The 72,089-nt window shown below is 29.3% G+C and overlaps 6 protein-coding genes and 2 non-coding genes across 9 annotated transcripts in view; 1 reads left to right on the top strand and 7 right to left on the bottom strand.

Annotated features, from left to right (window-relative positions):
* LOC124942731 overlaps nucleotides 1–324 on the bottom strand; it is a 650-nt gene extending 326 nt beyond the window's left edge. The window contains exons 1-2 of one of the 2 annotated variants that reach the window (XM_047483282.1): nucleotides 194–324; nucleotides 1–114 (exon numbers count right to left, since the gene is read on the bottom strand). The exon at nucleotides 1–114 is cut by the window's left edge and continues 326 nt beyond it. In XM_047483282.1, coding sequence (XP_047339238.1) covers nucleotides 1–103 — 103 coding nt within the window. In that variant the 5' untranslated portion in view covers nucleotides 104–114; nucleotides 194–324. The remainder of the gene's footprint in view (nucleotides 115–193) is intronic. The other variant, XM_047483283.1, reaches the window with a different exon arrangement.
* Nucleotides 325–15,049: 14,725 nt separating this feature from the next.
* Nucleotides 15,050–16,528, top strand: LOC124943179 (myb family transcription factor PHL7-like). The gene is made up of 6 exons (XM_047483728.1): nucleotides 15,050–15,197; nucleotides 15,303–15,379; nucleotides 15,489–15,525; nucleotides 15,706–15,943; nucleotides 16,186–16,327; nucleotides 16,418–16,528. Exons 1-6 carry the CDS (start codon nucleotides 15,050–15,052, stop codon nucleotides 16,526–16,528), a joined length of 753 nt encoding a protein of 250 aa, XP_047339684.1.
* An 18,855-nt stretch (nucleotides 16,529–35,383) lies between these two features.
* TRNAI-AAU lies at nucleotides 35,384–35,457 on the bottom strand. Its single transcript has one exon. It is a non-coding gene; the product is annotated as a tRNA-Ile (tRNA).
* Nucleotides 35,458–35,992: 535 nt separating this feature from the next.
* LOC124943178 (putative pectate lyase 2) lies at nucleotides 35,993–37,385 on the bottom strand. Its single transcript, XM_047483727.1, has 3 exons — nucleotides 36,630–37,385; nucleotides 36,309–36,551; nucleotides 35,993–36,214 (listed from the first exon to the last, which is right to left on the bottom strand). The coding sequence occupies exons 1-3, from the start codon at nucleotides 37,383–37,385 to the stop codon at nucleotides 35,993–35,995; spliced, it is 1,221 nt and encodes a 406-aa protein (XP_047339683.1).
* Nucleotides 37,386–46,182: 8,797 nt separating this feature from the next.
* On the bottom strand, nucleotides 46,183–46,734 carry LOC124943176 (uncharacterized mitochondrial protein AtMg00810-like). Its single transcript, XM_047483726.1, has one exon. The coding sequence runs from the start codon at nucleotides 46,732–46,734 to the stop codon at nucleotides 46,183–46,185; it is 552 nt and encodes a 183-aa protein (XP_047339682.1).
* Nucleotides 46,735–51,003: 4,269 nt separating this feature from the next.
* TRNAI-AAU lies at nucleotides 51,004–51,077 on the bottom strand. The gene has a single exon. It is a non-coding gene; the product is annotated as a tRNA-Ile (tRNA).
* Nucleotides 51,078–51,340: 263 nt separating this feature from the next.
* LOC124943175 (putative pectate lyase 2) lies at nucleotides 51,341–52,780 on the bottom strand. The gene is made up of 3 exons (XM_047483725.1): nucleotides 52,037–52,780; nucleotides 51,716–51,958; nucleotides 51,341–51,571 (listed from the first exon to the last, which is right to left on the bottom strand). The coding sequence occupies exons 1-3, from the start codon at nucleotides 52,778–52,780 to the stop codon at nucleotides 51,350–51,352; spliced, it is 1,209 nt and encodes a 402-aa protein (XP_047339681.1). The 3' UTR covers nucleotides 51,341–51,349.
* Nucleotides 52,781–63,337: 10,557 nt separating this feature from the next.
* Nucleotides 63,338–63,769, bottom strand: LOC124943174 (stigma-specific STIG1-like protein 1). The gene has a single exon (XM_047483724.1). It carries the CDS (start codon nucleotides 63,767–63,769, stop codon nucleotides 63,338–63,340), a length of 432 nt encoding a protein of 143 aa, XP_047339680.1.
* Nucleotides 63,770–72,089: the final 8,320 nt, after the last annotated feature.

The following is a 72,089-nucleotide window of genomic DNA, read 5'->3' as shown; positions in this document are numbered from 1 at the left end:
CACCCTTCTTATTAATCTCTGTTTCTTTCTTTTCTTCTTCCTCCATAGCCCCAATTCCACCTGCCCCCCACTGATCAGCCCAGCTTGGTCCATCCGCCGCCATTGTTTTCTCAACTTATTTGGGGGAAATCATCAAATTGTATAGATAAAAATAGATGAAAACTTGAAATCAAACAAAGATAGATCCAAATACCTTATCTAAAGATCACCAACAGAAAAAACACAGCCTCCCAGGAGCAAAAGCAGAGAGAGAGAGAGAGAAACACAAAGCAGTTTCTATCTGGTCGAGGTTGGAAGAAACTAGGAAGAAATGGTGGGTGGGGGATGTTCCAATGATTAAGAAAGTTTTGATGATTAAAATAAAATATTATAAGATGCATGTGGATGGTCTGTCATTTATCTATTTCCAACTCATTGCTTTTGTTTTGCCTCCTCTTTAAGCAAATTAATGCAAGTTCTTTTCTTTGCCGGTTACCAGCTTCTGTTACTAGTTAAAAAAATATTATCAAACATATATTTTCTCTTCATTTCTTATTTAAATACATCCTTGTAAAATAGACAACTTCAATTACAATATTTTCATTTAAATCAAGTCAAGTATGTATAACAACTCTAGTTAATAATTCATTATTGTCAACCAATTTGGTATGTTAAGCCTTGTTGTGGAGCATAATTGATATCTACTTCGTTTAAGTCGGGACCATTTATGGTTATTGAGAAACATAATTGATATCTACTTGGTTAAGTCGGGACCATTGATGGTTATTGAGAAACGCAGATGGAGATCGTTAAAAATGTGAGTGCGGAGAATAATGGGCCATCATTTTTATTGTTTTCTTATGAATCATTGGTTAGAACACATTTGTGGAGTCTTCAACAAATTAGTCAGCCGTATTTCTTATCGTGACTTTAGTTGAAGTACTAGTTTCTTACACATTCAATCGGGGATTTGGAAGCTGAGATCTTTATTGACTTTGTATGGATTTTGTTAATATTATCGTTGTTGTTAGGATCTTGCTTAAACAACTTAATTGTATTCATAATTTGCTTGGACCATTTACAAATATAAATTTAATAACTTAACTCTATTTATATTTATCAAGAATTAGATTTTCATTCATACTTACATATATTTAGTTGTATACATGAATATTTTGAGTAAAAGAAGTATTCAACAATTTGTTATATTTGTTATGTTGGTCTTATAATATTTAGAAACTCTACTAAAGCTTTATTTAGTAATGATATTGGACACTTACCTTGGTTCATAATGAATTGGTTAAATATATATTATTTGAAAGTGATCATTTAAATAACCTTCTTTTAGGATCTATTAAGCAATTTTTTTTTTTTAATTTTGTAAGAGCTCGCACACTAAATGCAAAGAGTGGAGACTTTGTTTAGTTGAAAATCGAGAATAAGAAGGCTCAAAGCTTCTTGACGATAACCTAATTTGTTCATGTGAGTCATATTCAAGTTATTGGTTTTTAATATTTGGGCCATGGCCCATAGATATCAATAAATTCAAACCAATATGTAAAACCAAAATTTTACATGAAAAAATGTACTTGTTTCTCAAATTAATTTTGGCATGAAAGATTTCATAATTGAAATCTAAACATAACTAAAATTGTGGTTTATTAAATAGGTTTGATGTAATTTGTATAAAAGAATGGTTAGCAACCTCTATAATTAAATTATTATTTCTTCCACTAGGAGTGATGAAAACACTTGATCAGGATGTACCTGCTCTAGTTATCAATTGTCTAAGTTTTCTTAGTTGTATCATAAACAACTCCTTCAAGTTATTGTTTAATTGAGATTATATGAATAATAAAATAAAATATTATTTTATTCATCTTCTCATTTATAATATTATTTAATTTATTAATTAAAATATTAAAATATTTTATATTTTAAAAAATAAAATAAAATTTATTTTATGATTATATATTAATACTTTTACATCTTTTTATAAAAAAAAAAAATCACAATCAATTAAATAACTCAAATAACCTTAATCCAAACCAGCCCATAGACTTCTCTATATATTAAACAATGACTATAACTTAAAACCACCAACTTTATCTGAAAAATATATATTAATACAACCTCCTTAATGACTATAACCATCAAACAATAAAAGGTGAATTAATAAATTAAGATAAATAGTCACCACTTGTCATCTCCATTTTCTTTTACTGTGAATGTGCTTATTTTAATAAATAATTTAATAAAATAGTAATTATTAATAACTTATTTTATTGTGAGAGTCAAAGGGATGATGTACAAAAAGAGAGACTTAGTTGTATGGGATAATAAATAGATAAGTTGTATAGATATAAAGTTTTATTAATTCTTTGTGATTATTATTATTTAGTGGTTGAGAGAATGAAAACCAATTAAATAACAAAATAATATAATTTTTTTTTCAGATTTCACCTTTTACAGATTGTTGAAATTATATAAATTTTCCATATTTTACCCTTTTACAGATTGTTTGAATCATATAAATGAGATTTGCACTAAAATTTTCCATGTTACTTTTTTCTTTTCTTTTCTAAATTTAAAAAGATAAATGATTATACTATTTTTAATAAAAAAAATGTATTTAAAGTAATAATCAAATATAAAATGATTGAACTCTTTGTTAAATAAAATTCAATCAGAATTACCTTATTTACATTTTTATTTGTGCCTGACTGTATGGACACCAAAATACAGTCACATTTTAAATCTATTTAGTTGTACATTAATATAATAAAATAAATATAAATAATCAAACAATTATATTAAAATTTCTATATAGGACAATTAATTTTGTTTTCTCAAAATAATTAGCTTTTATATAAATCATTAAAATTTTATATAACCAGGAATTATGATCTCTTAATCTTTATTATTATTTTTTTAGAAATATATATATAATTAACATATTTGTCCGGATATAAGAATCTGTTATAGATATTAAATTTAATATAATCATTTTATTATTTTTATACAAGTTTTGCTTCTATAGCCACTTATCTCTACATATTAAAAATAATAATTAAATTTATTTATGTTTCTGGTAAAGAATAAAGTCTCAATAAATCATCTATTTAACTCTCTCAAATAAATATAAATATCCCGTTTTTTCTTGATTAGATATTCGAATGATTTGAAATACATCTTTAAAATTAATATGTTTGCAGCTAATTAATTCCTACACTACTTTTAAACTTATAATATTTTATTTTTAAGAATGATCATATTTCAAAGGTGTTGAGCTAAAAATCAACAAACAAATATGGTTATAATCAATTTTATAAATGGTTTTATTTTGATGTCTTGAACCTATAATCTTGTAAACATAATTTTTTTTTTGTGATTTATTACTAAATATGGATATATACAAAGATTGTTAAAATAAATTTGATCCGAACTATTCCGTTCCGTAAATTCTCACGCTCGTTACGCACCCGTTAGCCACTTTGTCCTTGGTTCTTCCGAATTGCAAGACAAGCTACCAAACATTTTCTATATATATTTAGAACTAGGGCGAGACAAAGTAAATATGAGAGTTTGTTTTTCCAACGAAATTAAGTATTTTTTCTTATATTGTGTTGTGCCATTAGACACGAGAGCCATTAGACACGAGAAGTAATAAAAAAAGTTATACTAAATAAAATAAAATAAAATAAAAAAACACCATATTCTATTAATCTTCTTTTGATATACTCGAAAACATTTAAAATGTATCCATTAGAAAAAATCAAAATTTTTAATCTAAAATAATAAACAAATTATTTCAATTTTACCCCACATCAATTAACAAGCTCTAAAATTTTGTTTTTTTTAACCTTAAATTATTTTGTATTGACTAGCTATCCTTTAATTCAGTTCAAGTTTAAAATATTTCCCATTTCATATAAAATCAAAATACTTAAATGGTCTATTTTATATACTTTTGTGTCTAAATATTGTAAAATTATGTTGGTTTTAATAAATATTCAATTTGATATACTGTTTCTAGTCATGTTGTTAAGTTTGTATATTTATATATTAAAAAAGAGGAAAAAAAAATTAATGATTTTGATGATTTTAAGGAGGTAATAATTATTTTAGATAAAAATGACTTAAAAAGTATTAATATATATAAAAGAAAATAAAAAAAAATAATTTAAAATAAATAGTATTTTAATATTTTGGTTAATTAAATGAGTGATGTGATAATTGAGAAGTAATTGATTGAAAAAATAATTTTGTTTGAATTATTTAAAAAATTCATAAAGAACTAGACTTAAGTTTGCTATTAAAATATAATATAAATAATATTTTTAAATATGCTTCTTAAATAATATAAGTTATTTATTTAAAAAAGAAATTAATATGTATCCTCTGGTTTGAAAAGAATCTGAATTGAATCTGAGCTATATAGATCATCATCACATTTGAGAATTGGTCCTTGGGGAATCGATTAATTACTCCACTTTTTGAACTGTTTCTTGGCTAAATAAGAAGGACTGATCATGGCTCCATTGAAACTTAAAAAAAGCTGACTTCAGTATGATTTTTACTATGAAAAGTTAACAACAACAAAATTCCATGGACCACATATAACACAATTTATTTATCTTAGAGCTGGTTTGATGGAAGTTTGTTTTGGGATTTTTTTTTATTAAAACTTAATCATCCTTTTAATTCATTAACTAATATACATTTATTTTTATAAATTTTAAATATAAAAGATTTTATAACAATTCAATCAATTAAAAACTCAAATAACATATTTCTTTTATCAAACAAGATTTTTTTGATAAAAACCCACAAATAACCAACAACAAACCAACTCTTAATGTTTAATTATATATATAACATATAAATTTAGAATGTAGTTTAAGTGAAAAATATATTGTCTAAGAGATTAGAGATCTCAAATTCGATTCTCAATAATAATAATAATAAAAAATGTCTTAAATTGAAGTTGTTTGTAATTGTGTTAGCTTTTTTTTTTTTTGAATAATAAAAGAATAGTTAGATATTGGTGACAAAGTGACATGTAATTACAAACCAAACACGCACTGGAAAAATAAAATGATAATAATAAAATAAAATATAATTAAAATAAATAGTTAGTTCCATATGGTAGACAAAAGCTGATTATGGAAGAGGGCCTTCACCTTGAGCAATGTCAAATCTGATCGACCATGTTTGAATTGAACACACTATTGTTTCATTCTATCCACATTTCATTCTATGCACATTGTGAATAATTTTAATTTTAATTTCATATGAATTGATATTAAATTATAATTTAATTTTTATGTTTGAAAAAATTATAAAATTGTAAATCAATTCAAATTCATATATTTGAAAAAAAATACATAAAAATAATTTAATTATATATTAACTATATATAATATTAAGATATTATTTGACACAACTTTTTAGGATTAAAGCTGTTAAAATCTCGAGTTGACTCTTAAAATTTTACGATTTTACGATTTTACATTAGGTTAACGAGTCTGGTTTTAAGTAAACTCTTAAATATGTAAACTCTTAAATTTTAAATTTATGATAATAAGATTTTACGAGTTTACGAGTTTATAAATAATTTTGATTTTACAATTCTATATGATTTTACGTTTAATAAAAATAAATTTATATTTAAAAAATAAAGTTATTTTTTATTCAAAAATATTAATTAATATAATTAATTTTTTAAGTATAATTTTTTGGTAATATTATTTACTTTTGTAATTAAATTTATATTTAAATATATAAAATTTTAAAATTGGTTAAATATAAAATACTTTATTATATATGAATAATAATAATATATATCTATTATTTTTTGAAATTAAACTTTTACAATTTCAAGTAAACTCTAGATTTTACGAGCTTACAACTGGCTAACGAGTTTACGTAAACTCTCGATTTTGACAGTCTTGATTAGGATAATTCAAGTATCAAGATTTTTTGTTTAGAAGTTAATTTTAATGAAAAACAATATTGGTTCGACATGTTAATTTATTAAATAAAAAAATATATTGGTTCGGCATGTTAACTTTCTAAATTAAAAAAAAAATATCGATTCTACAATTAACGCCCTAAATTAAAAAATATTAGTTCGAAATGTTAACTTACTCAATTAAAATATATATATATATATATATATATATATATATATAGTTCGACATTTTAATTTTCTAAATTAAAAAACAATTATCGAGTTAACATGATAACCGTGTTGTAAATGATAAAAAAACAATATATTTTTATTTAAAAAACATAGAAAAAAATTTGGAATTACAATTCCGAACTAAAACGAGTGGAATTGAGAATTATAAAAACACATTAGTTTGAATTTCATTGAAATTTTAATTCTAATTCTTAAATGTTATACAAAACCTAAGAATTGAAATTGGACCCCCTAATTTCAATTCTAATTCTAATTTCATGGTTATTTTAACCCCGAAAAACTCTTTGTCCTGAAAAAGCTCGGAATTCGAGAAATTTTAACCTCGATTTGCATGTTGAGAATCATTTTTTTAATAAAACATTAATTTTAAAAAATTTATAGAAACATGTCCCGACATTTTAATTATAATAATAATTAATTTTTGATTAAACTTAAATAATCTTTTAGATTTAGGATAATCAATTGTTTTCTGATTAAAAGAAATCTGTATTTTAAATAATTAAAAATAACTATTTCAAAAGATTATTTATTTAATGAAATAGTCGTCAATTGATTTTTAATTTAAAATCAATATGTAACATTTGGATGAGTGAAATTGGAATTGGAATTTCAATTCCATGCAATTCTATTTCTATCATTAGAAAATTATAAAATTGTAATTTAATCTCAATTCCTATGATTTTAAAAATAATATAATACAGATAATTTTAATATATATTATCTATTTTATTAAAATATTGGTTTGACACAACCAATTAGTATAACTCAAAGGTAGATTTTTTAAGTTTCGATTTTCATTAAAAATATATGGGTTTAACATGTTAACTTCATATATTAAAAAAAATATCGGTTCGACATTTTAACTATCTAAATTTTAAAACAAAATATCGGTTCAACATTTTACTTCTTAAATTAAATATATATATATATATATATATATATATATATATTAGTTCAAAATATTAACTTATTAATTAATAAAAAAAATCGGTTCAATATTTTAACATCCTAAATTCAAAAAAAAATTATCAATTAAAAACTTTAATCGTATTTTAGATGATAAAATAATAAGTTATTTTGTTTAAAAAACATTAAAAAAAATTGGAATTACAATTCCGACATAAAAAGAGTGGAATTGAGAAGTATAAAATTACACTAGATTGAACTTCATTAGAATTCCAATTCAATTTCAATTCTTAATATTAAAGGGTCTACCAAATTAGACCCTCTAATTTCAATTTCAATGCCAATTTTAGGGTTACCAAATACATCCTAAAATGTTTTTTATACGTATACAAACGTATATTTTACTAGAGATTCTTTTAAATTCAGTGTTTAGTGATACTCAGGAAATGTTTTGTGCACTATATCCTTTATACCCTTTACAGAATGGTCTCTATTTTATAAAATTTTGGATTTTGAAAAAATGATTTTATTACGTTTTATATAACAAATTATTTTTCAAGTCTTAGACATTCAGGTTTTTCTTCTATTTAAAATTATAAGTACTATTTAAATGATGGTACATACGATTGTTTGTCGATGATTGTTGAGGAAAATACCTAAAAAATATCAGTTTTAATATATTATGATCTAAAAGTAAATCCTAAATAGGCCCTTAAAAAAATATTTTTTATAAAAATATTCTAAAATATGTTTTGAATTGTTTTATATTTTTTTTGGATTTTAAGAAAATAATTTAGGGCTCCAAACTAAAAAAAATAATTTTTGAAAACTTAAAATTTCAACCAAACAGGACCTAGGACATGCCTTCTCGGTCGAGGGTGTCGATCCCTTGGTCTTGGGAAAAAACCCTTGGTCTTAGGTTGAGACCTCTCGATCGGGGTGCGAGAGCACTCGATCGGGTGCGAAAGGCTCTCGGTCCTAATGCAAAGGGCTCTTAGTCCTAGGCTAAGGATCCTTGATTGGGTGCGAGAATTATTGATTGGGGTGCGATGAGATCTCGGTCCTAGGCTAGGAATCCTCAGTCGGGGTGCGAGAAGCTCTCGGTCCTAGGCTAGTCATATGTTAAGTTTCCTCGATCGGGTGCGAGATTCCTTGGTCGGGGTGCGAGGAGCTCTCGGTCTTGGGCTAGTCCTAGGCTAAGTTTCCCTAGTCGGGTACGGGATTCTTTGGTTGGGGTGTGAGGAGGTCTCGATCGTGGGCTATGTTTCTTCAGTCGAATGTAGTGGAGGGTCCGATTTTCTCGGTCGGAAATCGAACCCAGGTCAAACCCTCGATCGGTCGTCAAGAACATCAAACTATAGTTTTGATACTTTTATTAGGGCCCTAATCCTTCAACCCAAGGGTATGAGGAGCTTTGCCTAGTCCCATAAATCATTTATAAAATTATCCCGATGCATCATTCAATTGAGATGTTGTTCCATTCAACTCAAACTATTTTAAGGTAAAAAGTAGTTTTTCGTTTTTTAAGGTTTGATGAAGTGTAAGGATCTTTTTAATATCTTTCTTATTCCTTATAAAATCAAATTAAACCAAAACATGGACACTATATATTCGTTTTAACCAATTTAAGAATTGAAATTTTCATTTTTTTTTAAATTTTAGTTTTTGATCAAACATGTCTGGGATGACTTGAAATTAGTCGGGATATGTTCCTAATATCCTTAGAAACATGTTAAAAATGTTTCTAGGTCACTGTTCTTGAGTTATCACTTAAGAATAGAAACCGGATTTTGAAAATTTTCAAAATCAAATTTGAATATTTTCGATTTGGATCGATTGTTTCAAATTTGTTTTAATAGAAAGCTTACAAATGATCATGGGATCGTTTTCCAATCAAAAATTGAACAATCAGACATTATATAAGATTGGTCGAACTGAAATGCAAAAAATTCAATTTAAACTTGTAAATCGAATTATATTATGATTGGAAGCTTATTGTGATTTAGAGAACACTTTTGAACTCTTTTAGAAGCTTTATGAATGCCTAGATTCGAGCTTTACAGCCTTACAAGAAAAACTTGAAAATTTTAATGGCGGATTTCGTTCTTTGCTTGAGGGTTTGGGATTGGATTTATTTCCTTCGGTTTGCCCAGAAAAAGCTATTAGAGCCATACCAGGTCGGTTGATCGACCAAGTGGATCGAATTTCAGTCAAAAGCCATTAATGGCTTTTTTTCTGTTCTTCATCTAGTTGTTTGATATATGCGATGATGAAGCATACGGTTGCATGTGAAATGATCACCGTAGATCATTTCAGCTTTTGAATTAGTCGTTTTGGTGGACTAACGTCGGAGTTTCACTTTTGAAAAATCAAAAGTTTCGACCAATCATCATGGTTGTTCGTCACGAGGAATAAGACAAACTAGAGGTGAAATGACGTCGTTTCAGGCTGAAATGTGAACGCTCTGGCATTCCGTCCACATTACGCCAATATTTAGACATTCTGTTGCGTCTAGGCTAATGACGTTGATGTGTGTGTTAACTAATCTAGTGTTGCGTGGAAGCGATTTTCTTCCATTACAACGGGTTACGCGGTCTTGTGATGTTCGTTAGATGAAGCATTAGCGCTCATTCGATGGTTGTAGAGTCTATTGCACTAAATCTTCCCAATTTCGTCTGCATCAGATCATGCTCCATTTTCAGCCTTAGGGCTTGTTTGAATATGATTTTTCTTTCATCCCTTTGGCTTTATTTTCAACCTACAAAATATTTTTAATATATATGACATTTATTTTGCCTATTTATTTATATTTTTGAGGTTTAATAAATAGTTTATTTGGAATAAAATGAATACAACATTTATCTTAAATGACTTATTTTAATTCTTTTTTACCCCTTAAATTAATTTTGAGATAAAATGAATATAATATTTATCTCAAATTTTTTATTTATTTTTCTTGCTCATTATCTCAATTAATTGGAGGTTTAATTATTACAATAATTAATCCAATTAATTATTTAATTGTGTTTTTGATCATAATTTTAATTATTTTAATTTTATTTATTCAAAATAATTATTTTAAAATTTATATATTGGATATATACAAATTTAATTCTTACAATTATGCTTCATTTTAAATATATTTTATATGTATTTATTTCTAAGTTTTCTGAGTTCCTTTAATGCTAATATTTGTAAGATGATTGTGATTGAAAAAAAAAACTCATAATATCATTTGTTGAACTATTTAACTGAAAAGTAATTAATAGATATTAGAGGATAAGAGCAATCTGACTAACTAATTTAGAGTTCTATACTTCTATCTTTACTTAATTAAATTTAAATGAAATAAAATTTCTTATAAAAAATATTTAAAGTTTTCAATATATATATATATATATATAGATAAATATATATATACATATATATATATATATATATATATATATATATATATATATATATATATATATATTTATCTATATATATATATATATATCTTACATTAGATTAAAATGATAACAAATATAGTGGATAAATAAATATGTTCAAAATTAAAGATTTTAGTAATGTATGAAATGCTTGTAATAATGTAATGCCCAAAGAATTTGTTAATTAAAGAAGTATACATCTAGCTCTATGTTTAGTAGTTTGTTTGATGTTGGGTTATTTGAAGCTTTAATTGATTGTATTTTATAATTTTAGTTAATTCTATCAACAAATAACACGTGATAGATAGTTTTTAATAAAAGAAAATTAAAACAGAACATCAAAAAGTAAAATGTTGTGTAATTATCACTCTGATCATAGTGGATCCCAAAATCACTATTACAATGTTTGTAAACTTGTTTGATATTTAGGTTATTTTTAAAATTTTTGAAAACCCATTTTTTAATATATTATAATTTTAATGATCAAATTATTTAATTTATTAATTAAAATATTTATATTTTATTCTTGTTAAATTTAAATTCTAAATATAAAATATATTTTATAAAAAAAAATAACTTTTTATAAAAAAAAATCCTAAAACCTAAGATCAAACAACAAACTTATAGACTCAATTACCAAAGATATTGTTAATCTAATCCACACAACAATTTAAATTATTAATTATAAAAATGAAACCGTAAACTTACTAAATTGTTTATTTTATTTTTTCAAAAATAACTTATGTTTTGTGAAGAAATAAAATTATAATAGTTGAATTGTGTTTCATTTAAATTAAATCAAAATAATAATTCACATCATCAAACAAGACCTTATTAATAAAATATCACATCATTCAACCAGATCTTATTGATAAGTTTATTGATGACAACTTATTCAACTTATTGTTAGGTACATCTAATATGATTTAACTTATTTAATCGTTAAGCTTAAATATGTTTGATTTAACTTATATGTTTAACTTATTTATTTTTTATATTTATAATATTATTTAATAATTAACATTATTTATAAATATAATGTTATATATATTTATTAATTTAATTTTAAATATTAATAATGATTTAAATTAAAAAATAGTATATATTTCAAAATAAATTATATTAATATATTAATTTTTATAATTTTTTTGTTAATATATAATTTTAAATATTAATAAATAATTTAAATTAAAAAATAATATATTTTAAAATAAATGATATAAATAAAGAAAGTAATTTATTATTATTATATATACTTTTATCATTTCCACACTTTTTCACCCAATCTTTCAACTGTCAATTTATTTTCAAGCTTTCTCACCCTCTTCTTCGTATTATCATAATTGTAATTGATACTTTTAGATAACTAATGTTAGTTTAATTTCTAAAATTATAATTATAAATAAAAAAAATAAGTGAATTTATATTTCATATTTTGCTTAATTGTTTTATATATTAAGATACATATATTATAAATAATATATAAATATATGAAATAAATGAGGGAGAATGAATAAAATGATTAGAAATGAATGAAATATATGAGAGAATGAATAAAAAAATATTTAAAAATAATAAAAGAGAAAAACGTTTAGATTATAATCTTAAACGCTGAGAAGGGAGCTAAAAAGAAAATTGAGTTTAAACGCAAAAATATGTTTGATTATAATTTTTTACGTGAGCTTATTACGCAAAGTTACTATAACAACTTATTACACAAACGTTCATACGTGATTTATAAACACCGACGAACCCAAAATATCACTTTGAGAACTAAGGGCTTGTTCTCTTTGGGTTTTTAAAAACACCTATCCAAAATCAATTTTCCAATCAATTACTTTCTCAACAATCACATTAGTCATTTCATTAACCAAAATACTAAAATGCTTTATATTTTAAATTTTTATTTTTTTATTTTTTTCATATATATCAATACCTTTTAAGTATTTTTATAAAAAATAATCATTATCTCCTTAAAATCATTATCAATCATTATTTTTTTCCCTCTTTAGATTTTTTCAAAAACCACGATCCAAACAATGCGTAAGAGGAGTATTTATGTTTTAATTCCTTGAATGGAATGAGATGTTTGTGATTATTTAAATTTATATTTAACTAACTAATAAAAAATATTAAAAATAAATTTTTATATATTTTTAAAATTAAATTTTGTATGTATATATGGGACCCACAAGAGGGAGATCATGATAATCTTAGGTGGGTCTACTTTTTCTTGATACATTTAATGTGATTAGAGTGACAATTTTGGTCCACTTGATTATTTAACTTTAGATTAAACGTAATCTCAAAACTCTCCTTCTGTAACTGAACAATGTAGGCCATGCAAATGTTGGAAACTTTAATTACATCTTGTTTGATATTTAATATTATTTACATTTAAATAATCGATTATAAAAATATTTTAATAATATTACCTAAATATTCAAAATAAAATATTTCTTTTACATTAAATAATATTTTATTTTCTTAAAAAACATGTTGTTTCCAAATTATAACTCTATCAAACAAGCTTCTTGTTTCTGACACTGGTGTCACATGAATGGGGTAATTGTTCATTAATGCAATCGAAATAGAATTGACTTTTTATGCTAGTGACAGAAAATTGTGCAAAAGCATCCTATATTTTTCCTTTTCTTTTTTTGTTCTTATGGACACAAGAATGTTTAGACATGACCCAATAATATATATGGTGGGTTTTCCTGTTTTGTTAGATAAAAAACTATTCATAAAACTAAATAATAATAATGATGAATTGGGATATATTTTATTTTTATTTATATTTATTAGGATAATTTAGTAAAAAAACTTGGTCATGTTCTATTTTTATTAAAAATAAATTAAGGTTAAATAGACTCATAATTAACTTATTACAACTATATATTATTATTATTATTATTATTATTATTATTATTATTATTATTATAAAAACAATAAGTATGAAGGGAAAGTTACTAGTAAAAAATAAGAGAATAAAAGAATTTGATTTAAATATATAAATTTGAAATCTTTTCAAATGTAAATAAAAAGCATGTTGAAAAAAACTTTTTTTTTAATTTATAGAGATTTTAAATTTTGAAAAGAAAAGTTTCCCCTTATTTGATCTCTTTAACTGATTTATTAACTATTTAATATTAATACAATCTGAAAATAAATATTATCTAATCTTAAAAATCAAAAATATAATCAATATTTTTCTTTAAATTAAAGAATAAATATTTATATTTTATATATAAAACTTTCTTAAACTAAATATAAATTATTTTGAGATTACTTTTCAAATAAACAAAATAATTTTTTTTTTCTATAAATGAGAAGAATAAAGTATCATGAAATAGATATATATTACAGATTATATGTAACTTTATTTTAATAAATAATAATAATATATTTTATCACAATATTCACATGCATTTAAAATTTTAGAAAAAGTGAGATTTTTTTATTAATCCATATTATCCTTATTGAAATAAAATATTTTCATTATTTTTTCAAAATTAATATATATTATATGTTATCCTTTATTAAAACATAGATTTTTAATAATTATTTTATTTATTATGTTTATGTATTTTAATTTACCATCTTGATAAAATATTCAGATTTCAATCAATCACACTTCAATACAAAATAAAGTTAGATTTACTTTTTCAATTTTTTTCTTATTTTAAAATTTCTCAATAAGATCCAATCACAACTATAAATTTACTAAATATATTATACATATATCATTACATATGTCCTATTATTAATTCAGTTTAATTTGTTAAAAAAAGTGAGATTATATTGATTGATGCAAAGATTACATTGTTCAATCCTTCAAATTAATTTATTTAGATTATTACTATATTTTTTATGAATTAAGTTATTGAAATAATTCTTCATCTTTTCATCCATTGTTTCATGAGATTATTTACAAATCAATGTAATGAATATAGTTATGATAATTGTAATAATATGTTTATGAACATAAACTTTTCTTTTTAAAGCTAGGTGGACCCTCAATTTGTCAGTACTTTTTGTGAAGAGAATGGCTAAAAATGGAATTATATTATTAGAACTCATGAGAATATTGTCTTGAAACTTGACAGTACTATTTTATTTTTTATTTTTTTGATGGACTTTCTATCAATCATAAGAGCATGTTTGAAAGTAACATCTCAATGAAATTTCCGCAGAAAACTGTTCTTGCTTGCAATGAAAACCCTAGAGACTTCAAAATCCTCTTCACATCAAGACAAACTATCCACAATAGTCCCACCCTCCCCCTTTAATTAAATAATAAATATTTTATGTGTCAAAATAAATTAATCATGTTGTCTATAAGTAACATTTGTAGATGAATTCTATCACTATCTCTCTCTCTCTATTTATCTCTCTATCTCTCTCGTTTTCTTATTTTTCTCTCCAATTCTTCTTGCTTATAGATCAAATGTCTCTCAACACAAAAGACATTTCTGAGTTGCCCATGATGTCGTCTTACATGGGACCGAACCGGTCTATGTCTAGAATGGAGGAAACCAACGTGATGATGGCTGGCCAAAACTCGAAAACCGGAGTTAGGCCTTATGTCCGATCTAAGTTTCCTCGGTTAAGATGGACACAAGATCTTCATGAGTGCTTTGTTCGAGCTGTGGAGCGACTCGGAGGCGAAGAGAGTAAACATTTTCTTTCTAGATTTGATTTTTTTATGTGTTTTTTTATATGGAATTTAATTTGTTTTACCTTTATCATTAATTTTCTATGGTGGATTTGTTAATTAGGGGCGACTCCGAAAATGGTTTTACAGTTAATGGATGTTAAAGGGCTGTCTATATCTCATATTAAGAGCCATTTACAGGTATAAGAATTGTTTTTTTAGAAATAAATACGAGAATGAATTGTGGTTGGGTCGATAGAAATCATTTATGTCATGAATTGTTTTTTTTCAATGTTTTTTCTATGGACAGATGTATAGGAGCATGAGACATGAACAAAAGATGCAAGGTAGATATGTGTTTTTATGTTTTTGCTCAATTAATGCTTTTTTTTTTTAACCCTTTCCAAACAAAGAAAAAATAAAAGAATTCAACATTTCATTTAACGGGCGCGTGTGATCACATAGGTGTCGTGTCACACGCTATTTATGTGTAACGAAAATATATAATAGATTTTACTTTGATACAGAAATTGCGGAAAAAAGGAACGAGAGGATGAGAGGAGCAAATTTTCACCCACTCCCAAACACTTACCCTATGTTTGCAAATCTATATCATCGTTGCAATGAGAGGGGTCAAATCGTCAATTACAATCCATTTTACGCCGTCAACTGCCAGTATCAAACCCGCCCAAATCTCAACCTCGATGTGCAGCTTCCAACCAACAACATTAATAACATAAGTATCCAAACAAGCAGACCATTGTGGTTAGTAAAATAAACATTTTCATTTATTGTTCATGTCACTACATTAATTTATGATTTAACCATTCTCAAATTTGTGTAAAATATATTTTCGCTAGCTTCTTAATAAAAAAAAATCAATTTTAACCTAGACTCTGTCATTAACTAACATACCCTCTATTTGTTTTCTTATACATTTATACAAATAATGTTTTTTAAACTTGATAATTATTTATAAATAAACTACTTTATGTGTATTTTTTTAGGAGAGAGATAATACAAGAGGCAAGGAATGAAAAGAAAGTGATGAATGAGATGTCTGAACCATTTGCTGCAAAAGAGAGGGATGATCAGAAACATAATTCTGGTGTCGTTGTTCGAGACTTTTTCAGTACATTCTCAACCAATGTATGGATGAGACGTTTCAAACAATTTTTTTATTATTTTTTTATTTAATTAGTCACAAATTAAATTATTTTTTATTAATTGATATTACAGGTTGGCGAGGATAATGGTCGTGTCTACATGAACAACAAGGGAAATGGATTGCAAGGAGAAGGAACTAGTACTGGTGCTGGAATGGAGATCTCTCTTGAACTCACTCTTTAAAGTATTGTGAATTATATCTATCATAAAAAAAAATTGGGATTAGATGAGGGTTTTTATTTTAAAGATGATTTTAGATTTGGATATATGTGATTTCCTTTTGGTGGATTTCATCGGTGGATAGTGTCATTTGAACTTTTTGTGGTTCGGGTAGTTAATTAATGATTTAGTGGATGTTAAACTATGGATCTGACTTTTAATTAGATGTTTCTTTTTCGTATCACTTTCGCTTCTCTTATTTGATTTAATAGATTGAGTTTTAGGATTTTGTTGTACTTGTTTACGAGATATTGTGACCATTAAAGAATGTGGTTTAGTCTCTCTCGGGTGTTCCTTGAGTTGGTTGCGATCTCCATTTGTAAGGAGGCAATGTGGGTGAGATTTTACAACCCTCAAGCGGACGCTTTTGATGGTTGGATTTGTTATAGCGATGATTGAAGCTCATTTCGGTTGATGCTCTAACTTACTGGAAAGAGTGTTAATTTTACAACTACTCGCAGCAACCTCATCTTGGGGATCTCAATTAATGACAGATCCAGAAATCTGAGTTGGATTAGGCTTGGAAATGGAGTAGGTTTAGAAAACTAACAAAAAAAATTATGAATAAAATCTGTAGATCTACGTAAGTTTTGTCATTTTTCTAAATAATTAGATAAACAAATATTGAATTAAATTGATTTTTTTTTTAAATTATGAGGTATTGTTACAATTTTACCCTAAAAAAAATTCAAGAGGCGTCGAACACCTACATAGATCCACATTGATCTCAACCATTTAAGTGTTTCACATCTCCTATTATTTGGTATTTCGTATTGAGGTTCTAGTGTGAGATTGATCCAAGTTGTAGGGTAAGAGTTTTCATATGAATATCTCTTTTAGATCGGAATGTTATCCAAGATGACATTCTAATTTGGCTGGAGCAAGAATTAATGACATATATTGGAGAGAATTGTATTAGTAACTATTCAAACCTGAGTATCATTACCCATGAAAAAAAATAAAAGTCATTCCATAAACTCCAATTATTAAGACATTGAATCAATTTTATAGTAAGAGTCGTTATCATATCAAAATGATATTATCATCGAAATCATACTCGAAATATAACCATTATCATCGAAACAATAACTCGTATGTGCAATCATTACTGTCGAAACAATAACTCTCAAGTGTGATCATTACCATCGAAACGATAACCCTAAATGTAACAATTATCATCGAATGATAATTCATAAATATAATTATTACGGTGAAAACAATAACTCACTAGTGTAACAATTACCACGAAAGTACATAAAAAAAATTATTATTGTCAAACAAATAATTTTTTAATTAAAAAGAAACTAGTATAACACAACACAGTGAAACAGATAACTCTAATACAAAAATCGCATTTATTAATGACTCGTTTAATAATGACTCGTTTAATAATGACTTATTTATTAATGACTTATTACAGGTCTATTTTAGTGTATTACACGACACCCCGTAAATTAATATAATACTATTTATTAATTACTGGTTTAATAATGACTTATTTATTAATGACCGTTCAATATTGATTTATTTATTTTTTCAATAAATTTGTATTAGCATTTATGTTGGCAAAAATATTTTTAAAATATGTTTAAAATTATTATTACAACATGAAGTTATGTCAATAATATTAGTTGAAATTTTAATGTAACTTTTTTTTAATTGATGTTTTTTTAGCAATATAGTATTTTAGATGGGTTTATGAATTGGATGAATCCAAAAAGTCTTTCTACTTAGCTCGCTCGTCAAACGAAGTTGCTATCTACGGCTTTAGCAAGATTCTTGAATAGGAGGAATACGAGTTTCCTGGGTACGGATGGAAGCTATAAAGAGGGTTGGAGGAAGAGAAGTGCTGGTCCTCTTCAATCAAGGTTCTTGTGCTTGCTTTTACCTATTGTAGACCTCCGTCCCCAAAGCGAAGAAATACAAATATTATACGACTAAAATGATGATGGAAAAAAGTGGGAAGGTAAATCTAGACTTTTCAAGAAAAAAATCGTACCAAATCTCTACAAGAAGTTTTTCCAGAAAAAAGATAGTCTCAATAATACTTGCAAGTGCGAGACATTTTACATTAATTTATAAATTAATTTTTTTATATTTTACCTATATAATTAGCCAAATATTCTACCACTGTGATTTACATTAGTTTTATTCCATCATTTGTATAATATTATTACAAATCATTAAAAAAAAACTCTAAATGAGTATATATCCTAATGACTTATTTTTCATTTTCTATTTAAAAACACTTAATACAGAATATATTCCTTATTAATAATTAAAAAAATTCTAATGACTTAATTTTTTACTTTCTATTATCATTCTCTCTTTATTTCCTTTTCCTTTCATCAAGAGGCTACTCTCCACAAATCTTCTCTTCTATTCATAATGTCATATCTTACTCTCTTTAATAAGACTTCTTTACTTCTGTTCATAAGTTTACAGGCAAAAGATTAGGAAATAAATCTTGAAGGTAAAATCGTCCGATAATATAAATTTTATCGCATTTATCGTTTCTAACAAGTTAATCGCGATTTAACTACGATTTTGTTTGAAAACGAGTTTATTTGATTCTCTCTTCTCTAGATAGCTAAACCTAATCCATTCTGGATAAATTTCTCGACCATAGTCAGGAAATCAGTAATCCTTTTTAATATATTCTTACTTTATTTTCTTTCTACAGATTCAGTCGTAGCTACAGTTAAGACATTATATCCAGTTCTCGTTTGCGGTAGTGAATTTCGGACTACATTAGAGGCTCGAGACAGTTCAAGCACCAAAGGTTTATTCACCGAGACAGATGGGCTGATCCGACTATAAGTTTCGGCACTAGGTGCACTACATCTTACTACTTTAATGCTGAAATGAATGCACATCTCATCGATTCTGATATCTCATTTGAGAGTTCTGAATATGCTTCAGTGTGACATTAATTAAATTTTGACTGCTAAAATGTTAAAGTTCTGAAATATTATTTGACTCCATTTAAATTTTATAAACTGTTTGTAAAAGTGTTGAACTGTAGCAATATGTGTGCATTATTCCGCTGAAGTTAATAGGAAGTATTTTAATTTAGTTAATTAGGAAATGTTTTGATTGATGATGAATGAATTTGATGCCAAATTATCGAGAAATTTAAGAGACTGATCCAATTCTTAATTAGAAAGTCATGAGCTTGATTTAAGAATGATGAGATTGTGATAAATATGCTTGAATGCCAGTTTGATTTGTGTTTAGAATTGATGAGATCATGAGATAATGATTACTTGATATCGATCATAATATAAATGGATTGAAGTGATTTCGTTGTTGAATGTGCTGTGACTTGTAAGCCATGAATGATTTGAATGAATGATGATTTAGATATGATAATCATATATATGTCTTGATTTTGATACTAGTTAATTATAAATAATACTTCCGATCCAATATACATGTGAAGTGTGTTCATATTCGTACATCATTTGAATCTAACATTCTAAATATTAATATTTGCAACAAAAATAATTGTAATGAGGTCGGATCGTCTTTGGATGTATAATAAACAATCAAATAATTATCTTGGATGCACATATAAATTTTTGTATGGTCTACAAGAGTTTTTGTCATTTGCTAATATCAAATCTTCTTACACGGATGACGATAAAATTCGGTATCCTTGCGTTATGTATTGTGTTACAAAATTTATTTATAGTGATTTGTGTCAAACTCACTTAATCAAGTTTGGATTTATGAATAACTATTATACGTGAACTGCCAATGGAAAACTAATACAAAATTTAAATGTCTTTCAATATCCAAGAAATATGCCAAGTCGAAGGATTAATGAATGGAGACAACAAACTGAAAGTTCAAATGTATATGAGTCAAAGTGAGTATAGTATTCATCCTAATGTGCCACATCATGAAGGTTCTACTTCTAGTCAAAGTGACGTATTATCAGAATTTTTTTGAAAAGCATTGAACGCGACACATCAACCGATTTGACCAGGTGATTCTACTAAGACTAAATTATCATCAACCGTTAAACTTCTTAATATAAAATTCGAGAACAATTGGTCAGAGAGAGGTGTCAATCAAAATCTTGACTACATTAAATCTTTGTTACTAGAAGATAATGTTTTACCTAATAATTTATATACCATGAAGAAGTTAGTGAAAGATTTGCAATTGCCTGTTACTAAGATCAATATTTATAAAGACGAATGCATATTGTTTAGGAGGGCTGATAGTGAAGCAAACTTACAAATTTTACAACTTTTCAAGATATAAGGAAAACTCTCATCAACAAACACAACACAAACAATTTTTTTATTATTTACCATTGGTTCCAAGATTGCAAAGACTTTATGCATCGAACGTGACAACCGCTCACATGGCATTGCATTCTCATCATGTTACCCAAGATGGGATGATGTGTCATCTTTCTAATGGAGAGGCATGGAAGACATTTGATAACTATTACCTAGAGTTTGCTAGGAAGGATCGCAATATCGCCTAGGTCTGTGTTATGATGGATTTTCCCTCATTTGGAAAATTTGGAAAGTCATATTCGTGTTGGCCCGTCATTATAACACCTTATAATCTCCCACCCGAAATGTGCATGAACACACCCTAGATATTAATTTCATTAATTATTCTTGGCTCAAAGAGTCCTCGGGAAAAAATATTGATATGTCTACCTTCAACCGTTAATTGATGAATTAAAAATGTTAAGTGGAATGAAGAAATGCCAACTTATGATGTATCTTGAGGTGACACATTATATTTGAGGACAATGGTGTTATGGACTGTTAGTTAGTGATTTCCCGGCTTAGGGTATGTTTTTTGAATGAAGTACTCATGGAAAAGACATGTGTCCAATCTGTATGAAAAAATTGTAATCATTCCGCTTGAAATACGATAAGAAGGCTTGCTATTTTGATTCACGTAGATAATTTTTGTCAAAAAATCACCCATATAGATTTGATACAGAACATTTTACCAAAAATACATTGGAATGACACTTCAACCGCCTAGGCCAAATGGCAAGAAGTATGATATGAAATTACACAATACATATTTGTTAGTGAAAATCCTCACGTAAGTCCACCAGGTTTTGGTGAATATGATAAATGGAAAAAGAAGAGCATTTTTGGGAGATACCATATTAGGAAAACTTCTTATTGGTCATAATATCAATTTTATGCACATTGAGAAGACCATATTTGGGAATATCATCCACACGGTTATGAACGTTAAAGGTAAGACAAAAGACAACCTAAACGCTCAGAAGGATATGTTTAATATTTGCAAATGCTCTGAGTTACAAATCGACCCTCAAAGTTTGTGTATGAGGAAAAAGAAAGCGACTTACACTTTGACAAGAGATGAAAATCGAATTATTCGCCAATGGATTAAATCTTTGAAATTTCCCGGATAGTTATGTATCCAATTTAAGTAGATGCATTAATAGAGACGAGACAAAGTTAATTGGATTAAAAAGTCATGATTGCCATGTTTTTAAAAAAGGCTGGTGCCAACTGCCAATTGCCTTTAAGAAATTACTCCCGAAATTTGTGATGGAAACATTGACTGATGTTAGTAATTTTATGAATGATCTAAGTTCTATAATATTGAATATTTCTAATATGCAGACTTTGGAATTATAGCCGTAATTTTGTGTAATTTAGAAAAAATATTGCCACCTTCATTTTTTTTTTGATTCAATAGAGCACTTGTTGGTGCATCTGACATACGAAGCAAGAATTGGAGGTCTAGTTTAGTATTGATGGATGTATCCATTTCAGAGGTACATATTGATTATATGTAAAAACTATTAATTTGTGTTCAATATATGTTTCATTTTATCGCGTGTATTGTATATTTTATAGGTTTCTAAAGAACATGAAGTAAAAAGTAAAGAACAAAGCCAGGATTGAAGAATCAATTTGTAATGCATATATTTTGGAAGTGATATCTACATTTTCCTCATATTATGTTGAATCTAACATACAATGCAAACAAAGATACCCCACAAAGAACACAGAAAAGTTTGTCAACAATAATGATGCTCTAGTTTCGATTTTCAATTATCTTGGACGATTTACTAGTGCTTCAACTAAATTAATTTTGAATAACCAAGAAAAGTTGGTTGCTGACACTTACGTGCTCTTAAATTGTCCAGAAGTGGATCATTAATACATGTAATAAGCATTTATAACATAATAATCCATTTATCTCAATTAATTTGAGATTGGTACATGCATGTAGAATTTTTGTGATTTGAATGCTAGATTATCAAATGATAAAATAGACATTCACATTTTGGTTCCGATGTAAAGTGAACAAGTTTAATTTATATGTTGTGTGTTTGGGTATTATATTTAATTTTTCATTAATGATTAATTGTAAACTTGTACATTATAGATTGTCGAGGTACATGGTCATTTTGTTTCAAAAGGATTGTTTTACTATTTGTCTTTTGGGCCAAAAACACCCGCAAAAAAGAAATTCAATGTACTTCGTTAATGGGTTTGTGAGGTGGTTAAGAAATTTTAGATCTAACAAAGTAATCATGAATAGTGGTGTTTATGTGCATGTTGATGACACAGGCTATTATGAACTTTTAGAGGATATAATAAAAATTGAATATCCTAGCATAAGATTACGTATTGTTCTATTTAAATGTTTATGTTTTGACCCGACCCGTGGTTCTAGAGTTGATGAAACATATAGGTTGGTTGACATAAACATGAAACGAAAGTATGCAAAATATGGCCCTTTAATTCTAGTTCAACAAAGTATACAAGTCTACTTTGCTACTTATCCGAACAAAACAAATCAGATAGGTAATTGGTTGACTATTTGTAAAACAAAGGCAAGGGAAAAAATAGAGAAACAATTGATTGATGATTTGGTGTATCAACAAGAAGAGTCAACCATACAACTAGATATCCCCTAAATATATCACTATATGATGTCAACAATTTAAGTGATCTTAATGGTATAATTAACGAGTTCGATGATACAAACGTAAGTGAACAAAATGATTTGAAGAAGTGGAATATGAATGAAGTGAGTCAAGTGGAAATGAATCTGAAGGGAGTGAGTTAGAGGAAATTAGTGAAGTTCATGAATTTTTGGATATTTTTTTGAGGCTTAATTAGTAGGTTTATTTTTTTAAATGTTCAAATCTTTGTTTGTGTTTAGAGATTTCTATTTTATTCTACTTAATTATGATTATTTAATTTTATGTTGAAATTTTTATTTGTGTTTAAATGTCCCTATATATATATAATAAGTTGTATTGATAATGTTTAAAACATTTCATTGTAAATATATATAGGTTATAACAAATTGATATAATAGTTGATAAATAGCACTAAAATAATTTTATGGCAAAGCTATATACACTTTGTTACCCAAGCACGATAAGAATCCCATATCGCCTGGAAGAGGGAAATTTCTAAACTACTTAACAAATTTTCTAAAATAAATATTTAGTAAAGACCTATTGAACCGACTCCTACATGAGTTGCTGATATTTTTCTCTCTAACTCTCTCTTAATTAATTTTTTTTCTTACCATATATATTATCGAAAAAAAAAATATATATATATATATATAATATTTCCTTAATCGACAAAATTATATATATATATATATATATATATATATATATATATTTCTCTCTCTCTCTATATATATATATATATATATATATATATATATATATATATATATATATATATATATATATATATATATATATATATATATTTCTATCTTCTTCTCTTTCTTTCTTAATTAACTTTTTCCTTCATCGAACAAAATTATATATATATATATATATATATATATATATATATATATATATATATATATATATATATATATATATATATATTTCTATCTTCTACTCTCTCTTTCTTAATTAACTTTTTCCTTAATCGACAAAATTATATATATATATATATATATATATATATATATTTCTCTCTTTCTACTCTCTCTTTCTTAATTAACTTTTTTTTTTCTTAGATATATATTATATTATTTTTCATCATTAATTTTATATAAATACATTTTTTTTTCTTTTATTAACTTTTTTTCTCCTATCATATATATATAATATTTTCTTTATGAATATAAATAATTTTTTGGTTAATATAAAATTTAACTAATTTGTAATAAATACTAAATACAATATATATACATACAGAAAATAATAAAATTATTTCAACAATCTCAAGTGATCTAGTGGTTAAAGTATTTAATTTCATACTAAGACGAGGGTTCGAATCCTAAAACATGCAAATTTAGATTTTCAAAATGCATTCTTAATTATAATATATGGCGACACAACTTTTAAACAAATGATATGAGACATCTTAAAGTGTTAGGTTGGAATTAGTGGTCAGTTTGACAAAAATTTGAAAGTGTGAGGTCACAAGATGGAGGTCAGGTGGTGGGTAGTTTTTCGAGTGTGACATCGGAATTAGTTTGTCAGCCGTGTAGATAAAGAGGCATATAAAAAAGTGTGAGTTACAAGATGAGGGTCAATTGGAGGAGGGGGTGAGTGGTTTATAGGCTGTGTGAATAAAGAGACATATAAAAAAGTGCGAGTCACAAGATGAGGGCCAATTGGGGGTTATTAGTTGGTTTTTACATTGGATAAGAGGTATGTGATCAATTGGGATTGATTGTTGATTTTTTGAAGTGGGGGAGTAAAAGAGAGGTCGACTAAGATTGGTGAGTGATTTGTCGAGTGATAAAGAGACATATGAAAAAGTGTGAGTCACAAGATTATGGTCAGTTGGGGGATTAGTGGTTAGGTTTTAACGATTAAGAGGTGTGTGATCAATTGAGATTGGTTGTTGATTTGTTGACGTAAGAGTAAATGAGATGTCGACTAAGATTGATGAGTGATTTGTCGAGAGATAAAGAGGCATATGAAAAAGTTTGAATCACAAGATTTTGGTTAGTGGGTGGTTTGTTGAGATGATAAAGAGGCATATAAAAAAGTGTGAGTCACAAGACGATGGTCAATTCGGGGGTTAATGGTTGAGTTTGACGAGAGATAAGAGGTGTGTCATCAATTGAGGTTTATTAAGATTGATGCGTGATTTGTCAAGGGAATAAAAGAAGCATATAAAAAAGTGTGAGTCATAGGATGAGGGTCAATTGAAGGGTAAAGTAGGTGTCGAGTATAAAATATATGTTAATATTAAAGTTTAGATTAAACTTAATTTTTACCAACTAAAACTAATGTTAAATTAATTAGATTTAAATAATATTAATTTTATCTATAATATTTTGTATATATTCTTATCCATGCAAATTGTCACGGGCTCGGTCTTTTCACTAACGATCTGTGTGGCACTAGTTACGATCTTCGCAAGAACGAGTAACTAGTCAGCCTTACTCGATGCAGCACTCGACGCTTAATAGAATTCACACAAGAATTTTAGAGAGAGTGTAAACTCTTATAGAGAATAATATTATATCACTTGAATACTTGGTGATTTACAATGTAATACATCAAAGGTATTTATAGGACTAAGTCTAGCTAGTACATTAATGACACACTAATTTAGGGCATTCCTTATAAGTGTCAATTAGTGATGCACTAATTTAGGGATTCCTTCTAATTGTAAATTAAAGATGTACTAATCAAGGATATTCCTTTTAACTATCAATTAGTGATGCGCTAATCAAGGACATGCCTTTTAACTATCAATTAATGATACATTAATCTGACACCTTCCTTCCAGCTAGAATATTCCTTGCGTTGGGCTTAAGCGGACTTAAGCTTCCTCCTCTTCTTCGGCCAGGAAGATTTGGTCGTGACATTCTCCCCCACTCAATCTAGCGACGTCCTCGTCGCGTCCTCCTTGTAGGCCTAGATGATGTCTCCACATGCGACGGAAGTTTTGAGCGATATGCTAGCTTTCTAACCCGTTTCTTCTCTAAGAAATGACCTTCGTATTGTCTCACAAGTCCCTTGTGAACTCTGGAAATCGTCTCCCTTGATGGAGGAGAAGTTTTACTATCACTCGATTTCCTCCGAACTCCAAGTGTCATCTCTTCTTGTCCTCCCATTTCTCCATTCTTTTGGCAGGCGTGGCTATTTCGCGCTTCTCTTTCTTGAAGGGAAACTCTTTTGGCTGCCTCTTCAATTCCTCCAATTTGGGAGGTTTCATACGATAAAGAACCGTCGCCGATGGTTTAGTACATTTGACTAACTCTTCTCTGTGATCTCTCTCTCTCTTATGGTGGGGTTTATTTAATAATCCAATGGGCATTACATCATGACCTTTCTCTAGGACAATTGTAACTTCTAGAGGTATCTTCTCTTTAGACGCATTTTCTCATCTTCTTTCACGATGACAAAAGATGATGGGTGGGTCTTCTTCGCACCTTTTGAGAGTTGCATGGAAGATAGGTGCCTAGTTTCTCTCTTGCCCTCTCTTGTTAAAGGTTTGTGCAAGTATTGCCTCGCTCTAGAATGTACATCGTATTGGCAGAAGGGAGTAGGAAGACATTTACCTTGTCTAGGAACTCTATGTCGAGAACCATTTTGAAGTCGTCAATGTCAATAATGGAGAAGTCCAGAAGGCCAGTCCACTCCCCCGAGTTGATCTTTACATTACGAGCAACTTTATAAGTTGCACTTGGTGCCGAGTTGACTTCTTTAAGCCACCCTTGATCCTTAGTGTACCTGATTCCCAGTCTTCCCGCCTCTTTTACCTTTAAAAAGTTGTTGTTGGCTCCCGTATCCAACAAAGCTTTAACCATGTGGTTTTTTACTTTTGTTTCCATGAATAGTCGTCATTTCTTCGCGAACTTTGGCTCCACAAACTTTGTTGTAATGGCACTAGTAGGTTTTTAAGTTAAGGGATATGAAATCGAAGTGATCATGATGAAGGAGTTGACGGTCATGGGAGGATGGCTATCAAGATGAGCTCTGATATTCAGATTCCAAAATATGTGATGATGGTATTAACGGAGGGATGCCTCACCTTGGAGATCAGCTCCCAAGGTTTAGGGTCCCAAACATGTGCTCAAGTATGAAACTGTACACACGGATGATGATATTCCCTTAACAACACTCATGGATGCAATGTAGTAAAATTTCTTTTATGTATTCTTTTAAAATGCTTGATGTGTCTATCGACTCACTACGCTTATGTGGTGTAGGGGTACCCAGCCACGAGTTTTTATGACAGGTGAAAGAAGATTTGGAGTAGATCATGGTGCCGGAGATGTGTGTGGGAAGAGGGACCGAGACCGTAGGACCGACTTTTAGATCAACCATTTCTACACCAACCCTAGAAAGGCACCTTAACGCTTCCGCATTTATGATCGAATTTACGTTGAATTAGGTGTAGGAAAGTAGGAAATTAGGACGTAAAAATTTGGTATCAGAGAAATTGTTACGAACATTAGTACTTTCGCACACATGCTCATGTAGATGCACCTCCAAGGCCTTCAGGTCTGTAAATAGTTTTAAAATAATGTTTTTCAAGACATGAAATTGTTTTTAAAATGATTTTAAATAAGGTTTTGCATGAAACTGTTTTTAAAATCACAATTTTAGCACGGCCCATAGTTTCGAATTTCGAAATTCCTTATAAGTTGGGTAGTTTGTCACACCCCAAAAATCAACTTTTCTAGACTGAAAAATCTATGGTATTGACAAAGATATAGGACCGTGGATGATGGCACCCAGGACCGAGTGGTCCGATCGATGATTCTGCAAATAAGGAATTATCTGGTAAGCATTTTTCTAATATTTTTTAAACTCACACAGTGCTATTTATTCATGTATTTTATATAAACGATGCATATGTTTTCAAAGCATGTTTTCATTGCAAGTCCATGGTTTTCCAAAGAAGGATGTTTTTAAGTTAAGAGTTATGGAATCGAAGTGATCATAATGAAGGAATTGACGGTCATGGGAGGATGGCTATCAAGATGATTTCTGGTAGTCGGATTCCAAAACATGTGTTGACGGTATTGACAGAGGGATGCCTCACCTTGGAGATCAGCTCCCAAGGTCTAGGGTCCCAAACATGTGCTCAAGTATAAAACTGTACACACAGATGATGATATTCCCTTAACAACACTCATGGATGCAATGTAGTAAAATTTCTTTTATGTATTCTTTTAAAATGCTTGTTGGGTCTATCAACTCACTACGCTTGTGTGGTGTAGGGGTAACCAGCCACGAGTTTTTATGACAGGTGATCAAAGATTTGGAGCAGATGATGGTGCCAGAGATGTGTGTGGGAGGAGGGATCGAGACCGTAGGACCAACTTTTAGATCAACCATTTCAACACCAACCCTAGAAAGGCACCCCAGCGCTTCCGTATTTATGATCGAATTTACGTTGAATTAGATGCAGGAAAGTAGGAAATTAGGGCGTAACATATGGTATCCACAATTTCCCCTTGTCATTCCTCTCATAGGTCGACTTTGGTTTCTCTCGCCTTCTCATTTCAACAAGAGATTCAACCACGACAATAGCGGAGTTTAGATCTTGGACACCACGCCGTTCTAACTCCAACTTCGCCCACATTTGTAGACCATCAGTGAAGGCGGACAAGGCTGCATCGTCTGAGTAGTTAGGGATATCAAGGAGAGTAGCGATGAACTCCTTGACATACTCCTTGATACTCCCTCTTTGTGAGAGCCGCCGCAACTTGGCCCTTGCTTCTCGAATGAAATTTTCAGGATAGAACTGTCTCTTGAGTTCCTCCTTGAATTCACCCCAGGTATTGATAGAACACATACCTCTTTCAATGTCGCTACTCCTTCGCCTCCACCACAGTATTGCGTTGTCTTCCAGGTAAGTCGTGGCAATATCTCTCTTCCTCGCATCTTCTACTAGGCCGAGTACTTTGAAATACTTGTACAGACTCTATAAGAAGTTCTCGATCTCTTTCGCATTCCTCTCGCCTAAACACGCTTTAGGCCTTGGAACGTCTATCATTATCAGATTGGGGACTCCTACAGGCGCACGTCCGCACTCTTGCGCAACCGCCTTCTTCAGTAACGCCACATCCTCTTCGGTGGCTTGTAATTTAGATTACATTGCCTCGAGTTTTTCGGTCAAGGTATTGATTTCACCAAGGAGGGTCTACTTCACGATCTGAGTTTGCTCTTGACATTTGGACAAGCCTTCGTTCAGGACACCTTGCATTCCTTCTCGGAGCTCGTCTCACTCCTTCTCAAGCTCGGCAATGCGTTCATCTAGGTCCCTAGAATTATCTTGTCCGTATGCCACAATGAGTTCTACCTTCTCCAACCTGACGATAATATCAACGATAGCGTCCCTTGATCTCTCTCTTTCTTTGGTAGCTTTTGATCCTCCCGCCTGAATTTTGCGAGAGTTCCTACCATCTTCTCTGGTTCCGTGGGGAAGATTCTCTACTTCGTCCACGACCTTTGAACTTTCATCCGATCTCTTCGTTATTTCAGCTCTGATACCAATTGTCACGGGCTCAGTATTTTCACTGACGATCCATGCGACACTAGTTACGATCCTCGCAAGAACGAGTAACTAGTCAGCCTTACTCGACGCTTAATAGAATTGACACAAGAATTCTAAAGAGAGAGTAAACTCTTACAGAGAATAATATTATATCACTTGAATACTTTGTGATTTACAATGTAATACATCAAAGGTATTTATAGGACTAATTATAGTTATAACATTAATGATACACTAATTTAGGGCATTCTTTATAAGTGTCAATTAATGATGCACTAATTTAGGGATTCCTTCTAATTGTCAATTAGTGGTGCACTAATCAAGGACATTCCTTTTAACTATCAATTAGTGATGCGCTAATCAAGGACATACCTTTTAACTGTCAATTAATGATAAATTAATCTGACACCTTCCTTCCAGCTAGAATATTCTTTGCGTTGAGCTTAAGCGGGCTTAAGCCTTCTCCTCTTCTTGGACCAGGAAGATTGGGCTGTGACAAAATGCACGAGTTTCATGCTAGTTTAATACAATGTCTCTTAAAAATTACTAAAAAACCTCTTCTACCTGAGTTATCTATTCCGAATATGGCCCTATCTAGAAAAAAATGTTTGGTAGAAAAAATATTTAGTTTGATTTAAAATTTATGTACATAACAAATTTCTTAAAAACTTATTAGGCATGAACATATATAAAAAAATTTATTGTTTATTTCTAAACATATCATAGTTGCACAATATTCATTGTTACTCGATATGTAATTAATGTTATGTAATTTTCTAACTAATTAGTTTTTGAGTTTATCCTTTTTCTTTTTATTTCCGAAATTATAAATAGAACTTGTTTTTTAATTTTATTTTATATGAAAGTTGTGAAGAAAATTATAAAATTAATCTGAATGTTATTAATACAAAATAAGTGCTTTAAAGTTTATTGATAATTATTTATTTTTATATTTGTGTCTAACTTTGTAACTTATTTAAAAAAAAATTATAGTTATCATAATATTTTAAGGGTAGATGGTGTAATAAGTTAAAAGATTTCGTTCAATTAATTGTTAGCTCGAGTTTGTTCAGTATTGATTTAAAAATAGTCCAACTTAATTTTCACTTTAAATGTATTTTAAAATTGTAAAACTGGTTGTAAGAGCATCAGCAGCGCACAAGACCTCTGCCCTCTTATTTTGTGAAATCAATATTCCACATCAGCAGAAAGCGGGCACACATTGTAGTTGGCAAAACACTCCAATGCTTCCGCCCGCCCTCTTATCTAAATAATAAATTTTATTTATAATATTTTAAATAAATAACTAATTTATAATATAGGAATATTATAACTAATATTCCTATATTATAGCTATATTATAGGAAAATTTGAGATTTTAAAGTCACGGGTTAATATAATTAATAAAAAATATATTAATTTATTTAAAAAATATATTTATTAATTAAATATATAAGTAATATTTCTGTATTATATATTATAGGAGAATTTAAAATTTCACTCTTAAAACATATTAATATAATTAATAGAAAATATAAAATATTTTTATAATTTAAAATATATTATAATATTAAAAACGAATAAATTTGAGAATATATAACATATATTCCTATATTATAGGAAAATTTGAGAATATATAATTAATATTTCTATATTATAATAAAATATTATAATATTTTTATAATTAAATATATAATTAATATTATTATAATTTAATATATAATTAATATTCCTATGTTATAGTAAAACTTTAGAATATATATTTATTTAATGTTATTATAATGTTACTTAGAAATAGTAAGAAAAAATATTATAATTAAATATATAACTAATATTCCTATATTATATAATATATTATATTATATAATGATGAAAAAGTCAGAGTAGGGCATGACCGGCATAGAGGGCACTGCCCTCTTTTTGTTTTTATCTACAAATTTACAATGCAAAAAATGAAAAAAACTAATGACCTGCCCTTTTCCACGTTGTCCCATGCGGGCACAGGTCATGCGTTGGAGATGCTCTAAAGTACCACTCATTATTCAATTATCCACAAGGAATAAATGATTTTAAAATAGTTTCAAAATTAATAATTAGGGATGAATGCAACCTTGACAGTCAATTTTATTTTAATTTAAAGTTGTAAAAAAACTAAAAAAATACAGTTGAATATTTCTTAAAACATAATACGTTGCTTTGTTATCTAATTAAAATTTAGTTTACAAAATAAGTTAAGATTACGAAATAAGTTAGAAAATTGTATTCAATTATTTATATTGCAAGATGAATTGTAAAATAATTTTAAAGATAATTCAAAATTTACTTAATTTATTTTTTACAATTAAATATATTGTAAAATTGCAACAAAAAAAGTTGTAAAGTAACAGGTTTTTTTTTGTTAATGCAAAACATATTGAATATTTAGCATATAATTAATCAACTTTAAAATTAATTAAGAATGAATGCAAATTTTGTTTAATTTTATTTTATTTGAAAAAAAAAGTAGAAAAAAAGTATAAATCAAATTATATTATCTTATATTTGCAACTTCATTGCCAACATATATTTATAGTTTTGTTAAGAAACAACTTACTTAGTGTTAATAATATTTTGACTACAAATTTGTTGCACAATAAGATAAGATTAGAGTTTTCTAACTTTCATGGTCACTTATTCTTTATTTTTTTTTTTTGAAATGAACATTTAAATTATAAAAGTTGGTAAAAACATTCAAATATTTATATATATATATATATATATATATATATATATATATATATATATATATATATATATATATATATATATAAATAATATTTAAAATATTAAATACATTGCTTGTATTATCTCTGTATTAGTGTTGCTTTAAAAGTGGTAGGATTATTTTGTTATAAAAAATTGCTCCATTTTAATTAATAAAATATTAATCACTCTTTTATTTAAGATTATGTTGTAATTTAAGTTACATAATTTTAAAAATAATTATTAGTTATATTTTAGTTGTAAAAATAAGTTATTAATAGACCTCTTTTTTTAGCCATAAACACACTAAGATATATATTAAAATAAGGAGAAAAAATAAGAAAAATTCAGTATTATTTCCTCCCTTTCTTAGAATTCTAATATATATATATATATATATATATATATATATATATATATATATATATATATATATATATATATATATATATATATATATATATATATATATATATATATATATATATATATATATATATATATATATATATATATATATATATATATATATATATATATAAAGTGTCCGGATTGCCAGGTCGAAAACGGTGGTTAATTTAGGTATAAATATGTGAGAGTAAATTGATAGTCGGATTGTGGTTTGACCCGTCCAAAAACTTAAAACGGTTAAAAATAAAATTAAAAATGCTATATGCATGGTTTGAACTTGCAAACTAACCAAACAAGTATGACCCTTTAACCAACTAGGCTAATAACACTTTATATTTTAAATTAAACACCAAATTTGATGAACGCGAGACATTTTAATAATATGAGTTTAACTTTTTAACTAACTAATCTCTCTTTGTAGATATAATGGTCTTAATTTTTAAAGTGTCCGGATTGCCAGAGTTGTGATTAATTTGGATATATATGTGAGAGTAAATGGATACTTGGGTCGGATTGTGGGTTGAGCCGCCCATAAACTTAAAACGGTTAAAAATAAAATTAAAAATGATATAGGTATGGTTCAAAATTGCAACCTAACAAAACAAGTACAACCCTTTAACCAACTAGGCTAATAACACTTTATATTTTAAACTCAATACCAAATTTTATGAACGCGGTGGTTCATCAATAGTTTTTAATCGGTCATAATTCTCTTTTGACTCTACGCTATAGATTTCACTATTATTAGTGAGCAATAATGGAAGAATTCCGTCATATTTATAGAGATAGGGGACATAATTCTTATGGATATAATAAATCTCGCATGGGCTACTTTAATGATAGTCTTTACATTTTCTCTTTCACTCGTAGTATGAGAAAAAAGTGGACTCTAGAGTCAAACTAATTGAGTTGGGGAATCAAACTATATCAATTGTTTTAAAGATCGTTCTTCAATGTGAGAGTACATGAATACTTGAGTCGGATTGTGGGTTGACCCGCCATAAACTTATAACGGTTAAAAATAAAATTTAAAATGTTATCACATTTTTACCGTAATATTTTTTTTCACGATTTTTTTTATTATTACTCGTGCAAATGCACGGGAAACATGCTAATATTTCATATTATTTTTCTTCATTGCCTTGAAAGTTATTTATCTTGTTTTTAAATTAAAGATGCCTCTAACACATTAACAAAATTGATATTTTTCTTGGCCTATAAGTGGCGAAGCTTATGTGTCACAAAAAGATATTATGGGTGAAAATATAATTCACTACAACAACTATTACTTTTACAGGCCTAGAATACTATTTACCGACGAATATAAGCGCCGCAAATAGTCTAACAACTTAAACAATGTCGATAACGTTTTTGAAACGCTTATATTAGTGGTAATATTATGACGGGATGGCAATATGAATTAGCTACTTTTAATTATTAAATACAATATCATTATTGGCAACAATCAAATTTTTGTATAAATATTAATATAATCATTATAAAGTATAAATTATAAATACTTACAAACTAAATATTTATAATTAAGAAATCATATCAAAGATCAACAATGAAACTGAAAAGAAATAGAATTTATTATATTTGAGAATACATATTGAGGATTTGAGAATATGACCCTTTTTTGTTTCTTATTTTGTTGTGATCTAAGTAAATTTATTTATGAGATTGACTAGTATAACTCAATAATCATGATTCTCTTTAAATAAGAGCATTTTTAGTGATAATGTCAACATATATAAGCTGCTTGAATTTTTATTATCTCAGAATCATGAAAAAAAACAATCGAAAAGAGAGACAAACATGAAGAATTTCATAGAAACAATAGATTTAGGAAATCAGCAGTAAATTTGTTTGTTGATGTACAAAAAATAGCAGAATGAAGACTTAAATGCATACATAAGTGGTTACAACATTAATGAATTGTTATATACTTGTTAATTTTCTATTATATGACTGTCTTTGATGAGAAGAACATAGTATTTAGAAATTAAACTTATTAAGTTCAATTTCCTTTTTTTGAATAAAAGAGTTTAAAGGATCATTATGCTGATAGGGTAAATCATTATTTGTTCATAATTTCTGGTTATGTTGGTTTAGATTAATGTATAATGATTTGGCATAACAAGGGCATCTTGAACCGAGGACGTAAAAAAATTAATAAAAAAATTAATGGCCTATACAGGTCTCGAACCTGTGACCTTCGCGTTATTAGCACGACGCTCTAACCAACTGAACTAATAGGCCTTTTTGTTCATTTTAACAATTCATGGAAATTTATTAATATAGAATAAAAATAAAAGATGAAGATTAATCTTGATGGCACAGTTATTAGTACCCTCAATTGAGAGTTTAAACAAAACTGTGCCACAATATCCAGAAATAGTAAAACAAAAATAAAATAATAAAACTCATTGATTTTAACAAACTGAAAAATATTATTTTCTTCAAAACGAAATAGTTCATTTTATGTTTTTTATTATTCAGATATTTGGATAATTGCAATATTTGATTATATCATTTTTACTCCGAGTTAGTTTGGACAAATGTTTGTATTGCTCAAATTCAAACACTCTTTTTATTTCCCTTTTTAAATTTTTAATAAAATGATGATAAATTGTTTTCAAAAAAACATAATGATACAACTTAACACTGACTTTTTCTTGTCAACATTTTCACAAAATGAATAACAAAATAGGACTGGACCAAAAGCATTAAAAAAATCAAGGACAATTTGCTCATACTTAAAATATTGAATTTAAATGAATTGTTAATGAAATAATCAGCAGGCTTGATATGGTTGACAATGTAGAGGGCCAGCATCGGAAGTCAATGAAGGAACCATAGAACCTTGAGCAACATTAAAAACTTGAGCTTTATTGTAAGGAGGATCACAACTTCCATATCCAGAAGGAACAAAATATGCCCCATTAATGAACACATCCTTTGAAGATGACTTCCATTTCCATCCAGCCCATTTCTCATCAGTCTCCCTCTTTGTAACCTACACCAACATACAAATTCACATCATCAAGAAACCCTAGCTAGGGTTTATTCCGCAAATGAGGCGAATTGAATATGAGATATTAGTCTATTACCTGTTTAGCAATGGGATCGTTCGATGCAACAAAGTAGTTTCCTTCACTTAAGATAGTTGGATCTGAGCTCCCACCGATGGCATACATTATCCATTCGTCATACCGGTTGTTGGCCACATGTGCATAACCATATCTAACCCTAGGCATACGTTGCACTAGCTTGGGTCCGAAGTAATTGAAAACTACCGTGACTTTCAAACCTTCATCCTCGGTGTATCCATCTCTATGACCGAGCAACATCACCTTAAAAGATTCAACCACTCTAATTAGGTCATGATCAATATGTATATTGAAAGGTATGAGTCATGGTTAATTTCTTACTTTGTCATGTTGGGTGAAATAATTATTAGAGATAGTAACACGAGTCGAGGAATGGGTGACATCTAGAAGACCGTCGGTTGCTCTAGCTAGATAACAATGATCGATCCATATATCGGTAGAAGAAAATACAGTTATGGAATCTCCATCGGATCCTTCTCGTTCTCCCACATGATACGGATTACTCATCACCATGCCAGGCTTACTTGGCTTGCAATCGTGAACACTAATCCCATGAATAATCACATGGCTCACACTAGGTATCGTAATGCATGGTCCATTCGAAATCACAACTTTGGCACCTCTCCCGTCGATTGTCTTGAAACTATTAACCAATAACTCGTTTTCAAGGACTAGCGACATGTCATGCTTGAAAATAATCCATAACGGCTCTGACCTAGTTACTCCATATCTAAGAGTCCCCGGTTTTGGATTCGACGCATCATCGGAAGGATCGGTGACAACATATATCTTCCCATTCTTTCCTCCTATGGCAGCATTGCCAAAGCCCACAACACAATCGGCTAAGGCTTTTCGGTTGGATGCCCAGTTGCGGTCTGAACGCCAGCACGAGTCTATCAAGTTCATAACTTTACCACCCGGTTTCTTTCCACCGTAACTTTTGTGAGGCACCGATCCATTATGTTTTCCACCCGTTGGATGTTTGTGACCCTTATAATCATAAGCTTGTAAAGTTGATGCCAAACAAGCTAGATAAAGGTATAAAGTTAGCCATATGAGTAGAGTTTTGTGTGCCATATTATCCAAACTTGGAATGGAGTTAAAATGGTGGCACTTGTTCTTAATTTCAAGATTGATAGTATATATATGCATAAATAGGAGATCAAATGTGGAAATGGAGGCCATGTTGGAGATATATATTGTTAAGGTTGTATATAGAGAAAGAAGAGATTGTATTTGATTCAGTTGGCCATTGCCCAAATGTAATTCAACTAGACGTGTGTGCACGAGCTAATTAATCTTAATGATTTTTTTCTTATAAAATATATATTAATATTTTGTTTATTAAGGGTTAGCTTTCTTAATTAACAGTGTTTATTTATATTTAAAATAGTGATAGATATTTTCACATATACAGGCTAGCTAGGGCTCGGCCAAGGTCTCATTTCTATGACTTTTCTTCATTGTTTTGAAAATTATTTATGTTGTTTTTAGAATAAAGATGTCTCAACATTTATAACAAAAATGTTTTTCTAACTCTCACAAATGTTTTTAAGAAATACGTTAATTTTTTGATATTCGTGACTAGAAAGAATCTAAAAATTAAAGTTGGGATGATCTTAAAAATAATAAATAAAAAATTATCGATAAAACGAGTAAATTAGTGTGTGTTTTCCTTATTTTGAAAATTTAAGAAATAAATATTTAATTAAATTGAAAAATAATATGAAGTATGGAGTTATTAAAATATTTTACTCGTAATTATTTTTTTTAATGGGTCCTAACATAGATAATCAAGTGGCCTAAGTCTTTATTTTTCTCTTTTTTCTTGTATTTTTATTTTAGTTTTTTCTCTTTAATATTTCATTGAGTTTTCCAAAATAAAGTGTATTCGGCATATAATTGGGGACGCATATCTCTTGTTATACACCTCTATGCGATGTTATATTTTCTGCTTATTTTTCTTAAATTATAAAATTGTTTCAATTAAAAATTATTAGATATTACATAAAAATAATCTATTTTATGTACATATATTTAATTAAATTAAAAAAATTGACAACATTATAAATTTGTAACAATAAATATTTCTTTAATTTTTATAGAAACAAAATTAAACTTGGTCTAAGATATTTATTTACCCTATTAAGACTTCCCCAAAAGTAAGTTTATTTCAATGATCAAGATTACAAGATGATACATGCATGTCAATATGTTTTTTTAAAATAAATGAAAGAAAGAAAAATGATGACCAACCGGATCAAAGTGTGTAGTACTGTGACACTCTGAGATGGTTGGGAGTGAGGCTCTTGTCCCTTCCAATTGTTTTTGTTTTAAGGAAAATTTTGGAAAAAAATCTTTATTTTTAAGGTGAGATTATTCGTTAAATTAGAATTTCTTAAAAATCGAAAAATTGTGAATAAGAAACTAGAGAGTTACTTTCTTACACAATAATAAGTCAAAATGCCATACAAATTATTCATTGAAGACAAATTCTTTATAAAAACAGTAATACAACATGTGACAAATAGGAAGAAACTAAAAACAAATGAGAATCATAAATAACTAAAAAAAATAGCAAGTATGAAATTTAATTGTCATACTTGATAGTCATGCTTGATAGTCAAGGATTAACAATGAAATTTTAAAGAAATAAAATTTATTATATTTTAGAATTTCTCAATATAAATGTATCTATGTTTTGATATCAATGCAACATCATCTATATATATACAAGCTGCTTGAATTTTTATATCCCCATAATCATGAATATTCTTAATATAAGCTCTTTCTTCACCAAACAAATCTATACTAACACAAGAAAATGAAAATCAGAAGTTTTAAATAAATAAAAAAATCTCAAGTTGGATGTTCCTTGTTAGCATATTTCTTTCCCTATTTCCATAACACTAATTTAAAGCTGGATAAAAAAAATGTTAAAAATGATGCCCTACATGCAACAAATACAATGAAAATGTTTATATCCATTACTTTTAGACTCTCTTCAACAGACAACAATTAGTCATTGGGGATTTTTTTTAAAAGTATTTATTTCCTATTTAGTAGTGTTAAGTTAGTAGAATTAGTCTAACTTATTTTAGCAATAATTTCATGTTATTAAATAATTGTTATTTTATCTATTTTAATTATTAAATGGCTAAATATAAAGCTTTCCACTTCAGTTAACTAAATCACTACTTTCCACCTCAGTTAATTATATCACTACTTCATTTATTATTGTTATCATATCCAAGTCATCTTTTATAGAGAAGTGTACTTAAGGTTTGTCGAAGTTAGTGCTTAATTCATTCACATGTCAATCTTTAAATTCTTATCTTTCACAACTCACTCATTATTATATATATTTTTTAAATAAAAATAAAATAATTATTTTAAATCATTATTATTTAAATATATATATATATATATATTAAATTATTATATATATTTTGTTACCAGAAATAACATAATAATTTTAAAAAAGTATCATTAATATTATTTGCTACTCACATAAAAATGTTATATATATTTTTTTACCGATAATATTAAAACATTAAAGAAATTATGCATTAAATAATTATATATATATATATTATTTTATAAGGAACAACATAATAATTTAATAAAATATATTATTAATTAAATATATATCACATTAATATTATTTAATGGTGGCATAAAAATTATAACATAATAATTTTAAATCGTTATTAATTAAATATTATCACATTAATATTATTAGTACGTGAGAATTTAAAAGAGGAAATTATGCATTAAATTATTATGTTATTTCTCATAAAAAATAATATATATATATATATATATATAATAATTTAATACATATATATTTAATTAATAATAATTTAAAATTATTATGTTTTTTTTTTTCGTTAAAACAAAATATATAATAACACTAATAAATGAGAAAGCTTTTGAGACCCTATTTTTTTTAGGATGATTGTTATAGAGATACTAAATCTTAGTTAGATAGATATTTGATTATTTGTAAATAAGTTGTATAATTTATTTATTTTCCAATTTATTATTAAATTGAAACATTCGATATCTAAGTCCAATGTGGTTGATGTTTAATGAAATATCTAATTTTAACTTTGATGGATCAGATTTTAAATATGGATATTTAATGTAATCTTAATTAAATTTTATGTTAAATTTTTAGTTCCTAAAAAATTAATGAAAAAAATTGAATTCAAATTTTGATTTGATTTCAAATGAATTTAAAATTGATTTGACAACAAAATTAAAAAAAATTAAATTCGATTTGAATTTTAATTATTCGAATTCTAACCGAAAAATCAAATTCAAATTTGGTTTGATTTAATATAATTTATTCGAATTCGATTCAGTTGTCGAATTGACTAAAAAATATTCGAAGAATCTGTACTAGAGAACTTGAATAACTCAAAAACCAAATTGATGAACACCACTATCACCAAAGCCCTCCCTGCGATAGGCTCTTCCATCAACACCAATAATATGTTCCTCCAACTCGGCTCATCAATATCGATTTTCTTCGGTTCGATGGAACAAATGTGGAGGGCTAACTTATATCCGTTGAGTAGTTCTTTAGAATGGACAACCCTACTAATGCAACTAAAATTTATATTACTCTCATCCACTTTACTAGTGATTCCAAAATGTGGTATGGATCATACCTTCAGCATCGCAACCACAAAGAAGCCACGATGTATGACATGTTTAAGAGGGACCTCTTAACACCCCATGAGGCAATTGATGCACTTGAAACATATAAGTACTGTCCAAAAATACAATCTCTAATACATGATAATTTCTCAAAAATTGTATAATATGGTTAGAGAATATGTTATAGACTACTACATGTTCAGATTGAGGGAGGAAATTACAAATGTAATTAGGCAGCAATTTCCCGAGTCCTTAAATGAGGTAATGTCGATGTCCAAGGTCCAAGAGGCGATATCAAGTCCATATTGAGTAGCGGGCACATGTATATCGATAAACCATCTTTGTTGCCCAAGCCAACAGATGTTAAATCGACATGGTCAAGCACCAACCAGACCACTTACCTCAAGTTGAGCCCCTCTTATACGTCTATGTTCAATGTGAACCAAGGACATGGTCAAGCACAAACCGGGTCACTTACCTCAAACCAATCCCCTCTTATACGTCTGTGTTCAACGTGAACCAAATCCACATGAAGCAATTAGAGATGACTATAATAGATGAAAAGAGGAGGAAATGCATTTGTTACATGTGCGAGGAAAGTGGGATTCTAACCACAAGTGTAAATAAAAGTTATGCATGATCTCGACTAATGACCAATAACTTTATAAACAAATGGATTATGAAGAATATAAGACATGATACACTGCCCACTCAAGTGTTATCAGTACGAGTGGCAGACGGCTCCAATATATTCTACTCAAGCATTTGTCTAGATCTGAAATGATCAATAGAGGGTAAGGATTACAGAACATATGTGAAAGTACTTACCATTATAGTTTATGATATTGTGCTGGTAATTGAGTGGTTGATTACTTTAGGAAATTCATCATGAAATTTAGAAAAGTTGACCCTTTCTTTTGAAAATGAAGGGATAACCTTTGCTGTAAAGTATACCTCATGTACAAATCAACCTAATACGAGGCGACAATCTAGAGAAGCTACTAAGAAAAATAGTGTTGTTGTCATGGTTCAAATAAGGAGTGAGCATGAAGGCCAAATTTTTTTACTTACCACAATGGTACATATTTGCACTTTGTTTCGGCAACCTGAAGACCTACCATGAGCCATGATCATCAAATTCTACTAAAAGAATGCACGAAAGCTGCATGTGTGCGCTCATATCGTTACTATTCCCTACAAAAGTTAAAAATTGAGTAATTAGTCAATGATATGTTGAATAGGGGATTCATTAGTAGGAGTCACGTATCTTTTGTTGTCTATGTAGCGATGGTCTGGAAGAAGGACTTGTCTTGGAGATTGTGCGTCAATTACAAGTGACTGAACTTAGAAACCATCAAGGATAAGTTTCTTATCCTCTTCATCGAAGAGCTGATGGAAGAGTTACACGGGTCTAGAGTCTTCTTTAAGCTGAATTTGCGGTATGGATTTCATGGGATAAGGATGCATCCTTGTGACTGTCACAAGATAACATTCCAGACTCATGAGGTCCTCTACGAATTTATGGTGATGCCCTTCGGCTTAATCAACGCTCCATCCTTTTTCAAAATCCTAATGAGGAGGTTCGTGCTAGTATTCTCCAATGACATCTTGGTGTACAGTCTGAGCTGGAATGAGCCCCTCTTCCACCTACATCGAGTCATGTCAATATTACAACATCGGTTATTCCTCAATAAGGGAAAATGTAGCTTTGGTATAGGCCATATATTGGATTAAAGTTTAGTTGTTACTGACCCGAAGAAGCTGGAGGCCATTATTACATGGTCGATTTTACAATTAGTAAAGCAATTTAAATAGTTCTTGGGACTAACTAAATGCTATCGAAGGTTTATCAAGGATTATGGTTCCATAACTCGACCCCTTACTACCCATCTAAAAAAGGGATAATTTGCCTGGAATGAAGAGGTTAAGGTTGTATTCTAGTTGCTAAAGCAGTGTTTGATATCCCTTATAGTCCTAGCGATGCCAAACTTCATAATTTCTTTTATGATAGAAACTGTTGCAAGTGGAGCTAGAATATGTGTGGTGTTGATTCAGAAAGGTCATCCCATATCATTTATTGGTAAGACTATCAAACTAAGAAAGCTACCATCATCCACATACGAGAGGAGTTGATGGCCTTGATTTTGTTGTGGAGAAATGGAGATCTTATGTCAGGTATAAATAATTCATTATAAAGATTAATCACAAAGCCCTCGAATACTTACTAGAGTAGAGGGTACAAACCCCGATCCAAGAGAAATATATTTACAAATTAGTGAGATATAATTGCATGATGTAATATAAAAGGGGGAAAGAGAATCTATTGGTGGATGCATTGTTTAGACAGGCAATAAGAGTCCAATGTGCATGGGTCTCCGTATATCACGTCGTTGTCCAAAAACATATTCACAAATCTTATGAAGGTGATCCGAACTTATCCAAAATTATTCAAGAAATTCGTGCAAATGCTAACACTCACTCGGAATTTTCATATGATGATGGGATATTGAGGAGAAGGGACCGGCTGGTAGTGGGGAAGAACATTGAACTCATAATCACCTTCATTGCAACAATGTATTTGGGAGCAGAGGAAGGCCATTCGGGAACACTAGTTACCCAAAAGAAGATGCAACTAGTCTACTCTTAACTTGAGATGTTAAAGGATATTAGATAAATTCATCCAGACCTGCGAAGTGTGCCATAAAAACAAATCAGAAAATTTAGCATACAAAGGTCTACTACAACCCCTAGAAATTCCCAATCGTTTTTGGGAATCGGTTTCTATGGATTTCATAGAGAGAAAACTCACAAGAGAATACTATTATATTTGTGTTAGTAGACAAGCTTATGAAGGTGATCCCAATTTATTCAAAATTATTCGAGAAATTCGTGCAAATGTTGACACTCATTCGGAATTTTCATATGATGATGGAATGTTAAGGAAAATGGATAGAATGGTAGTGGAGAAGAACAATGAACTCATAATCACCCGCAATGCATCAATGTATTTAGGAGCAGAGGAGGACCATTCGAAAACACTGGTCACCCAAAAGAAGATGCAATTAGTCTATTCTTGACTTGGGATGTTAAAGGATATTAGAGAAATTCGTCTGTACCTGTAAAGTGTGCCAGAAAAACAAATCAGAAAATTTAGCATACAAAAGTCTACTACAACCACTAGAAATTCCCAATCGGTTTGGGTTTTGGCAATAGGTTTTTATGGATTTGATAGAGAGCTTTCCAAAGTCACAAGGGAATACTATTATATTTGTGTTAGTAGACAAGTTATCCAAATGACACATTTCATAAGTTACAACTCCTTCACTGCCTGAACACTTATTGAAACATTTGTGGTCATCATTTCAAAGCTCCATGGAATGACAACAATCATCATCTACGACCGAGACAATGTGTTCTTGAGCACATTCTAATGAGAATTCTGGAGTATACAAGGAGTTCAGCCAGCCTTGTCCACAACCTATCAACCCCAAACAGTTGGCCAGACTGAAATTGTCAATAAGTGTCTAGTGACTTATTTATAGTGCATGGCCGGCAAAACTCCAAAAGATTTGGTGCGCTAGATGTCATTGATCGAATTGTGGTACAACACCAATTTTCATATGTCATACAAACAACTCATTTGAATCATTCTACAGATATCCTCCCCTGCCAACGCACCATATATTGCGAGAGATTCAAGAGTGGAGGAGGTGGATGTGTCATTGGCAATAAGGGAGACCACACTACAGTTGTTAAATTTCCATTTATAAAGAGCCCATGTGAAGCTGTTGTAGGACAGAAAAAGAAAGGAGTTCACTTTAGAGGTAGGTTCGGGATTGGTAAAGTTGCATCCATATAGGAAACTCTCGGTCTAAAACTTATTCCACAAACTCTCCCCAAGTATTTTGGTCACTTCCAAGTGTTTGAGAGGATTGGAGAAGTAGCCTACACGCTATAACTCGGAGCCAATATCAGGATACACAATATCATTGAAGAATTTACAAGGGATCCCTATTTCCATGGTGATAATTCCCCAACTTAGTGAACGGATTAACAGGAAAGACAACATTGTGGGTGAACGAGATTTCGTGATGCAAGGGAATACAAAAAGACAGTTAATAATTAACTAGGAAGGGGAAGAAACAAAAGACCAGATGTGGGAAGATGCTGAAACAATAAGCATTCATTGCCTAGAGATGATGTCGACGTAGAGGTAAACCAGACCAAGATCTCTTTGTCAAGGATGATAATGAATTGAAGGGGGGCCAATGCACGATCCTAGGATTGATCGAACCACTGGGATAGAGTCACGTCTAGTAATATTCAATAGACAATTAAGGTTGGATATCTGAATGTTTGAATTTCTATTTTTTTCAAACCAAAATTGTTAATCCCTAACCCTAGGCTCTTGAGCAGTTGTAATACTCTTGTGGTTCGGTCAATATAAGATGAACTCACTCCTCAATTAGAGATATGAATAATTTTGTGAAAATTTGGCTTATTTGTCAATTGTATTTTTTATCTTCCTTATTTGTCTTGAAACTCTTAGAGGCGCTAACAGTATTCTCATCTCACACAATGTTGTTTCTTCTTCTCGAATCCTTTGAATTATTGTTTTCTTATTCTTTCGTTGCACCCTAAAACAACATAATCCTTCTTGGTCTGTTGGGATTAAGAACTCTTAATCCTAGTTACAAATTCAACACATTCAAACTAGTATCTAATTCTAGAAAAGAGAATACGGAAAAATCTATTATTATAGCAAAAAGATGTTATTATTGTATTTACATATAAGAGACTATTAATAGGCAATTAAGAGTTAGTTGTTAGACACAAACTTTTGAGCTTCCTAACTGTTGATCTTATCTATGAGCTTCCTAACTTGAACTTATTTTTAATACAAAAACTAATAAATATAAACTCATATATTATATATTTTTAACACTCCCCTCAAGTCAGGAGTAAGGAGATTGATTACTCCTAACTTTCGATGATGCTATCAAAGTTTCTTTTATCTAGAGCCTTCATGAAAATATTAGCAAGTTGGTATTTGCTAGGTACAAAAGGGGTTTCAATCTCACCAGATTGAACCTTCTCACAAACAAAGTGACAATCAACTTCAATGTGCTTGGTGCGCTCATGGAATACTGGATTTGATGCAATATATCTAGTAGCATTATTGTCGCAATACATTTTTTATGGTTTTGAGCTAAACTCCCAAGTCTTTAAGAATATATTTAATCCAAATGAGTTCTCCGGTAGTAGCCGCCATAGCACGATATTTAGCTTCGGCGCTTGAACGGGAAACAATATTTTGCTTTTTACTTCTCCACGTCACTAGATTTCCTCCAATGAATGTACAAAAGCCGGTAGTCGACTTTATATCAAAATTGCCTGCCCAATTAGTATCAGTATAACCAATGACGTAAATGCGGTTATTTTGCTTCATCCATATGCCTACTCTAGGAGTAGCTTTAAGATAATGTAGAATCCTGTAAATAGCAGAAATGTGTGAAGTTCTTGGAGCATGCATGAATTGACTTACATTGTTAACTACAAAGGTTATATTTGGACGAGTAATTTCTAGGTAGATAAGTTTAACTACAAGTCTTTGATACATACTAATGTCATGAAGAGGGGTACCTTCTTTAGTGTTTAATTTAACAGTTGTTTCAATGAGAGTTTTTGCGGGTTTTACAGCAAGCTTACCAGTTTCTTTAATAAGTCCAAGACATATTTTCTTTGAGAAAGAAACAAACATTTCTTAGAATGAGCAATTTTTATCTCAAGGAAATACTTGAGAGTGTCAAGGTCTTTAATATCAAATTGCTCTTACATATACTTTTTAACCTTGAGGATATCACTTGAGTTATTACTTATTACTATAATATCATCCACATACACAAGTACAATAGTAGTAGTATTAAAAGTAGTTTTAATAAAAAAAGAAGAATTATGAGAGCTTTTTCAAAAGTTGTGATGAACAAGGTCGCTACAAAGTTTAGCATACCATGCCCCTTGAAGATTGTTTGAGTCCATAAATAACTTTATTCAACTTACAAATAGATTTTGAGTTATGATTTTCCATATAGCCTTGTGGGATAGACATATATACTTTTTCTTACAAATCGCCTTGAAGAAAAGCATTTTTTACATCCATTTGATGTAAATCCCAACTTTGGTTTGCAGCAATAGATAATAATATCATTACCGTGTTCATTTTTTCTACGGGTGCAAAGGTTTCTTCATAGTCTAATTCATAAGTTTGGGTGTATCATTTGACAACAAGTCGGGCTTTATATCTTTCAATTTTTCATAAGCTATCATACTTGATTTTGTATATCTATTTACAACCAACCACTTTCTTACCTATAGGAAGAGGGACAAGTGTCCATGTATTATTCTTTTCTAGAGTCTTTAATTCGTTATGCATGGCAACACACCAAGTAGGGCTAGACTTGGCTTCTTGAAATGATTTTGGCTCTATTTTATCAATAGATGTGTTAAAAGCATGATATCCATTAGAGACATTTTTATACGATAAGTATTTTTGAATAGAATACTTTACCGAATAAAGATGATAATCTTTAAGCTTTTTCGATGGTTGAACAACCCTTGAGGACCTTCGAACATTGTCATCCCTTGTAGTTGTTTCGGAAATGTCTTCGAAGATAGATCCATTATTACCTTCTCCTCCTGAAGGTGTACTTAATGTCTCATGAATAGTGTCTGGAATGTCACTTTGAGTTTTATAGTCATTATTTGTGACCAAATCATTGTGACTTTCTTCTTGTGGGATATCACATGGTGTCCCTTTTTCTGCTTCTTTATTTGGAGAAGTATTTGAATCGTTATCAGAAAAAAATATTCCTGTGCAAGAATAATTCATATACATGGGCAAAACATGATCTTGTCAACCAAACTCATTGAGATCATCACTATTATCCTCCTTATTTTTGTAGTAAAATTCATCTTCATTAAAGATGACATTACGAGAAATATATAGTTTTTTAGAAATAGTATCATAACATTTATATCCCTTTTGGGTAGTAGAATAACCAAGAAAAATAGCTTTAACTGATTGAGGACTTAATTTATCAGTATGGTTTATATTCACATAACATACACAACCAAAGACGCAGAGATGATTAAGGTCACTTTTCTTGTTTTTATTTTTTCTAAAGGACTCAAATTATTAAGAACACTGCTAGGAATACGATTAATGTGATGAGTAGCAGTAAGTAAAGTATTAAACCAAAATCTTTTTGGAACATTATATTGAAATAATAGAGAGCGAGTAACCTCAAGAAATGACGACTTTTCTTTTCCGCCACACCAAATGGGGCCGAGGTATGGACATAAGAGGTTTGATGCATTATACGTACTGTTGTCAGTTCTAAATAATTTTATTGAAGCCTGAAATTGGTTTTCAATAAAAGAAACGAGCTCTAAAAATTTTGAAAATACTTTTGATTTATCGTGTAGTAAAAAAATTCAGGTGCCTCTTGAAAATTTATCTATAAATGAAACATAATATTTAAAATTATTATAAGAAGTAGTAGGTTCTGGACCCCAAACATCATAATTAATTAACTCAAAATGAGCTTTAAATAAACTATGTGAATTGTGAAACGGAAGTCTGGCTTGTTTAGCAGAATGACATACATCGCAATCTAAAAACTCAAACTTCGATTGAAATAATTTTCTAAGCACATGTTTTGATGGATGTCCTAAAGGACCTAAACGACGATGCTATAGAAAATTATAATTATTCTTGGGATGTAAAGCATAACTAGAAAGTTTAATAATGTAAAGGTTATTTTCAAGTCTTTATTTACCAATCGTGATCTCGGTCGACCTTTCTTGAAAAACATCAACGACAGAAAAAATAACTAAGCAATTAAGGTCTTTTGTGGTTTTACTAACCGAGATTAGATTTGGTGATCATTCGAGAACATACAAGACATTATCAAGTTGTTTTGAGAAAAGTTTAATTGATCCAATTCCATGAATGAGAATACTAGAATCATTAGCTACTTTAAAATTTTGATTTAGTTTTTTCAAATTTAAATTTTCAAAATTTTTTTTAATTTTAGTCATGTGATATGTGGCCGGAATCAATAATCAAATAGTTTGAAGAGGAATTGAAATTAGAAGAATGCGCAAAAATACATGGGTCCACTTGATTAGTGGACTTCTCTTGTCGGATTTTCATTAAATTAGAGAATTGGAGAAAGAGTTTTAAGTTGTCTAGATCCACACCATTATTTTATTATGATTAGGCTTTGGAGTATTCCCTTCAGCATGAGTCTACTGTTTGAAGGGAGAGCCCAATCTGAGGAACTCTCCACCTTAAAGACATTAAAGTCCCTGTCTTCATTTGACCCAACCAGATTCTAGTCTCTCACTATACTTCATTTTCCGTTTCCATGTCGAGAAATCTTCTCTGACCATTTCCGGTGGCCATTGTTGGTCCTCTCCAACTCGATGAAAAAGAGAAAAAAGATTCAGATAGTCATTGGGGCTTGGAGAAAATAGAAGAAATAATATGATAATAATAAATGAGACAGTGATGAAGAGAATCAGAGTCTCGAGAGATTATATTGTCGTTCATCTCCGATCTGATGAAGAAATTAAGACGAAAGCAAAAGATTTAGAGAGCCACTTGGGCTTGGTGAAAATAGAAGATCTAATGTCGGAATTTCAAAAGATTAGATTGAGTCGGATCAACCGTGCTCTGATACTACTGTAGAAAAAAGAATACAGAAAGATTTTTGTATTATTGTAGCAAAAGATGTTATTATTATATTTACAATAAGAGACTATTAATAGGCAATTAAGAGTTAGCTTTTAAACACACACCTTTGAGCTTCCTAATTATTGAGCTTATGAGCTTACTAACTTAAACTTATTTATAATACAAAGACTAATAAATATAAACAGCTCATATATTACATATTTTTGTTAGATGCAACAAGATTCGGAAGGGATTTGACGCGTACAAGATTCGGTGGTAAGACTTCGGTGCACAGACGCTTTGGCGAAAGAGCTTACTCGAGAGGCTTCGGAAAGAGCTTTTGTGGGAGGATGGGTGGAAACTGAAATGGAGAATTAGGTATTTTAGTGTGTGGTTGGTGAGAAGAAAATTAAGAAAGAGAAAGATTGCGCAGAAGTTAAGAAAAATGTTTTTTTTTTAAACTGCATTTGCCTGTCCTCATTTCAAAAAAGACAACATTTAAATGTTCTGCATTGCCTTGCATTCCTCAATAGATACTAAGGACCGCATCTAGCTCCATCGACCATTTTGGTCAGAAAAGTCCCAATTTTTACTAGTGATTTGAATGTTTGAAAGTGGATAAGTTTGACTAATTTAATGACTTGAACAATTTATGTGGTTATTAATACATTTTGAAAATATTTTGTTTAGTTTTAAGAGAAAAATGTTTTTGAATAATGCATGATTAAGAATGATGTATGTATATTGACTATGGAAGGAAAGGATGCCATAAATTAGGGAAGATGCTGAGAAGGCAAGGAATGTAAAGAAATGTTGAAAATGCGGATGGTAAAATATGAATCAGATTTATAAGGCATGTGAATATGAAATGTGGGGATTGTGATGAATGTTAGACATGTGAGGGATATGAAATGAAATATGAGCTTAAATGGAGTGATTTGTTTGACTTAAAACCATAATTTTATGGCTTTATGATTCATAATCCTAATTCTAATCCTAGGAGCACACAAAAAGTTTATCATGTAACAATGTGGTATTGAATCACATAAGAGTAAGTATAGAGATTGTCTTCAATCTTTATTTTTGTGCTATTCGTGCATTTTATCTGCGAGTAAAGGAGATGTTCTATTTTGAAGTCATCAAATAGTACTATTATGCTTATAGGGTTAAAGCATTATTTGTTCTCAATTTCTGGTTTAGATTAATGTTAATCTATAATGATTAGGCTTATTTATGTGCATACTTATTCTATAATATTACTCGAAAAAACAACCAAAAAAATAAAATAAATAATGGCCTATACAGGTCTCGAACCTGTGACCTTCGCGTTATTAGCACGACGCTCTAACCAACTGAGCTGATAGGCCAATTTGTATAATTAAAATGTAAGAAACAATGTTTTAAAGTCATTCCATTGAAATCAATTGAAAGTTTTCTATCTTATCAAACTACATAAATAAATAAATAAAAAAAACTGTCTCAATATCCATAAATAATAAATGGTAAAATGATACAGCTTAAGTCATGTCAACATTTTACCAAATTGAATAACAAAAGACCAAAAGCATGCAAGAAAAATAAAGGACAATTTTCTCATACTCTTCACATATTGAATTTAAATGAATTCTTAATTTTATAATTAGCAGGCTTGATATGGTTGACATTGTAGTGGGCCAGCATCGGAAGTCAAGGAAGGAACCATAGAACCTTGAGCAACATTAAACCCTTGAGATGCAGTGTAAGGAGGAGCACAACTTCCATATCCAGAAGGAACAAAATATGCCCCATTAATGAACACATCCTTTGAAGATGACCTCCATTTCCATCCAACCCAATTCTCATCACTTTCCCTCTTTGTAACCTACACCACCATGCAAATTCACATCATGGAGAAACCCTAAGGCTTGTTTTGTGAAGTTGGCTAACAAAACTATTTCATTATTATAGATTTTAGTGAAAATTGAATACGAGACATTAGCCTATTAAGTCAAAACTGTTTAATTACCTGTTTAGCGGTTGGATTGTTAGATGCAACAAAGTAGTTCCCTTCGCTTAAGATGGTCGGGTCTGAGCTCCCACCTATGGCGTACATTATCCATTCGTCGTATCGGTTGTTGGCCACATGGGCGTAACCGTATCTAACCCTAGGCATACGTTGCACTAGCTCGGGTCCGAAGTAATTGAACACTACCGTGACTTTCAAACCTTCATCCTCGGTGTATCCATCTCTATGACCGAGCAACATCACCTTAAAAGATTAAACCATTTTAATTAGGTCATGATCAATATGTATATTGAAAGACATGAGTCATGGTTAATTTCTTACTTTGTCATGTTGGGTGAAATAATTATTAGAGATAGTAACACGAGTCGAGGAATGAGTGACGTCGAGAAGACCGTCGGTTGCTCTAGCTAGATAACAATGATCGATCCATACGTCGGTAGAAGAAAATATGCTGATGGAATCGCCATCGGATCCTTCTCGTTCTCCCACATGATACGGATTGCTCATCACCCTGCCAGGCTTACTTGGTTTGCAATCGTGAACACTAATCCCGTGAATGATCACATGGCTAACACTAGGTATAGTAATGCATGGACCATTCGATATCACAACTTTGGCACCTCTCCCGTCTATTGTCTTGAAACTATTAACCAATAACTCGTTTTCAAGGACTAGAGACATGTCATGCTTGAAAATAATCCATAGCGGCTCTGACCTAGTTACTCCGTATCTAAGAGTCCCCGGTTTTGGATTCGACGCATCATCAGAAGGATCGGTGACAACATATATCTCCCCATTCTTCCCACCGATGGCACCATTGCCAAAGCCGACAACACAATCGGCTAGGGCTTGTCGGTTGGACTCCCAATGGGGGTCCGAACGCCAGCACGAGTCTATCAAGTTCATGACTTTACCACCACCATAACTTGTTAGAGGCACCGATACATTATGTTTTCCAACCTTTGGATATTTGTGACCCTTATAATCATGTGCATGTAAAGTTGATGCCCAACAAGCTAGATAAAGGCATAAAGTTAGCCATATGAGTGGAGTTTTGTATGCCATGTTATCTAGCTTGGAATGGAGTTAAAATGGTGGCACTTGTTCTAAATTTCAAGATTGAGAGTATATGCATAAATAGGAGATATAATGTGGAAATGGAAACCATGTTGGAGATATATTGTTAAGGTTGTATATAGATTAGAGAAGGATTGATTGTTTTTTATTCATTTGGTTTTAGGCCTTCTTTGTAATTCAACTAGACGTGTGTGCACGAGCTAATTAATTTGTGTCTATAAATGACCTATTCATAGTAGAATTACATATTTTACAACAAAAAAAAAATTACAATTGTGGTCCCTCAAAAAGTCATACTATGCATTTGGGTGCATGTAAATATATGTAATGTGGGATGCACGATTCTTTAAAATAATATTAAAACATGTCTAATATATACAAAATCAGATTTCAACATAATATATTCAAGGGGATAAGATCAAGCCTAAAGTGGATTGTATTTATTTCAAAATTGAAATGCATTTACAATTAACAAGCATGTTTAAATGGTTCGGCCCTTCTTAATAAATAATACAGATTAGGTCTAGGCCCATTATTAAGCAATTAATGCTTGACCTAGTGGGCTGGTGGACCTTTGGGCTGCAGGACTCAATTGGGCCGAGACCCATTGTGTATTTTCTTTAATGTCTTTGAATCTCAAACAATTGTTTTTTGGTATTATCATCAAGATGTTAGTAAAACTAACCAAATTTCAAAATAAGGTAAAGCAATTCTAGAAACAGTCCACTTTTTTCAACAAAAATATTATTTAAAAATCCTTTTTTTTCTTCTTCTTTGAATATTATCAATCAAAAACTTTGAAACAAAGATAAGAATTTTTATTGTAAGTTTGTAATCTATTTTTTTTTTTAAATATCTTCTTTAAGTTGATTTATGTTCTTTTCTACCATTTTAGATAGAATATCAATTGTATTTGCATAAAATTGTGAATCGCGCAAAAAATAATCAAATTTTCATCTTTTTCTGTCAATTTATTAATAATATTCACAATAGGATGACACACAAACTATTCACATTTATAACAAAATCACAAAATTTCATAAAAAAATATATAATAAATTAAGATAAAAACTTGATAAACACTCTCATTCCATGAAAAAATACCATTTTGTTGGGTAGTAACCATAGTTAACTCTCATATTAAATATTGTAACACTTCTCCCAAAATTAGTTTCTTGGAGTGACAATAACTATCTTAGAATTTGTATGATCATAAAACAAATTATTGGATTTGTATTATTAATACATCTAATGAAATGCTCAAATTAAGTATGAAATCTAAAGATGGGAATGATTTAAGATTCAGAATAGAGAAGGTTTTTTTCTATAAGTGGATCTCAGTATATGGGCTGATGTCCACTCAAAAAAAAATTACATTAAAAAAAAATTGCGACACATTACCCCTAATGTCTTAAATTTTTTAATTTAATACACTATTTATTTTATTTTTAAAATTTACCTTTATTTATTCTCATTTTATTCATAATTTTCTTGCTATTATTTTAATTCTACTCGAAAAAAAATTTAAAGTTTACCACAACTTGAATTCCTAAATATGTGGCTGTTTTTCCATTACTCGAGATATTTTATGCAAATTGCTTTTCCCACCCCCTCCCATATTCCCACCCCCACTTCAATCTTTAATTAATTCAAAAATGACTTATTTATCCCTACCACCTTTATATATTTACATTTTTTATTTTGATTATTTTATTTTATTTAATTATTAAGTTTTTTTTATTAAATATAATTAATTAATTTTTAATATTTTTTAACTTTATTTATTTAATTAAAAATACAAAATATTATTATTTTTATATTATAATTATTTAAAATATATTAAATATTGAAATGTGTATTAATTTTATAAAATATAAATATTTAATATTTTATTATATTAATTATATATATATATATTAAAATACTTATAAAAATTATTTATTAAATAATAATTAATAATTAGTCTAATCATAATATTTTAATTAATAATATTATATATTAATAATTAGTCAAAAATTATATTTTTAATTTTAATTAATAATATTATATATTAATAAATATTTTTATTTTTAATTAATAATATTATATATTAATAATTAGTCAAACATAATATTAATAATTATTAATATTTTTATAAACAAAATTATCTATTAAATAATAATTAATAATTAATCTAATCATAATATTTTACTTAATGATATTATATTTTAATAATTAGTAAATATATATAATTTATAAAAAAAAATTAATTTTTATAAGTATTTAAAAAATATATATATAATTAATATAATAAAATATTACATATTTATATTTTATTAAATTAGTAAACATTTAAACATTTAATATATTTTAAATAATTATAATATAAAAATAATAATATTTTGTATTTTTAATTAAATAAATAAAGTTAAAAAAAATACTAAAAATTAATTAATTAATTATATTTAATAAAAAAAACTTAATAATTAAATAAAATAAAATAAGTAAAATAAATAAAATAAGAAATGTAAATATATAAAGGTGGTAGGGATAAATAAGTCATTTTAGAGTTAATTAAGGAGTGAGGGAGGGGGGTGGGAATATGGGAGGGGGTGGGAAAAGCACCTCCCTATTTTATTAATCTGATAAATTGTAACAATTACAAATTAGTCCTTAGACTATTCTAAGTATTTAGAATCTTGTATTTAAGTAATATAACATCTAACTAATCTATAAACACTTATGCAAGTATTATCAAATACATTATATTCTTAGATTAAGAAATAGAGAATCTATCCAATTAGAGTCCTTGTTAAAACAATCAAGTATTTTGTTTTACTAGAAAAACTTAAGAATTTTGGAGTTACTACTTATGATTAAATTGGGGTAGGAACAAAATATCTTTATTGATAATGTTGAAAGAAAATGATTTAGGAGGAGAAAGTTGAACTTGAAAAAGATATTTTCTTTAGAGATCATAAATACACGTGACAATTAGACATTCAACTCGTAATTTCAAAGCTCAATAATTACGGTAGTGAATTTACAGTAGTGAGTCTTCACCAACTAGATCAAGTTAGTCATGTTTTCAATGCTTCAATTGAAGAAAAATACCAAATTTCGGTTTACTTTGGAATATAAATTAATGACCTAATTATGCTTCAATTGTTATCCCTTTGGGAAGTTGTACGTGGAAAAAAAATCCATTATGGCTTCAAATTGCTTGATAAATGGAAAACCATCTGTTTTCTTGACAATCATGCATCTGTTTTCTTCATAATTAGGTCAGTTTATTTTTATTTTTATTTTATTGTAGGGAATTCAATATTCAAAAGCGAAATCAGGGTAAATGGGAAACGAAAATGAAGAATATATCTCAAGAAAAGAAGACTATAATCCAAATTTAGCTCAAGACTAATAACAAATTAACAGGAGAAAAGGGAAACAATCACAAGAGCTTGTTTGATGTTGAGTTTTTATTTTTCAATTACAATAATGTTCTTTTATATTTAAAATTTATAAAATAAAAATGAGATTTATATATTTTGGTTTATTAGTATAGTGATTTGATGATTGAAATAAAATATGATCAATTTTCAATAAAAAAGTTAAAAAGAAACAACAAAAAAGCTAACATCCTTAGAGAAAGAGGAAGAGAAATAGGAAGGGGAAAATGAATCTCAATGAAAATAGATGACATGCGAAAATCCCAGGTTGGGATGGTTAAGTTTGAATGTAGTCTTTTTTGTTTGTAATATCTGTTTTTTAGAATGTATGAATGCTACTAATCGGTTTTTTTAGGGATTTTTGATTGTCATCTTTAATCATAATTATGTTTTATCTAGTTTTGATTTCTGACCTTCCCACTTTTAAGATTTTAATAAAATGGTTTTAACCGTTTAAAAAAAACAACAAAAACAATGCTAATATCAAACTTGATCTTGATAACAACATTCCTTGTTCAGCATGTTGTCTAGTCAGTTAGGCAAATAATTGATCATGGGAAAAAGTCAATAAAACTCTAAGGCCTTGTTTGATGAAGCATATAATTTATCATTTTATTTTCAATCATTTCATCAATTAAATTATTTAATATTTAAAATTATTATTTAAATATCAAATTATATATCTTTATTTTTATTTTTATTTTTTTTAACATTTTAAATATTATAAAATATTAACTCAAATAATCAAAAATAATATATTTTAACATCAACCAAATGTGATTAATCGAAATAGGTCATACATGGATTAAATAATGCAAGTACATATCAACGAGACTATTATATTCCAAGACATGATACACAAAAAAAAATAAAAAAAAAATTCAAAGATTCTGCTAGCTTATGAAACCGAAGCAACAAAAATCGGCTCTCTAATTACAAAATTTGAAAAAACAAAAGGCAATCTCAATATTGAAATACTGCTATCTCGGGTAGACTAATTTGATTGACCGAGAATTAGATAATTAATTTTAACATCAATCACTTGTTCGTTCTTTATCATTTAAATAATTAATTAATTATGATTCCAGATTACTCTAAAATTCTTTATAATTAAATATTAAAATAATTTTAGTCAATCTTTTCTTTTTGTTTTAAGCTAAAATGGTCATGTTATTCATATAATATAAATATCTATTTTTATTTAAATATCTTCTTTAAGTTGATTTATGTTCTTTTGTACCATTTTAGATAGAATATCAATTGTATTTGCATAAAATTGTGACTCGCAACTAAAAATAATCAAATTTTCATCTTTTTCTGTCAATTTATTAAATATCGATTAAGATACCAACAAAAACTAAAAAAACTACTCAAATAGACAATTTGTATACATATCTTCAAGCATGGAGTAGGATGACACACAAACTATTCACATTTATAACAAATCACAAAATTTCATAATTATTTTAATAAATTACGATAAAAACTTGATAAACACTTTCATCCCATGAAAAAGTACCATTTTGTTGGGTAGTAACCATAGTTAACTCTCATATTAAATATTGTAACACTTCTCCCAAAGTTAGTTTCTTGGAGTGACAATAACAATCTTAGAATTTGTATGATTATAACACAAATTATTGGATTTGTATTATTAATACATCTAATGAAATGCTCAAATTAAGTATGAATTCTAAAGATGGGAACGATTTAAGATTCAGAATAGAGAAGTTTAGAAAACATAAATTTTTCCATAGACGGATCTACGTAGGCACTTAGGTGAGATTTCTTCAAAAATAAATAATAATAATAATAATAATAAATCACAACATTATCCCCTGGTCTTAAATTTTTTAATTTAATACACTAATTTTTATTTTTTTAATTATTTTAAAAAAAGACAAAATTTACTTTTATTTATTCTCGTTTTATCCATAATATTTTTTTCTATTATTTTTAGACTACTTAAAAAAAAAAAAACCAAGTTCATCGCAACTCCTCGAATTCCTAGATATGTGGCTGGATTTTCCTTTATTCAGGATATTTTATTAATCTGATAAATTGTAACAATTACAAATTAGTCCTTAGACTATTCTAAGAATTTAGAATCTTGTATTTAAGTAATTATATCTAACTAATCTATCAAACACTTATGCAAGTATTATCAAATACATTATATTCTTAGATTAAGAAATAGAGAATCTATCCAATTAGAGTCCTCAGTTAAAACAATCACGTATTTTGTTTTACTAGAAAAACTTAAGAATTTTGGAGTTACTACTTATTTTCATCATAGATACACGTGGCAATTAAACATTCAACTCGTAATTTCAAAGCTCAATAATTACGGTAGTGAATTTACGGTAGTGAGTCTTCACCAACTAGATAAAGTTAGTCATGTTTTCAATGCTTCAATTGAAGGAAAATACCAAATTTCGGTTTACGTTGGAATATAAATAAAATGACCTAATTATGCTTCAATTGTTATCCCTTTGGGAAGTTGTACGTGGAAAAATATCCATTATGGCTTCAAATTGCTTGATAAATGGAAAACCATCTGTTTTCTTGACAATCATGCATCTGTTTTCTTCATAATTAGGTCAGTTTATTTTTATTTTTATTTTATTGTAGGGAATTCAATATTCAAAAGCGAAAACAGGGTAAATGGGAAACGAAAATGAAGAATATAGTACAAGAAAAGAAGACTATAATCCAAATTTAGCTCAAGACTAAAAGCAAATTTATAGGAGAAAAGGGAAACAATCACAAGAGCTTGTTTGAAGTTGAGTTTTTATTTTTGAATTACACTAATGTTCTTTTGTATTTAAAATTTATAAAATAAAAATGAGATTTATATATTTTGGTTTATAAGTGTAGTGATTTGATGATTGAAATAAAATATGATCAATTTTCAATAAAAAAAAGTTTTAAAAAAAAGAAAAAAAAAAAAGCTAACATCGTTGGAGGAAGAGGAAGGGAAAAAATGCATCTCAATGAAATAGATGGCATGCGAAAATCTCAGGCTAGGATGATTATGTTTGAATGTAGTCTTTTTTATTTGTAATCTATGTTTTTTAGAATATATGAATGCTACTAATCAGTTTTGAGATTTTAATAAAATGTTTTAAACGTTAAAAAAAAAATTAACTTTTATCTTGATGAAAATATTCCTTGTCCAGCCAGTTGTCTGGCCATGGGAAAAAGTCAATAAAACTCTAAGGCCTTGTTTGATGAAGCATATAATTCATCATTTCATTTTCAATCATTTCATCAATTAAATTATTTAATATTTAAAATTATTAATTAAATATCAAATTATATATCTTTATTTTTATTTTTTTTAACATTTTAAATATTATAAAATATTAACTCAAATAATCACAAATAATATATTTTAACATCAACCAAATTTGATTAACCGAAATAGGGTCATGCAAGGATTAAAGAATGCAAGTACATATCCACGAGTTAGCACTATTATATTCAAAAACATGATACACACACCAAAAAAAAAAAAAAAAAAAAAAAAAAAAAAAAAAAAAAAATCGGATTCTGCTCTCATGAAACCGACAAAAATCATCTTCTCTCTCAATACAAAATTTGAAAAAACAAAAGGCAATCACAATATTCAAATACGTGCTATCGGGTAGACTAATTTAGACTATGATTCCAGAATACTCTAAAATTCTTTATAATTAAATATTAAAATAATTTTAGTCAATCTTTTCTTTTTTGTTTTAAGCTAAAATGATCATGTTATTCAAATAATATAAATAAACATATTTTCCAATAGCTACATAAAACAAAAACATCTTAGTCATTCGAGAAGAGGAGTTAATTATACCACCAGCTTCTACAATGTGGGGTCATTTGAAAAGGAAAATATAAAGTTAAGATATCAAAATGTTAATAGATAAAAATAAGTGATTTTTTTGGAATTATTTAGATTAAATTGTTAAAATATTTTTTTATTTAAAACTATAATTTAAAAAAAAAAAAACAAAGTGATTTGATATCTGTTAATTTGTTTTGTTTTTAGTTGAGACATTAAGTAGTTTGTTAATTTGTTTTTGTATCACAAATGATTTTTATATATTATTTTTTAATTTTGTTTGATTAGTATTCCAATTAATTATGATAATTATTTTCATAATTTAAACTGAACTTCTTTTTCTTTATATTTGATTACGATTTCGGGATTATTAAACATATCAATGAAAAGATTTTTATTCTTTACCATAATGATTTAATAGTTTTAAAAGATCATTACTATAAATGATCAAACAAGATTGTAGGTTATTTGGACATTCTAGTTTTTAAAAAATCTTTAAAACCGCATCTTCTCAAAGATGTAGAGATATTATTATATATATATAATTGTGTAAGTTTAGATTATCTGTTTGTGGATGTATTTCTTGATGGTTTATGCTATTCTTCATTTCTTCCACAATTTTATATTGTTTTAGCATCCAACTTCTCGATTTATTTGTGCTCAACATTCTTTTATTAAATTGCATCCGACATTTTAGACTAGTTTTTTTTGTTAATTTATCCAAATAAGTTCAAGTCCTGTTGAGAATTTTTTGTAAACTATTTTGAACTTAAGATTAATGGTAATATAGAGTAGGGAGGTAGGAAGATTTGCAAAAGAAAATAAAACCCATGAAAAATAAAGAATTAGAGAGACCAAGTATGTTAAAATGAATCAAATTTAAGATGAAGAGGGGTCTTAATTACAAATAGTGTTCCATTAACAATGATGATTCAAAAAAAGTAGGGGAAAGAGTCACCATGATAATGACTTTGCTTTAAGTGGCAAATTGGATGGTTATGAGTGATCTTTTGGGGACAAAAAGTTTGGGATTTGCACTAGGTTTCGAATGAAAGTGAAAATAGTAATTTTTTTTGTGGAGACACTTGTCAAAAGAGAAGCAAAGGAATTCTCAAAGATTTGGGTGGCGGGCATTAATTCATCTATTTGAAGAACATGCTTAATTTGATGACATTTCGATCAATTGGTAACAAAAATTCTTTTTATTTGGATAAGAAGGGATCGCTATCATATCACATGATGACTCAAACAAAACGTTTCCAATGAAGATAATCTTGATGATTGGAAGAACTATTGTTTTCATTTTCTATTTTTCTTCATCTTCTTTTTTTCTTTTATTTTGAAGGATGACTTCCTTCTATGTTTGTACATTTTTAGTGTAATTTTCATTTTTGTGACTGAGTTGTTTTTTGGGACAGTTGAAGCTAACCTAAGATGATACAACATATGATCACTCTCATATAATCATTTACAAAATTAAATATATTTCTTTTAAAGTTTAAATTAATTCATTTATCTAACTAAACTATGTGAAACTAATTAAAAATAAAATAAAAGTTGCAAGTTAATTCGATCTTACCGCTTTAAAGGCATATCTCTCCATCAATCCAATGATATTGGATTAGGCAGTGTCACATAAATAAAAGACATAAATAAAAGGAAGATGACCATCATTCCTACTTTTATTTCCCTTTGAATATGTGACACTGCCTCATTGAATATCATTGGATTGAGACAGTGCAGGTAAGAGTAAGATCGAACTAACCTGTATATACGGATAGCAAAAGGTAGCATACCCGACGGGTAGTGAAGTATTCATCCCCGAATTCGACAGGTATTTCTACTTCTATTTATATTCCCGATTTGTCGGTTACCCGATTTGTTGGTAATATCGTAATGTTAAAAATATAAATAAAAACATTAGTTATCTATGATACTTATTTTTGTAAATATTGAAGAAGATAAACTAGAATAAAAAAAAAATTGAAAAAAAAAATTAGAGATTGAATATGAAATATAATGAGAGGAGAAATATTTTGTTATTAAATAAAAATTGAAGATGAAGATCTATGTAGAGAAATATTATTTTTGGCAATATAAAAAATTTAAAGTTTAAGTGTAGTGTATTTATGACGATATTTAAAGTGCATGGTAGATAAGACCAAATTAAATAATGTATTTGTAATATGAAACATTTGAAAGTCACAATAAAAAAAATATTTTTAATATTAATATATTTGGGTATCGGGTTTAGTTTCGCACGTTCCCTATTCCAAAACTCGTACCCGGCCAGGTATATTCTCCCCGACCTCGAATCCGATTTAAAATACTCGAATTCGACTATCGGTAATCACGGGTATCGAACATTCGAGTATTCATTGTCATTGTTACCTACCTATAGTGCAACGCTATGGTATATTACTATTTATCGAGAATGACTCAATTTAAATTAGAACTTTTTTCAAATTATTGTATAGTACTTTTCTCAATTTAGTCATACTTGGAGCATCAATCTACTGTACAAAGAGCGAAAAGGTGGCATTCTGAAAATGAGAGCTCCAGTAGAAATAATTAAGTGTTCAGATTAGCTGTCGGTTTACAAGTATGCTAAAAGAAAAGGATGAAATACTTTGATCATGACTAAAACAAAGTCAAGGTTACAATATAACCTTTTTTTTCTTTTTTTTTTCTTTTAATAATTAACAATGTATCGAAATAAATCTCGATTGCAATTGAAAATCTCAACTTGCGTCATTAGGGGATTGTTTTTCTTTGTTGTACTAAAAACATTATTGGAAGCATGTTAATGAAACTAATAAAATGAGTCTAATGTCGTCCTCACATCTTTTGAGTTGTGATGCGCCATCATTTTAGTTTGACGAATTTTGTTTGATTTTTTATATATGTTTTGTTTTGAGTTGATTCTCCTAATTTTTTTTAATCCATAGATTTATCTTTCTTTTCACATGTTATCTTCAAATTCCATGAATAGTAAAATTGTTTATATATGTTTTATCTTTCTAAAAAAAAAAAGGATAAGATAATTTAGGAAATGCATGGAAAATGAACAAAGAAATATTTTATTTGAGAGGTAAATAAATTTAGAAATAAATCTATATTTTGCATGGCAATGTCATCCTTCACAAGGAGGAGATCTTGCCTAGCTTATTATCCTCCATGCACATAATTAATCAACCCATTCCTACTTAAAATCTCAACAAATTAATCTCCAAGCTATCAACACAAAATGAATCTATGCAAAAGAATATGAAACCCAAAGAATCAAATCTATGCATAGTTGCACATTCCATAGCCACATTTAAACCCTTTCTTGCACTTCTTCTTGCATCCACCACAATTATTTCGGTCATTCAAAGGATTCACACACTTCCCATTGCAACAAATCTCCGGGTACTTGCACTTCTTCCCACACATTCCGCAATTGAGTCTATCTGTGTTTGTATTCACACACTTCTTCTTGCAACAATCCGGTCCTTGACTCCCTTTCGTCCGACAAACCCTAGGATACTTATTACACGTCATGGCTTGATGTGGGCTAGCCTTTTGGTACAATAAACGCCCCACCCCACGTAATGAAGCAAGTCCATCATCCTCGAGAGACATCGTATCTCGCATGGCATCATCAATTTCCTCGTCATCAAATAATAACGTCTCACTCTGATCTTCCACGTCAGAAAGAGCAACGACGAATATAGACATAAGTAGAGCTAGTAAATACAAAACTCTCAAACACTTCATTGGGATATAAACCAATTAGATAGAAAACAAAAAGGTTTATGAAATGGGGAACAAGAGAAAGAAATCAATAATATGATTGTGAAAGTTGATGGGAGATTGGGGAATGGATAGAGGGGTATTTATAATACGTAAAAAAAAACGTGTTTGGCATAAATTAAATGTGAAAGTAATTAAACTAGATTTGGACTTAGGAATTAGGGTATAATTAATGAATTGTTTATTACTTGATGAACAATCAAAATACTATATAGTTAGGCTAAATAGTGGGATGGTCTTATTCAACGGATATATACGTATATAACATGTGAATTGAGTTCTATTAGTAAAAGGAAGTTAGGTTTTGTAATAAATATAATTAATTAATTAATATAGGAAATCAAATTAGACTAAATTCAACATATTAAACAATTAATAATTATAAAGACATATATGTATATAGACAAAGTTTATACTTATGTTTTTTTCCACTTGTTGGACTTATAAGAGACCGTTACAGAAGCACTATAAACCGTTAGCTTCCAAAATGAACAACGCCTCTTTGACTTACTATGAATTAGACCTGAAAGGATTGACTTTAAATTTTTAATCATTTCTATTATGGATAACTGGGTATAAAATCGACAGGTGCTTTAATATTTCTATTGCGGCTTATTTAAAAAGTAAATAAAAAGCATTAAGATGATCTGTAAAATGACTTATTTGATGATTTTATTATTACATCATTAACAATACAAACAATTTGGGAAGCCACTTCTAAACCCTCTCCTTCTAAACATGCTGAATTAGAAAGAAAAAAAATAATGTCACATTTAAGGTCTAGTGGTCTACTGATTATTGAGACTTTCATCCGAACAAACCCTCAAAAACAGTCTGACATATGTATCTCGCAAATGGAACACTAATGACATAATCAAAGGGTGAGGTAAGTTGTTACAGACATATCGAAGTGATGTAAAGAAAAAACATTCAGTGAGCAGAGGGTTATTAATTGTAAAAACCGAAGATTCAACACTAATCACTAGTAGAAAAAAAGGTATCTGTAAAGGTAAAAACCGTTACTAACTTCGATAAAAACTATGGAGGATAAGAGATAAGTCTACCCAAATCAGTAATCACCATAGTTTCAATATTGCATGTGCAAATTGCAAATATTGGACATAGAGAAATTACAAGTACAAGAAAGACCAAAAACCAATTAAAAGGCATCTAGTGGAAGACTGAAACCTTTAACAAATTATCCTACATATATGCATTTAATTTTTTTAAGATTGATCCAAAACAACAATGTATATAGGCAAACAATACAAATGGGAATAATGTTGCATGAGCAACCGTATCAAAAGAAGAAGATGAGAAAAAGATCGAGTGAGCCAAGTACAAGGATTATGGGTTAGTTGAACAAAAGAATTGACCACAAAAGAGAATGTGAAATATTTAGAAATTTAAGGGTTAGAACGCATATAGTGATGGTCGACTTAGCCTACAAAATGATGCATGTCCAAACGCATCATGATATATCCTTAAGAAATAAAACCAAATTAAGAGAATCATTAACAAAAAAATAAATAAATAAATAAATAAGTTGACCTAATTTGTATCTGTCACAATTTGAAAGACAATAAGCAAATTAAGCCCATTTCTTCTTACACAAATATTCTACCTATTCAAAAGATGCCAAATGGATCTAGCCAGAAATCTCTTCCTTTCTTATAAGAAGTTAAAAGTGAGATTATTTCTAAATTATGGAAGAGTGGATTAGTGATGGTATCTATTATATATATTATATATACTTAATTATAGGTTATTGAATTAGACATTCTCATTTATTTAGATTTTTATATGAGTATGAATTTTTACATAAATGTAAATAAGTTGCGGGTTCTTATAAATATATTCATATATAAAATTATATTTTATATTTTATCCTAAAAAACAATGATTGAATCTCGCCTTTTACAAATTTAGAAAATTATGAATGATAGATTAATGCTGGCCTTATTTAGATAAAATAATAATAATAAGAATAATTAAAATAATACTAATACTAATAATAATAGAGATATTAATATATAATAAATAAATAAATAAATTTAAAAGAGAAGGTATTTTAATAATATCTTGGGGCTTGTTTAATTTCAATTAGGCCCAACCCAACTAGGCCTTCATCTTAAAATTTAACAATTTCCAATGATTCTATCCGTTAGGCCTGAGAGGAGTTTGAGTCCATTACGCATTATCTCTCATAACATATTAGTTTGTCTTCATTTATTGTTGAACCCTAATATCACTTTCTATTTTCTAATGAATACTTGGTTTAACATAATTACAAACCTATGATGTTTGGATTTCTCCATGGTTATCTATTTTTATTAAATAGCTTAATTTAAAGATAAAAAATGTTGTCGGTAAAAATGGGTTTTTACCGATAGTTTATTATGTCAGTAAAGCCCCTAAATATGTCGGCATATGTCGGTAGAGCTCTTATCAGTAAAGGTATTCGAGTCTTGGCCGACATATGCATAAACCTGTTAATATATGTTTTACCGACATATTTAGACATATATGTCGGCATAACTTTTTCCGACATATTTAATTAGATAGGTCAGCCTAAACTAATTAATGAAATTTTAGCATATATTGTATTTTTTCTAGTTTGGATGATAATAGTTTGGATATGTAAAAAGTCGAGTGGCTATTTAATCTTTATTCAGGGGAAATACCTAAAGATTTGATAAAATTTGTAGGCAAATCTTCTTTACCGACATATATAAGCTTATCTGTAGGTACAAAGCCTGTACCGGCATATTTTAACAAATTTGTTAGCATAGTGCAACTATGGGAATGCCGATAGATTTCATCGAATGTATATCTGTCGGTACAGGATCTGTACCGACGGATAAATTGGTAAAGGAAATTTGCCCACAGTTTTCATCAAGTCTTTCGATATTTCCCTTGAATAAAAATTTAATAGCCTATTCGTTTTTTTATATAACCTTAACTTGTTTTCAGCCAAACTAGAAGAAATACAATACGATCCATAAGAAAAAAAATTATTACGTTTCCAAAATTCTCAATCAATACGTATTCTTGTTGCGACCTCGTCTCCGCGTGGAGGAAGAACCTGCAAAAGTAGCAAATTAATATTATTATGTCAAAATCAATATAAACAATAAGTAGTAAAATTTTAACGGTACGAGTAGTGTCCGGCGTGGACCGGTCATCCTAATCCTCATGTTGCTCATGCTCTTACTCATCCCCTAGATATGTACTGTCAATGAAATCCCCATCCTCATCCTCCTATGGATAGTGGTCTAGTGGGGCAAAAGCTATTGGGACCGGATTGAATACCTGGTCCCCTAAAGGCTCCCCCGGGTCCCTAAATGCCCCCCTCGAGTCGTAAGGTCGCCTACCTATGAAATCAGCCTCTAAATGTCTTAATGAATTTTCTTGGCATGGTACCTTGTAACAAAGATAGTAGGATCATATATATTTATTAATATGGAATAAATAAGAGAATAATTTTAAAGTAAAACATCAATTTAATCTTAATTTTAACTATATATTTGTAAAACGTTGATTTATTTTTGTCACAATCTTCCAACCAGATCGTGATGTCATATCAGGGGCGTAGAATACTTGTTTTGTTTGACTCGCCAAAATATAAAGTTGTTGGCATTGGGTTTTTTAAATCTGGTTTACATTTATACTTTTGAAGCCATTATTATCCACTTTCACTTTATTTTTCCCCAAAATGTGCATCAAACCACTTAAACTTGAAGAGGACAGATCGTTTGCGAGAAAAGTATTATACTTGGATTATGTCCATTAAAACCCCGTAGTATGACATAGTATCCGATCCATTATTGACTACAACAACTCCGTTGTTTTGAGTGGTCAGACCTTCGTCATATTTTTCTGTACATAATTTGTATCCATTTATTTTAAACTACACAAAACTACAAGAGTACGTAGTTGGACCGGAGCCTAAGATCTTAAGGTCTTTATATATCGCTATCGTCTGTTAATTAGGCGGCTTATGTACATTTCAAAAAATTATTCGTAAATTGTAAAATTAAGTTAAAGTTATAATATATGCATAGTTCTGGTATCTACTCACTCTATACTTAAAATAGTTAGCATACGTTGGGAGAATTTCTCCAATGGACTTCATGTGATTGTAATCATGCACATGCTCATTGCACATGTGTTCAATATGAAATTATAAAATCATATCTTTAATGTTAATAATTTGTACTAACATAGCAATACATAATCATACATGTAAAATGGTTCTGCTTCAGGGTAATTTTTCAAGATTATTGAATGAGCTATATCTCGACCGCAATAATCCAAGTTGTATATTGTTTCGTTAGATAGTTTTTCCAACGATGAAAATACTAAGAGGTCGGGATTGACCATTGTGAAATTTGTGTGCGTTCAGGAACTTCCTCCAAGTACTTGGCACATAAACTAATACTTTCAGTCACAAGATATATTTCCCTTGTTGAGCCTTCTGGGTGATTTTTGTTATGCAAATATCTTTTAATATTACCCATGTAATGTTCTATCGGATACATTCATCGAAATTAGACAGGACCCCCAAGTATAGCCTCAAGTGACAAGTGTATCAGGAGATGCATCATGATGTCGAACAATGATGGTGGGAAAATCATTTCTTTGCAAAGTGTCGTTATAATATCCAAGTACAATTGTTCTAAGTCTGATGTACTCAACACTTTGGAACACAATAAAAGAAAGAACTAGGCAAATTTACTATAGCATCATACACAACATCTGGAAGCAATCCATGGGTTGCTAAAGGAATAAGGTATTTTAACAAAATGTGACAATCATGACTATTCAATCCCCAATTCTTCTTCTCTTCTAAATTTACACCTTGAGCAAAAGTCATTAGAGAACTTAAGATCCTTAAGGAATTTACAAAGACGTTGCTTATTCTTAGAGGACAAAGTGAAAGGAGCTTTTGGATAATGAACTACTCTTCCAACATTTACAGGATGTAACTAGTGTTTAATGTTCAAGAGTTGTAAATCTTTACGGGCTTTATGACTATCATTAGTCTTCTCTTTCACGTCTATCATTGTTTCCAACACGCTATCACAAATATTTTTCTCAATATGTATCACATCCAAATTATGTTTCAATAATAGTGATCTCCAATAAGGCAAATAGAATAAAATACTAAGTTTGATTCAATTGTCTCCCCGTGTTTCATGATATATCTTGGTTTTCTTCCTCCAATTCGTAATCATAATTGTGCTTTCTAGGTCTCGTGCTTGCTAATAAATTTCTTGCCCCATTAACACTTTCGAGGGATCTCTATAATCTGTTCGACCATCAAATGACTCTTTATCCCTCTTATATTTTTGGTTTGGTGGAAGGAAGCGTTTGTGACCCATGTACCATTATTTTTTCCCATTACTCAATCGAAGAGATAATAGAAAGTATGTATGTTGATGACACAAAAGTCAATCTAGAAGGGGATGTCAACCACTCAGAGTTAGTTAGAGAGGATAACTGATAAAGGGATTACAACGAACGAAAGGATTGAACCAAGGGCTATTACTAGAATCCCGGGCTTTTGCCTAGGAATTCTTCCTTTTTAGGAGAACCTTTATTCTAAGTCCAGTGACACAGTAAATTCACAATTCAATTGACTATGAAGCTATCATTTGATGAAATTAGTTTTACGCTTGGTCCTGCAATACCCATTACTTTTATTTTATTTTTATGGTTTCTCTTCCTGTATGGGATTTATGAGTTGCTTGAAAGACCATCCGATCTAGCGAAGCTAAAACCTAGTCTTTGTTCTCCCTTCCGTTGTATTTACAACCTGCCTTCAGAAACTCATTATTTTGTGGCGAGAGTTGTCAAAACTCTAACACACGGGTCAAATGGTATGATCTTGTCTCGGGATATACCTATCTTCTCAAGAGTCCTCCAAGGACATGTGTTGAAAGCGGATTTATCGTCTATCAAGACCATTGGAACGGTCTTTCCCTCCATTTGCACAGAAATGTAGAGAGCTTTATCATGATTTGTTTGAACTGTTAGAAGATTCTTGTCTTCAAAGTCGGTCATGTTGTGCTGCAAACTAGCGGATGTAATCCATACTAGCTCTTTAGGGGTGGTATTGGTAGGGACGTTGACCTTTCTTAACTCATTGAGGACTGCTTTCACGTGCTCGATAGAGTACATCAGGATTTTTCACATGGAAATGTTAGCATTTTTCCTTTTTAGTTGATTGAGGAGGCTATCTCCTAGGTTAAGTTCTCTAGGATCATTCTCTCCTCGAGTTCCTACAAGAAGCTAGGAGGTGGATGGCATGTTGGTCGGGGAGGTTTTATGAAACTGGGTTGGAAATTTGTTCCACCACCCATTCCCGCGATGTCCATCAAGGCGTAGATGTGGGAAGTCATTTTTTATGTCCACCATTTAGAAGTCTCACCGGAGCAGGCTTTGGGTACTTCTCTTTGGGCTAGGAATCGATCATGTTGATCTCTAATTCAGTGTTATGGATTAGGTCCAGTAACACTTTGAAGTCAAGTAATGCTTCATTAGTAGTGAGCATATTGACTTTGTGATCTAGTAGCAAATTCTTTGCTATTTTCGGTTTGACGGTCACATTTTGATCAATCAAGACATGGAACAGGTGTTTGAGGGCACTACAACTGTCAGTAGTGTGGCCATTTGTTTGGTGATAGTCGCACCAAGAATTCTCATATTTTCCCAAGAGTGGTCTGTCTGTTCTTGGGGAAAGGGGTTTGACAAGATTATTTACTTAAAGAATCTTCATCACCTAACTTAGAGGCATCCCTAGGTCGTCAAAGACTCTAGGGGGTTTAGGTGCCTTTGGAGGTGTGCTCTTGGTAGGAGTAGTTGTATCTACTTTGGGTTATGGAGACTTACTTGGGATTGTCTTTTGAGGCGATTGCTCCTATCAAGCAGCGGTTACCTGGTGTACTTGTGTCTTGTCCTTTCGTAGGATACGACTTGAAGGTAAGGTAACTTTGACTGATTTTTCCTCTTTTCCTTCCTTTTTGACAACTTCATAGAGGTTAATGTCAATTTTTAGCAATTTCTTCATAGTTTGGTAAGTTTTGACGGCGAGTCCAACAGAATATCGTTCGTTAACGTTTTTCAAAATCATATCGATTTGTCGCTATTCGCTTGGGATGGAATCGATTTCCTCGGTGACAGCTTTCCATCATTCGATAACTATGGAGAATTTCTCATTTTCTCCCTATTTGATTTTCTTGAACCTCTTTTATGTTCGTTCGAGATTGAGGTGCATTGAAAAGCGTTCTATGAATGATGTAGCCAATTCTTTTGTGCTTTATAGATAGACTATCTTTTGTTGATGATATCAACGCAGAGCATCATCATCAAGATACTAGGGGAATAAGTAGAGAATAGTTGGTTCTTCAAGTCGTAATAGGGTCATTAAGGAAGCGTACATTTTGAAAAAGAATGAAGGATCTCTTTTTCCTATGTACTTAGATAGTGCTTGAAGTTTGACACCTATCGGAATAACTAGTTGTTCGACAACTTTTATAGTGTCTTTCTAGTCATGATGTTCTTCAGTGCTTTTTCCCTTATCTAACTTGTTTAGTTGGGCTTGCATTTCTTCCTACAAAGCTTGAACTTGATCCATTTAGTGTTCATATTCCATTAGCAGTGGTTGGTCAGCCACTGAAATTTGTTTTTCATGTGTTCCCTTGATTACTTACTCATATTGTACCTCTTTGGAGTCTTCGTAGAGAGAGACTTCTTCTTGAGCTTTTTGACCAGTAAGACAAATTTTAATGGGAGTGAACATAACCGGGATTGTCTAGTTAGGAAATCAAAGAGAAAGGAGTATATTTTGAGATGTGGATGCAATTTGTTGATTAGTTAAAGAAGTTGTGATCAACGTGAGTTGATCCATTACATGTTGCAAAGACTCCTTCATTTCTCTAAACTCGGCCTCTAAGACCGTTTCAGGTACAGAGGGTTCTTTGGCCATCTAGTGGTGTATAAAACGTTCGTTTTTTAGATCTCTTTTTATGAGGGCCATGTCGGCTTGTCACAGACGTGGACTATTGCGAAAAGAAAGAGGTGAAGGCTTAGAGATGTAATAAAGTATAAATACAATGCATATGCATATAAATGAATCATAAATAGTGATCATCTCTTTTTGTGTTTCGATTAAACAAACACAGATTTGTTGTATTCACATACTTGCTTAGTTTATTAGATACAAGACTCTCTTATAGATATT

This window comes from Impatiens glandulifera, chromosome 6, assembly GCF_907164915.1.
Source record: "Impatiens glandulifera chromosome 6, dImpGla2.1, whole genome shotgun sequence".
Lineage (NCBI taxonomy): Eukaryota > Viridiplantae > Streptophyta > Magnoliopsida > Ericales > Balsaminaceae > Impatiens > Impatiens glandulifera.
Note: the sequence above shows the minus strand (reverse complement) of the source record. Positions and strands in the feature narration are given on the sequence as shown.

Excerpts from the sequence above, each read along its gene's own strand:
- LOC124943178 (XM_047483727.1), bottom strand. The coding sequence starts at position 37,385 with ATGGCACACAAAACTCTACTCATATGGCTAACTTTATACCTTTATCTA. Across the intron at positions 36,552-36,629 it reads ATTTCACCCAACATGACAAA|GTGATGTTGCTCGGTCATAG; the intron begins GTAAGAAATTAA and ends GAATCTTTTAAG. Across the intron at positions 36,215-36,308 it reads ACGATCCCATTGCTAAACAG|GTTACAAAGAGGGAGACTGA; the intron begins GTAATAGACTAA and ends ATGTTGGTGTAG.
- LOC124943175 (XM_047483725.1), bottom strand. The coding sequence starts at position 52,780 with ATGGCATACAAAACTCCACTCATATGGCTAACTTTATGCCTTTATCTA. Across the intron at positions 51,959-52,036 it reads ATTTCACCCAACATGACAAA|GTGATGTTGCTCGGTCATAG; the intron begins GTAAGAAATTAA and ends TAATCTTTTAAG. Across the intron at positions 51,572-51,715 it reads ACAATCCAACCGCTAAACAG|GTTACAAAGAGGGAAAGTGA; the intron begins GTAATTAAACAG and ends ATGGTGGTGTAG.
- LOC124943179 (XM_047483728.1), top strand. The coding sequence starts at position 15,050 with ATGGAGGAAACCAACGTGATGATGGCTGGCCAAAACTCGAAAACCGGA. Across the intron at positions 15,526-15,705 it reads ACATGAACAAAAGATGCAAG|AAATTGCGGAAAAAAGGAAC; the intron begins GTAGATATGTGT and ends ACTTTGATACAG. Across the intron at positions 15,944-16,185 it reads CAAACAAGCAGACCATTGTG|GAGAGAGATAATACAAGAGG; the intron begins GTTAGTAAAATA and ends GTATTTTTTTAG.
- LOC124943176 (XM_047483726.1), bottom strand. The coding sequence starts at position 46,734 with ATGTTTGTTTCTTTCTCAAAGAAAATATGTCTTGGACTTATTAAAGAA.
- LOC124943174 (XM_047483724.1), bottom strand. The coding sequence starts at position 63,769 with ATGTCTATATTCGTCGTTGCTCTTTCTGACGTGGAAGATCAGAGTGAG.